Source organism: Ostrea edulis, chromosome 10, assembly GCF_947568905.1.
Source record: "Ostrea edulis chromosome 10, xbOstEdul1.1, whole genome shotgun sequence".
NCBI classification, from domain to species: Eukaryota; Metazoa; Mollusca; class Bivalvia; order Ostreida; family Ostreidae; genus Ostrea; species Ostrea edulis.
In genome coordinates, this window is record NC_079173.1 from 40,699,359 (window position 1) to 40,771,447 (window position 72,089).

The 72,089-nt window shown below is 35.7% G+C and overlaps 3 protein-coding genes across 5 annotated transcripts; 2 read left to right on the plus strand and 1 right to left on the minus strand.

Annotated features, from left to right (window-relative positions):
* Positions 1–5,877: 5,877 nt before the first annotated feature.
* On the plus strand, positions 5,878–25,150 carry LOC125666100 (A disintegrin and metalloproteinase with thrombospondin motifs 9-like). Of its 2 annotated transcripts, XM_056151366.1 has the most exons (6): positions 5,878–6,284; positions 7,352–7,597; positions 10,500–10,771; positions 17,128–17,298; positions 21,346–21,499; positions 24,148–25,149. In XM_056151366.1, exons 1-6 carry the CDS (start codon positions 6,224–6,226, stop codon positions 24,186–24,188), a joined length of 945 nt encoding a protein of 314 aa, XP_056007341.1. In that variant the 5' UTR covers positions 5,878–6,223; the 3' UTR covers positions 24,189–25,149. The 2 variants fall into 2 exon arrangements, with proteins under 2 accessions (XP_056007341.1, XP_056007342.1); XM_056151367.1 differs by lacking the exon at positions 17,128–17,298 and having other exon boundaries at positions 5,890–6,284; positions 24,148–25,150.
* Positions 25,151–32,237: 7,087 nt separating this feature from the next.
* LOC130050714 (uncharacterized) lies at positions 32,238–33,926 on the minus strand. Its single transcript, XM_056150955.1, has one exon. The coding sequence runs from the start codon at positions 33,924–33,926 to the stop codon at positions 32,238–32,240; it is 1,689 nt and encodes a 562-aa protein (XP_056006930.1).
* An 8,067-nt stretch (positions 33,927–41,993) lies between these two features.
* LOC125665426 (A disintegrin and metalloproteinase with thrombospondin motifs 9-like) lies at positions 41,994–54,344 on the plus strand. Of its 2 annotated transcripts, none has more exons than XM_056151369.1 (6): positions 41,994–42,214; positions 42,996–43,241; positions 49,913–50,184; positions 50,913–51,083; positions 51,564–51,714; positions 53,095–54,344. In XM_056151369.1, exons 1-6 carry the CDS (start codon positions 42,154–42,156, stop codon positions 53,133–53,135), a joined length of 942 nt encoding a protein of 313 aa, XP_056007344.1. In that variant the 5' UTR covers positions 41,994–42,153; the 3' UTR covers positions 53,136–54,344. The 2 variants fall into 2 exon arrangements, with proteins under 2 accessions (XP_056007344.1, XP_056007343.1); XM_056151368.1 differs by lacking the exon at positions 41,994–42,214 and adding an exon at positions 42,317–42,470.
* Positions 54,345–72,089: the final 17,745 nt, after the last annotated feature.

Consider the following 72,089-nt stretch of genomic DNA (forward strand, 5'->3'; position numbering starts at 1 on the left):
CTGTGTGCATGACTAAGCCCTTATGGGGCATAGGATGACGCCTCTGATGTTATAGAGTAGACTCCTCTCTGGAAAATCTATTTTATGCCTGACGTGGAGGTTATAAAACTTTTTTGAGCACATTTTCATACTCAAACTCGAACTCTAAATCGTATTCATACTCAAAAGTGAAGGCTATACACATTTTATAAAATCATTCGCACACTCAAATGGAGTACATGCTCATAATTTTTCGATTATGTTTCGAAGCTTGCTCAGTTGTACTCAAAACAAAAATGACTGAGTTTGAGTTTGAGTACGGTAAAAGTTTTTTACCCTCTAGACCGGGTGAATTAGTGTTCCTTTAGGAAAATTTATGATAAAGATAAGACCCAAAGGGGTATTTACGACCAATAATAATTTTCAAAATTTGAAAGTTATTCTCTATTCACTATTTGATTAATCATCTTTTATTCAAGCAATGGTTTTCTTTGCACTAGTAGGGTATCCAGGATTTCAAGGGGAGGGGAACAGTAGGTCGTTGGGCGAAAATAGTCCTAGTGGGGGTCAGGGGTGAAGTCCCCGGAAGTCATTGGATGGTAGTGATTTTGTAAGGCAAGAATTAAGTCTTTTAAATAGACGATTTGACCATTTCCTTTATAGCCTTGCTTGGTTGATGATGACCATGATATAATTTATGTTAGAGGATCACACGCTGGGTGCGTTCCAACCATATTTCTGAAACAAGTCACCTCTCCCTTTCTGATTTTCTCTAGATCCTCGGCGCCGCACAAACAATGAAGTAAAATATGGATTTCCAAAAGTAGAATTTATTCTGTTTCCAATTCCGTTTTTTTTCCTGGGTAATTTTCAGAACTATTGATTAAGTTGATTATCGTTAATAAACTATAAGCTCCTCTTTGAAAGCTTCATTTAAATACAATGTGTGTGATATTTAAGCAAAGATACAATTGTCACTCGACCCGTGTCATTCATTTACCAGTATTAACGCATACTTATATTATTATATAGAAACATAGATTCTGAAACAAATGTATTACCGGTGTTATATAGTGAGATTTCCCAATACTCCACCCCCAGGAAGACTGGCTATATAGTGAGACATCCCCCCAAATCAATAGTGAGACTCCCCCCACGTGTTTGGTCTGGATTTTATTTTTAAGAATTCCACCGGAAGACTGACTATGGCATTTAGTGAGTCATCTGGGAAAGGAGTACCTATTCATTTCCCATATACCTCAATACTAACCATTGGCCCTCTCACCAATAAACTATATTAATTCAAAACAAATCAACGCAAACATTTCAAAGTTCATTCCAAGTGTTGATATAACGACAAAAATTATATAGGTGCCTTTTATAGGCCATATTTGTCTTTTTTAAAACACATAACAATCTGCAGTAAATTACACCTTTCATTTTACGCACCTCCACCATGGTAATTTCCTCAGTCATTTCTCGATTTTGTGCGATAATTTTTCATCCTGACCATTAATTTGAACCTCTATAATATTTCTTTCAATTCCAAATAATTTCACTCTTGATATTAGCCAATTACGCAACACCTAGACCTTTATACCTCCGCTCAATCTTGGGTAAACTGCGTCCAGGTTACGTATGCGGGGTTTAGTATTCTCTTTCCATCTGTGGAGCGCCAAATTGATATAAACTCAAATAATTGAAGATGTGTTTGATTATTTGAAGTCATCATCAATTGATAACAGCAATAATTGATTCGATGCGCAAATCAATTCAACCAATAATTATTACGCGTATCATTGAATTTATACGAGTATTAATTGATTTTTTGCTGTCTTCATTTGAGTTGTAGCACGCATCAAATGAATTGATGATATCTGCAAATAAAGATATGTTTAATCATCTTAACTTATGTCAATTTGGCCCTGCATAGTCACCCCCTCAGAGGGGTTGCTATATCCCTTAATCACTTGTAATGAACATTCCTCTACGATATACATGCATGGTTGGTTGCAATTTCATTAATGTTCTTTTATACAAGTGTGAATTGAACGGGTAACTTCTTTTCTGTCGTTCAACTACTAAATTCAAGGATTTTATCAGTGATCATTTTTAAATAGGATGTATTTTCAAAGGAATTTAACCGAAGTGTACTGAATATATCACCAATTGTTCATTTTTTCCATATTTACGTGGGGTAGTGCTGCTAGTCAGCCAGGTTAACGGGGTGGATGGGACTGCTTTATAGCCAGATTCCCAGAGGACAAAAGGCTAGGGGAAAGGCTACTCTTGCACAAGGAAACAGTGTGTGGGCAGACGAATACTTATATTATATCATATATTTTTAATAATTAATAGTCTTAGCGGCGAGTAATTTAGAATTAATGATATGTTAATATTGATTTAATCGTTAAGCCAGGGTATTAGTTGTTAAAGACCGTCATTTACGATATCAGTAAATAATACTTTATGCATGAAAGCAACAATGTGGTTAGGGTTGCCTTTCCCTTTAACCACACTTTGATTTACTATCAGTTTTCTTTCTATCCCAATTTCATATCATCCGATTCTTCAAAAGCAGTGTTGTGTAGAAGTATTGTATTGTATATTGTATTGTAGTCATATCTAGTGATTAGTCAACCAAAATTTATTTTGATGAACACTACTCTGATTCCATACACAAATACTCCGAAGCTGAAATAAAAAAAAATGTTGGAGTTTCTCATAGATAATATCTTTGTAGTCTTTGGTGATCAGGTCTACGAATCGTGAGTGTTGAAATTCTCATGAGGAAGAATTGTGCTCCTTTGCTAGCTGACTTGCTTTTATATTCTTCTGAAGCAGGATTTATTCAAAAACGTCTATCTGAGAAGATAAAAATCGTGCTGTGGCCTTCAGTGCAAAATTTAGAAATATCTATTAAGAACAATCATTTTCATCATTACATCAATTTGATATATTTCTGTGAACTCAAAATAAAAGATAAGACATAATCAATCATCTTTGCTTCATGCTTAGCTATTTTGCAAAGAATAGATACTAAGGGCAAACTAACAACTCAACTTTATGATTATAGTGTTTTCATCGTCAGCTTCCCATATATACCTAGTGATGCTTCATTACGATCTACATACTGTGTTTATATATCTGAACTAATTTGATGCGCAAGAGCTTGTTATGTGTATGCTCCCTTTTCAAATCGAATCAGGCTACTGAGAAAAAAGTTTATAGTACAGGGGTTTCAACAGTCTCATTTAAAGTCAGCAGTTTGCAAATGTTATGGTAGTAATATGAATCTAGTCTGCCAATACAACCTATCATTGGGTCAAATGCTGTTTGACGTGTTGCATACAGCTTGTTAGGCTGTTCTTGGCACACTGGTTTTGACTACCGACAACTCCGTTTATCTGATCAAGAGATAGAGATCAAGGCGTGTGTGTTCGTTCACTTATCCTAGGCATTTCACCCCATCTCTTTTATAAACAGATCTCTGTGTTTGCCTAACTCTCTATTTTGTATTTGGTTATAAGAGTTATGGGATTGATAACTGTTTGTTATCTTCATCTTTCATAGATATAGAACGTCTCCATATGAGTGAAATATTTTCGAGAGGGACGATAAAGAATATTCAATCAATCAATCAATCATACACATTGACATTTTTGAAAGAAAGTTATCATATCCAGACTAAATGCACGTATATTTTTGATAACTCCCGCTTATATAAGGACGGAACTTGATAATCATTATAGATGATTTCCCTGTGTTATACATATATATCCAGTAAGATGGTCAATGATAATAAGATTTACGATATTCCTCCACACTATACAGGTAGCAACACATTTTCCTTTTAGTTCATTTCAACGTGAAATGTGTTGATTCAATAAGCTAGCGAAAGATAAAAAAATATTTGCTTGATTTTTTACAGTGACAGATTAGTAAATATGAACTGAACATGTGGACAACGAGACAAAAAATCAACAGATAGAAATAGATGAAATACTTCTCTCTAATTTCCGAATTCCACTAAACTTTTCAAGTAGCACATATAATAATTCGGGATTATTTGAAAATATGATGTTTTATACGGTCATATAATATGGTATTAACATCAAAAGGACATTTCATATTTTAATTAATACTGCTCGGAAATTGAAATCCGTGTATGTATATATTGATTTCTTAAAAGCTAATTAAGGTATATAGTCATTGTTTTTAGAACTTTTTTGATGAACGGCAGCCTTACAACGATATTTTATTCACAGGACGTTATTGAATTCGCGCTTTTTAAATGATCTGAAAAAGTCAATGAGACTTATAGGAGTTATGAGATTGATCACTGTTCGTTATCTTCACCTTTCAATAGCGAACACCAATTATCAAGTGCAGCTTTGAGATTGATTACTAAAGAATTCTAATATACAGACAGCGAGTCATGTTAAAAGAATATGCTGTATTTATATATAAATAGGATCGATACTAATGTTGGGTGTAATATTTAATGGCAAGGAAGAGAGAAAATGAAAGAAATGAAAATACGATTTGGTAAAAATGTCTGGATTATCGAGAATCAAGGGTAAATAATTCTGCAATTACCTTTATAATGAATGCTCATTTAAACTTTTAACATATCCAATATTCTCGAGGGTGTTGCTAAAAAATATTCAATAACAACATTTAAAACTTAAATTTTAGTACTTGAAGCTTGTTTCTCGATAACTTCACACGTCAACAAATTTGTTTGAAGTCATACAAATCACACTCAGAGATCCATTTAGGACCAGATGTACTGATATATTCCCTCAAGATCGTCGTACATTATCGTCACATTTTGTTTGTGAAAGAGTTCCTCAATGACAATATTTTCTTAGTCTTTAGTGATCAGGTCTTCCAGCAGTTTGTTCCAATTCTCATGGGCACCAAGTGTGCTCCTTTGTTAGCTGACCTGTTTTGATGTTCCTTTGAAGCAGACAAATGAATGTTTAATCCGCTGTTTTTTTTCTTTATGTGGTACTCATCCCATGGCCTCGGGGCTACCACGACAGGGTTCACTTTTATGTGCGAAGTAAAATTGCAGATATACTGTTCTATGTATTATATGAAAATACTGTAAATTAACGTGTTGAATATTGTAGGATTTTTATATAAACGAATTACAAAATGGGAAACCTCTGTGAGTTGTAAACCGGCCTTCCCTTGTTTATTTGATAGTGAGATATAATTAGCTATAAGTGAAGAAACACCATTTAGACCTTTAAATCACTATTCTTTATTTTCACATTTTACCTATGCATAACGTTCAGAGTCGTAGCAGAGAAAATTTCTTCTCAAACCAACGCTTGTTGATACATTAAATCTTTTTTTCAAGGTCTCTCATGAAGGACACGTTGTTCTCATTTCTAAAACGTTTGCGGGTTACACGGAGCAGCTACTATCAACTCACATCAAAGATTTAGCGTCGTCACGTGAGTGACTCAAACCCACAACCTTCTGGTGACAAATGAAAAGCTCTGACCACTAAACCACTGGAACTGGTATTGCAAATCGCATGATGAATGTAATTTATCTATAGGGTCAGTCCTACAAACTGTAACAATTGGATGACATGGAGTCCCCGATAACAACGTATTCTCAGTGTGTGCAGATTTAAAGCACGAAGAGATCTGAAATACATATGCTACTTCTGTGAGGAATGTTAATGCTAATTGTATATCACATGAAGTGTTATGAACTCCACCTGTTATTATTTTAAACCTTGGCTACGTTAAAGGTGTTCCGTCATACACATTATTCTTAAAATGTACTTTCGCGCCATTGGCTGATCAGAAAACACGTAAACAAAATATACGGACCTGTGATTCTTTTTCAGGATTAACTTAGCAGCAAATACATTTATAGACAGGGAAAAGCTGTGCTGTGTCACATCGGTTGATATAATTCAGCTCACAATTACTCGATTCAATTCAGTGATTGGTGAATTTCGTTTCGCAGTGATACGAAAAATTGACACAGAAGGAGCAAAGCAACTATAGTTCGATATTTATAAGCTATATATTACATTAATGAAACTTGAAGCATTAGTAAAGTTTGATATCCTTTGCTGTGTTTTACAAGTATGATGTATGCCTAAGATAAAGAAATGGGATCACATTCTAAACGCCTGCTTCACCATTGATTGGAATACATTAGAATCTAAAGTGAATGAGTTTAAGGAGTTATCATTAAATTCGAAATTCTGCTGATGGAAAGAAGACTCCGTATTTGTTTCTATTTGGGATTGTTATTGATGTTAGGATGTGCAGGTGAGTGAATATTATATGAATGTTATATTTTCATTAGCATAGATAATGACATTCAATATTCGATTAAAAATTAATATATATCTATTATTATTATTATTATTATTATAGGCGTTTAAATGTGTTCCCATTTCTGTATTAGCTTATTGTATGAGCTGAATTCTATCAACCGATGTGACACAGCACAGCTGTTCCCTGCCTATAAATGTAGTTGCTACTAAGCTAATCCCGAAATCGTCGCAATTTATTAATTATTATATTATATATAAAGCACAGAAAATTTCACGTCATTAGGATACCCAATTCCGCCCTACCCGGGGTTGAACTCACACTTCGGAACCAAATTTCCTAGCAGCATGTAACCAGCGCGCTATACCGCTCGACCATCTAGACAAGTCTAAAAACTTGCTTTCGATGACGATGGAATTCTCGCCACGCTGTCACACGCTACACGGTCATTGAGAATGGAAATGGGATACAGTTATTTAACATACATTTAAGAGGATCATACATGATACACATTACATTCGAAATATTTCATATAAAGCACAGAAATAGCTATGAACTTTTAAATAAAAAGAACTGCCCTAAGTGAAGAAATATTTAATATGAAGCATAGAATATTTCACTTCATTTGAATACCCACTTCCGCTCCTACCCGGGGTTGAACTCACGCCCAGCGGAACCAAATCTCCTAGCAGCATGTAACCAGCGCGCTAGGTCGCTCGACCATCTAGGCAAGTCAAAAACCTTGCTTTCGATGACGACGGAATTCTCACCACGCTGTCACACGCTACATGGTCATTGGGAATGGGGACGGGATACAGTTATTTAACGTACATTTACAAGGATCATACACGATACACATTGCATTCGAAATATTTTATTGCCCTGCATAAAGCTTTCATGCTTTGAAATAACAAATCCTTTTAATTTTACAATTAATGAGTTTGAAGAAAGAATTATGACAGAGAGAAGATTTATTAAAATGCTATCCTTAATTTAACACAAAAGCGGGTAATTTTGACACATTAGATTCACGGATTTCCATTTTTATTTTACATTTACAGATGAAATTCTACTTCGTGCAGCAAAGACAAGCCTAGACTTATTAAATCTTTCGCAGCCTCTCTGGTCAGGATTGGCAAAGAGCTTAGCATGGTGTGGTTCCCTTTGTGCAGGAGAGCCACATTGTGTATCTCTGCTCTTTAATAACACAGAGAAATCTTGTAAGATTTTCAACATGTTACACCCGCTGGACGATTCGACAGAGGAAGTAGAATACTATATGATAGAGAGAGCAAGTAATCGAAAGTGTGAGTATGTGTTATTGAGTGTTTGTTATCACGTTGACACGAACTTTGATTGTCATAAAAAATAATGAGACCATAAAAATCTCGCTTTAATTTCATTCCTTTGGGGAGCCTGGTTAGGATAGGTCCTCAGTGCCCCTTCCTTATCGTCAAAGGAAACTAAATAGGGAGGTACTTCGTATGAAACCACAAAAAGAGGTCCCGTGTCACAGCAGGTGTGTCACGTTAAGAACTCACGTCTGCTCAAAGGCCGTACGCACCGAGCATAGGCATAAAATATGTAGCCCTTCACCCGTAATGTTGACGTCTCCATATGAGTGAAACATTCACGAGAGGAATGATAAACAATATGTAATCAATCAATCGTCCTTTTAATGTCAATTTAACTATTGTATGCTTTTTGGTGACAACGATGGTTCCTGCTATACCACGAGCTGAAAAGACAAGTTATTTGCCACCTCTGATAATAATGCGATGATCCTATGATGTTTTACAAGAGCATACATTAATTTATCGACTTAAGTATTGAGGTCTAATGGAAACTGTGAAAGACAGGAACCCATTAGCTAAAAGTATAATATATATAGACTATCCGGTACATGCAGCTTGCTTGAATGTTTCTAATTTAATTCTTAAAAATCGAATTTGATTAATTTCGTACTATAAATATTGATTACGTATAGCACATTCGGAGTCACAATGTCACTCAGAACGTTAAAAACCCTTTCAAATAAAGAAAATAAGTAGTTTCATTAAAACTAAATTTCGCCCAGAGTTCTCAAAAAATGTTTCTATGTTCTACACAAGATTGCAAGGTGGGGGTAAAACGTGTACACTTCTAACAAAGCAAGGGGTGGACATTAATGTAAACTATTTTAAACTATTTTTTCTATGTTTCAAATGTTTATATTTGTGACATAATTTCACAAGTCTAAATGTGATAAATACAGAATATATGTACATGCAAACGTGTCTGATAATTAACATCACAAATGAATTTCCTGATGCGAATTTCTTCTTGATGTATTTTTTTTATATCTAATTTGCATGGATGTCGGAAAGTTGGACTACGTTGTGTAAATTCATAACAAGTCAGTCATCATCTTTTCTTTTCACTCCTTTACCATATTTCTCTACAAGTTATAGTTTACAAAAGGAAAGTCCTTAAATTAATGATTTATCATATGCATCACGTGTACCGATTTCCAATTAAAAGTTTGTAAAGAATCATTTGCACGGTATATGCTTCAGATAATTAAATATTTTCTAAAACATTGACTTAAACAAAAGTTTCGATGAGTGTTTATCTGATTTTTTGTTGGCCGTGATGTTTCGGTTAATATTTGATAGCTGTCTGTTTTCAGTGTACGCTTGAATTGATATATAAAATGCCATTGTATATTAATGCATCTCATTGACCAAGATGTGGATAGAAGCAATGTTACAACCTGTTGTTAGGTTGTATGCCGTCTGATGCGAATCATCACAATTGTTAGGCAGTTCTTTACATACTAATTCTGACTACGAATTATTTTTGTTTATTTCCTCAAGTCATAGGGTGTACAGCCTTTCAGTTCGATCAACTCCTCCGCAATTGAAAGAAACTTCAAGGTGCCCTAACCAGGGATGATTGCATGTTGATATGACGAATCATGGCCCCGCTACGTTTGAGAATAATTGTCTTTTAAAAATGAAACTTATCCAAACTTTGATGCTGCATTAATACGACATCATGCCCCTATCAAACCCCGCTCCATCACCTACGGCCAATATTTCACTAAACTTAAATCTAAACTAATGCTAAAGAATAATAAATGATTTGCATAAATTTTAACCTAATTGGTTTGCTAAATTTATATAAAATGGTTGACAAATTCTTGCTTGTATTGATGGCAGGATATAAACAGTTCATTTCCAGAATTTTACAATGAAGTTTCAATATCTAAAAAAAAAAATGATAAAAAGTTAATAAATTAATACATGAAGAAAACGTTCAACCATTCAGTGCGATCCTGTTTTGAAAATGTAGAGTCGTGGAGCTCAAACAATCAAACTAAAGACGCACCCATACATGAATATTAAATTTACTGCGATATCGATCAAAATAATGAGCATGTACATCGCAAAAACCCTTACAAAGATACATTGGTGGATTCAATGCATCTTCTACCAAGCCCTTACCTTGGCTCCTCACGAAAATATTAATAGCTGTGAAGGAGAAACTTCAAACATCCCGTGCCTTAACATTTGTCAGAAATGGAGTAAATCCGATGTGTATTTTGAAATATTCTAACCATTTTTAAGTAAGGTTGAATACCAATACCAAGGGCTTAGCGAAGAAGCAATCATTACCCATGTTAATGGTATATGTTTGACGTGACGATGGCACAAGTAGGACTCGAACTCACGACATCCCGGCTACGAAACAAATAACCTACAATTGAGTCACTGCGGTGTTCATGTGAAATATGTGTTAATGTGAAATGGGACTGCTCAAATATCTAAATACAAATTGCCAACAAACATTACACTTCTACCATTAAACTTACGTGACCTGTGAAAGGGGGATGTTTACTCCTCATAGGCACCTGATCCCATCTCAGGTGTGTCCAAGGGTTCTTGTTTGTCCTACATTTAATGTTGTATTCACTACAGGTTCAGTGATTTTGATCACCATTCGTTATTTTTACTTTCTCATTTAAACAAGTTCCACTGTTATTATTTTAAGAATACATTTGCTTTATATTCTTCACATTTCTGCAATATTAAATCAACAAATGATATCAAAATTATAACAGAAAATTGATAAATTCTTTGAACTTAGATAGTATTACATGTTTTGTTGTGAACTTTGAATTGTCACTTAATTGCAGCTGTATATATTTTGATTTATTCATTCATTAAGTACCAGAGTCCTGTGTGGATCTTGCCAACTGTTCTGGGACAAGCACTGATGGAGAATATTGGATATATCCGAAAGCGACAAGTGGGCAGAGACTGAAAGTCTATTGTCACAACATGGGAACGAACCCGACAGAGTACCTCACCTTGAAGTATACCAACACTTTTGTTCAACATGACGGATCAAACTGGATAATACAATGGAAGCAATGTCAAAGTAACTACAAGACTCCACTGAAACAGGCCACATTTAGTAAAATTGCAATAAATATCCAGGTATGATTACTTTCGTATTGAAGTTGATAGCAAACACATCGCCAGCATTCACGCATTGATTTTCCATGCTATAAAATATTCATGTTTACTTTGATTTCAATACCAGTATTCTAATGAAATATTTTAAAAACATTTCAAATTCGATAAACCCTTCATATCTAGAAGTTATATTTCTTTGATATTTGTTTGATATTCATTGATGTGGAGTTAAGCATTCATTGTGAAAAATGAATTTCTCTGCGTCCTGTTTTAAACTGATGTACTAACAGAAGCGTTTATATAATGCATTTAAAGCAGGCGATAGAAATATAAAGCAAATTATAATTTTACCAATGATTCACGAATTTACCGTCCTTACAAACACGCGCATTTACATCACGTTTCGCAAAGCTGGCTGAATATCACTAGGGTCAATATGAATGACATACATTTCGAGAAGGAGAACGCTGACACGGCTGAAAAGTATTACCGTTGACTTTGTAATAACAAAAGATTATTATTGGCCGGCAAAGGGCAACTCATTTACTAAATAATATTGGAGATTTCGCATATGTTTCTGCAAGACAATTTGTCTGTTACCACGAATGTGTTGTAATAAAGAATGACGTTTTTTATTTTTATTTTTTTGATTATGTTTCACATATCATATTTATGAGGAAATAAAACATACAATAGACAAATCATTTTAGTTTAAGGATAAAGGCTATTGTATAAAGTTGTAATTCCAATGTTATTTATTAAAATTGTTTTGATTGGACAAAGATAAATCTAAACAAGAATTTTTGCATCAATAAATCCAAAAACGCTATGTATACATACGCGCTTGGAAACAAACAACAGAATGCGGGGAAAGTATTCAAATTATTGAAGCTGATAATACAGGGAACGGATTGGAAACATATAATCAAACATTCTTTTTGAAGAATTTACCGATGCGTAAACTCTGGACATTTTACTCACAAACTTATCATAAAAGTGCGGAGCACTTTTTGTTCAGTTTGTGAGTTAAATGTCCGGAGTCTACACATCGATAAATTCTTCAAAAAGAATGTTTAATCCTATATTAAATTATCCAAGATATTCAAGTTTCAACTAAAGTCACTCTTTCGCCGCATGTATACTTTGATAGTTCGGTTATTTGTTTACCTGAAGAAAATATAAATAAATATAACGCACATTCTAGTTTACATTATATTATCTAGTCTACAAGTGTAAATGTAGAAGCATTATTCATTGCGAAGTAAGAATGTACGTATTAAGTATGATATATGGGAGCGGGGTGTAAGCCCCCTTTTCTGGCAAAGACTATTTGGTATTAAGAAATAAATGCAAAGTAGTGAACATACGTTAAAGGTCTTAACTTTTAAAAGAAATATACAAGGGTTTTTAACACGTGACTGTGTGCAATTGCGCATAGCATGCCGTTTATTAAGAAGTTGTTGATAGTCGAGTTTGAACATTGATCAACTGGACAAGCGTGAACAGTCTATAGTCTTTTGCTGACTATTTTATCGTGAATTAAGACCTTAAAACCAGTTATAACTTTATATCATTCCCTTACGTCGTTCATCTCCAAATGTAACCAAAACGTCTATAAATTTCACAAGTCTTTGGATCCACCCAAGTTTTGATCAATGAAATGCGTTAAAACGTATTTAGAAGCTCCGCCCACCACTACGAGCCTCGGGCGTACTTTGGACATACGTCATTGTGTTGTAACCTAAACATAGACAAGTATCGACCGAACATGCGTTAATGATACTGTATGTATATATCATTTTGTACTAAGAACGATTAATCAGTTTTGTACGTAGTATGAAAAGCAAACAGTAGGTGCCCAGACAAACTCATTGGAGTGAAGTAATACGATTTCCCTCAACCAAACGCCAAATCTGCAAATGTGCATGTCGCGGATTACTTTACGTCACAGGCCTTATAATCAACTAAATGTCCACAAAATAACGAATGTACGTATATATATATATATGAACTAAGGTGAGGTGTCCTGCTGTTTATTGTAGTACACAGACATTTACAGCCGAGTCACATGGCATCGTTTTTATAAAAAGAAAATTTTGGTGGCAGTGCCATTTGCTGAAACAAAAGCTTATATTTCTATATACTCTGTGTTACAACTGTCAGAACAGTAAAAGGTCAGAGAAAGTGTTTATTAGTAAATCAAATCTTAAAACAGGGAAAACACTCATTGTAAGGGGAAAGAAAACAAGGGAGTCGATATATTGTCACACTATATGCCTGAAATGTTTTAAAGTACATCCAACAACAAAGTCAGCGTTTGCATATCGTGCTATGCTTGATTATGTTTAAATGTTACCCATGGATAAAATGTTATAGATATTGAAAATCAATGCCTAAATATTTAATAGATGTGCCAGTTAAACTTTAGTAGCAAATGTTTCAACAAAATATACTCGATGACTCTTCAGGGATATATTGAAAGCAATTTTTTTGAGCCAATAAGGGATACTCAGTCCCGTGTGACGTTAAAAAGGAGGACACGTACCTGTCAGGATACATATTAAGATTGAATAGACGAATAAACCATCTATCTAAAATATCTAATGTTACACAGTATCAACTAATATTAAGCGTGTGTAGCTACTTTGAATTCTGTTTTCACAAATTTTCAAAAATGTTATTCATTGATTGATTGATTGTATCGTGCTTAACGTCTCGCTCGAGAATTTTTCACTCAGATGGAGACGTCACCAAGACCGGTGAAGGGCTTCAAATTTAGGCCTATGCTCGACGCTTACAGCTATTAAGCAGTGAGGGTTCTTTAGCGTGCCACACCTACTGTGACACGGGACATCCGTCTTTAAGGTCATTTCCGAGGATCCGTGACATTCACAGCTGATGCCAAGCGTTTGGCGATGGAACTGTCACTACCTGTTTTAACGACTTGGGTCTGTCGCGACCGGGATTCGAACTCCGGCCTACCGCATGCGGGGCGAACGCTCTAACCTCTCGGCCACCGCGGCGGTTAAAAATGTTATTCAATAGTGAAATAATCATGGTATTCACCCATGCTTATTGTTATAGTATATTTTGTGTTGAATGTTCAGTTCATCGTTTTTGTGAACAACAGTACTAGTATACCGTGGAATCACCAATGTTCGTGTGGGGGGGGGGGGGGGGGGGTCAATGTTCGTGGGGGATTAATGTTCGTGGGGGGGGGGGGGGGTCAATGTTCGTGAAGGATTAATGTTTGTGGGGTATTAATGTTCGTGGGGGATTAATGTTCGTGACATTTTATTAAATATTTGTTTTCTGTTATTAAGAGTGCGATGGCAATGTATGTCATTGTAAAATAAATATTTACAAGAATATTTACAAGAAGTAATGGAAACTTTTGTTTAAATTCCATCATAAAAAACCCAACAATAACAAAACAATCAGTAGATGAATAAACAGCGAGTTATGGACTAATGATACATTTAATATGTTGAATGTCAATTTTGGTAATGTACATTTTATAAAAAAAAATAGAGAGAGAGAAAAGTAGGTAAATTCACACCATAAGAAGTAATGAAATTGTTCAGTGTCTTATGCATTTGTAAATTACTGGATTTGTGGTTGTGGTAGCTCAGTGGTTGAGCGTTCGCTTCGTAATCGGGAGGACGTGCGTTCTAACCCCGCTCGTACCGTGACTGGACAAACCTAAGACGTTAACATAGGTCTAGTTCGACCATCAACTATAGTATCTAGAGAGTTGAACCATAACTTACAATCGAACTGCCTTTGCTCAAAACCGGAAGGGCTGTCACTGCGCATGTCTGGTCTACCACATAGCAAGCTATGCGTACGGAATGGGTACACTTTAGTAACCGGATATGTGCACTGAAGGCCCAGAAGCAAGCTAGGCATGTGTAATTAAGTTTCGGAAGTCAAGCAGACAACTCATATGGTTGATAATTGAATTAGACCAATGGTAGTGATTGCTACTTCACCAAACGCTCGGCATTTAGAAGTGAAAATCACGGGTCTTTCGGATATGGCCTTAAACAGAAGTCCCATGTCGTGGCAGGTATTGCCACGCTAAAGAACCCTCATTGCTACAGCTATGAGCGCTAAGCATACGTCGAAATGCGTGGTACTTCACCTACATGATATCTCATTATGAGTTAAAGATTCTCTACGGGACGTCAAAACAAATTATCATTCAATCAATTACTAATTTCAAATATCGTAATTGTTAACGTCGCTTGAATAAGCATGCCAATTCTATTTAGACAACGTATATTGTCATGGTATTTTAAGCATACATTCATTTAATGGATTGTTGTAAACTAATGTGCTATTACAGCATTTATGATAATGGCAGTTGTGGATCAAGTTTAAGCATTTTACGATCCTGAAAACGTACACCAGGAATTCTACGGGAATTAATGGGCAATGTATCATCTTTCATTTCGAAGGTTTAAAACATTTTCATAATTGTTATCATTGCCCTTTATATATTGCTATTGAAAGATAAATGGAATTGCTAATGAGTGATATCGGTGTTTATGCTTCATTTTAGTTGTTTGTGGAAATGAATTCTTCTTCGTTGGAGCTGAGTTAGACTTCGAAAATACCATGGATGAAATAGACGCGAGTGAAAATGAAAACACCTTAGGTGGTACCAATGATGCGAAAAACAAATAAGCATCATTTAGTTTAAAATGTTTACTATGGGCGGATCTAAGATTTGTCATTAGGGAGCCCACTAAGCTGAGAAAGACATTTATGGTTTTAGGGGTTTCTAAGTTACTTTCATGGGTTATTCCAGTTATTCTTTATGCATAATAGCAGATAGTTACAAATGCGTCTATGCACTTGTTTGTATTTCATACTTTTGCTATACGATTTTCTTTCCAAATTTTGGTCGAAAAAATGCGAAGTTTCCCTCTCAATATAGCACTGCTTACATTGATGTAAAGTTTATACAAATACTGATACATGCATGAAGACATGTTCCAATACATATAACTGTTGCTGTTCGAATTTTACAGAATAGTTTAGTACAGACACGTACTATAATCTATTATAGAGCCTAGATTACTATAAATGTGCATATATCTAATTATTCTATAAGTGGTTGATAATTATTGAATTTACCGAGACACTGATCATTACTATGTAAAACTTATACGGTACCAATTTTGATGCACCAGATGCGCATTTCGACAAATTATGTTTCTTTAGTGATGCTCAACCGAAATGTTTGAAATCCGAAATAACAATGAAGTTTTAGAGCTATTATAGGCAAAAACAGTGTGGCAAAAAAGTGGAGTCAAAATCGTTTAAGGATAAGAGCTATGCGTGAGGGAGATAATCCTTAATTTTGAAATGAATTTCTAAATTTTATAACAGCAATTAAATATATATTCATATTTTCATGCTAGTAACGAAGTACTTAGCTACTGGGCTGTAGATATCCTCGGGGACTAACAGTCCACCAGCAGAGGCCTCGACCCTGGGGTCATAATGTACAACTTATGCGGTACCAATTTTGATGCACCGGATGTGCATTTCGACAAATTATGTCTCTCCAGTGATGCTCAACCGAAATTTTTGAAATCCCAAATAACAATGAAGGTTTAGAGCTATTATAGGCAAAAACAGTGTGCCAAAAAGTGTATTTCACAGAGTATTGACACGGTGTGATCACAGTTTGCATACACATGTATTGTGTCAAAACTCTTGTAGAGGAATGAAATCGTTTGAAAGCAAATGAATAACCATGAAATATAAAAATCCACATCTCTCCTCCGAATGAAATACACTGGTGATACTTTTAAATCAATTTAATAAAATTTGGACCGGGATTATCCTGTAAGCGTTTGTTGTCGCCGCCATTGTTTACGTTGTTTGCCCGAGTCTCTGTTGTTTCTATGACATAAACACGGTGGGCGGAGTGCATACTGCGACTGTAGATCGGTGTATTTCCGAGCGCTATTAACCAAAGAAGTTCTGCGGAACACCTTTCTATTTCCCAGGAAAAAGTAACTTTAGTTAACACCTGCAAGTATATCTTTAGTTCTCATTTTTTGCAAAACCTTGCCGGCCGATGAATTAGGTGCTTTTACCAGTGTTGTATTTTTCTTTCGTGTTTTGTTTTAATGGACGTTTTACTAGATGTAGAAATAAAATATTTGCACATCATGATGCATACTTTTATTGCCAAGAACAAGGTAGGATATTAATGGAAATATGCCTCGTTCCTAAGATTTATAAAGCTTAGCTGGGTTAAAAGCCTAGGATCTTCATAATCCTTACTTCAGTGTAAAGTATTGAGCATATCTTTTCTCCTCTACTGTTTTTTCATGTTTCTTGATATCTGTAATATACAGGATATGACTGTGATTGGAACAGATTACACTTTTGCTTCGCTTACGGGGGACTTCAATCTTCCTTTTGGGACAACGGCGGATTGTGCTGGAGAAAGCTTTCGTTCGAATTGCCCTTATTTCGGGAATGCTGTCATTAACTCTAGGGGGACAGGAATGATTCTTGATCAAAATGTAAGACTGCACATCCGGAATTTTGATATTGTTATGAGGTACAAACCCTGAAGCGTATTATTACACTACTTGCACGGAAGGAAACGAAACAATTCTTGCACGGAACGCTGAACGCTTTGCACGAAACGCTGAACGGTTTGCACGAAACGATTTGCACGAAACACTTCCCATTTCCGGAAGAGTCTCCACGATTTGCACGAAACGGAAGGCGTGGCTTGCACACTTTGTAAATGATTGTGAATGGTTTAAATGAAACGCTTTAATTATCTCAACCTGACTCGGGTCTTTACGGAGTGATTAAACCATGATATATATGTATAACACATGTACATGTAATGATAAACTTAGAAAAATTATTAAGAAAGACATGGTAATGAATATTATACCTACCCGACATGGTGCTACTTTTGTTTTGACAACAATAATTGTGTAAGATGTATAAAAATTAATCAAAGACTGTCGGACAAGAGGTAACGAAATATACACACATCGAGAAAAAGAGAAAGACATGGAAAAACATTTTCGTTGAAGAATGAGAATTAATCAACTTGCATATTTATGCTATGCTCTTAAACAATATCTTATTTAATTCAAATTGAAAGAACAAAGTTCGCTTCTGTTTCATTATATACATGCATATCAGTCGGAGTGATCATAGTGTTAAAAAGCACGTGTAATTTGTATAATTCAAGATATTTTTAAAAAAAGGAAAACCTATTACACATTTCTGAGAGAAAGAAAATGAATAAAGACGCATTTTTATAAATGTACAGTAATGCAACTGATAAAGTAGAGGTTCTCGTCAGTCATGCCATCTCTGGGAGTCCGTATACCCAATTGTCCCATGCGCATGGGTTTCGTGCTAAGCTGGCAACGAGAATTGTCACTACTTGGAACAAAGGGATCAATCAAAACAATTGGGATCTCCAAGCCCATTCACTTGTAACGGGGTTCACCGTTGCTGTAGCAACAAATCCCTCTTCCGTCTTCTAACAACCCCTTATTCACTCTTCTCATCACACCTATCTTTTAAGGCGACTTGAAAGTACATGTATCTGTTTTTCTCATGTAAATATTATTTCAATTCTTTATGTGTAATATATGTTCTCATTATCGCATTTTACAAGTACATGAATACAGCAATGGTAAAAATAATTCTGTACGTAGGAAAGTGGGATAATATGTTGTACAAGTTTAAAATACAAGATATGTATACCTCTTTGTGGAAATAACATTTGAAGGAACAGTGAAACGTTATTTAAGAATTCAAATGTACATATAGCTTAACATTTATCTAGAATTATAAAATCATGCTACTATAGAAAGTTTTTTATTATCGTAAAATGGTTTCTCATTCTTTCAAAAACCAACGAGTGATGTAAAATATGATGTAATACTATATATATATATATATATATATATATATATATATATATATATATTAAAAGAAATAGAATAAACAGTACACAAATATATATTTTATACCGGACACTGTGATTTTTTTTAAAAACACAATTTGGATATATATATATATATATATATATATATATATATATATATATAATCCAAATAGAAAGAGTTGATATCACACAGTCAAAATAATTCAATAAAAAAAGCAGGAAAATATACAGTTCCAAAATATATTTAAATCACTAGCGCATTCTGGATTTTAACATCCATCCCCAGGTGAATACAAATTTTAAATAATTTTAATAATTATTTAAAATTTGTATTCACCTGAGGATGGATGTTAAAATACAGAAAGCGCTAGTGATTTAAACATATTTTGGAACTGTATATTTTCCTGCTTTTTTATTGAAATATATATATATATATATATATATATATATATATATATATATATATATATATAAAGGTATGTGACTGGTTGTGTATATATTAGTTGATCAATAACGTAAAATAAATATAAATTTGATCAACAAAATTAAATAAAATTCAAATTGTATATGTTACTTTAAAGTTCCCTGTAAAAGTACTAAGTATGCAGTGATTAAATCGTTAATACAATAAAATGTATCTCCAGTACCCAAGATAGATGAGGTGATAAATTTACAGGATGAGGCCTTTTAACGCATGGGTTCAATATCCCGGCATCAGAAAGACAATGCCAGCCATGATAGGTGTATGTGAAAACAATATAAATCTGGACTAATATTTACTTTAAATTTCGCAAAGATAAGGACTATCTACGTCCACCTTTCTTGGATGCCATATCGGAATGACTTGCACGATTCTCGGGACGTGGCCTGAACGTGGTGTGGTTACTGCACGAAACGTTTCTTGCACGGAACGATTCTTGCAGGAAACGGTTTGCACGCACTTTGCACGGAACGGTGAACGGTCTGCACGGAACGGTGAACGGTTTGCCCGAAACGAAGCGATTCTTGCACGGAACAGTGAACGGTTTGCACGAAACGCTGAACGGTCTGCAAGGAACAGCGAGCGGTTTGCACGGAACGAAACGAAACGCTTTTGAGGTACGCTTCAGGGTCTGTAGTGTCAATCCAAACAATGCATTTGTCAAAGATTTACCCAGGAAAAACATGACTGTCAGTTATGGAGTAAAAAAAAAATGATCGTACATATATGATTATGTAAATAACTAAAGTGCAATGGTCTTCGCCAAAGTGGTTTTTTGATGGTATGGACGCCAAATTGCGATGATCACACCAAATTGCGATTGTACCTCTCATAAAGATGCGCTAAGTCAAAATGCGATCGTCGGTACGCCAATGTGCGATGAACTGTCATTTGTAAGCACACCGCACGGAAGTGCGATGGTCTGATACGCCGAAGTCTGATGATGCGGGGTCAGTAGCGTACATAACGTCACGTCATTGTAATGTCATTTGTAACGAGTTTGCCCCAACAAAGGTTCCTTCTGCTGCACGAACGTCTTCTTGCTATTGGGAAGGTACGGGGTATTAAGCTTTACATGGACGACAGCTACGGAGTATTAAGCTTTACATAGATGACAGCAAGGTCAAGGCTTACCCTATTGAGAACTGTGAGAACGACAGAGCACATTTGTTGTTGAACTATTAATTTCACTAATCACTCATTACTTGTGACGCACATTACAGCAGGGGGGGGGGGAGTATAATGCCAAAAAATCTATACGATATCGCGTTTGAAAATTTTGATTTTAACACAACTAAATGGTAAAGAAATACTATTTTATTATGATGTTTGCATTGATGTTTTAGTGCAACAGGCACAGTTGGTACAGTCTGTACCAAAACACTCCATTCAGTTTTGAAAAGCAATGGACTTGGGCGTGTCACGCCATCACACTTCTGCACATTATGTGTACCATCGGGCATTGGTGTGTTATACCATTGCAATTGGTGCATTCGTCTCACAAAATAGCATTTTGGCATGACACACCATCACACTTTCGTGCATGACTGTGCACCATCCAAGTATAGCGTGTAACACCATCGGGGATTGGCACAGTCCATTGTACTTTGGCGCGGCCATCACAAGTTGGAGTGCTACGTATCTTCGGCAAAACAAATATATGGATATTGAAACATCCAAACATTTATGAATTATTTGACATTAATTTTAATAGGTACATTAATTGAAGGCATTGTAATTTCGGATTTTTTTCACTTCTCATGCATATCAGTGAACAAAATGAAATATATTTGAAATAGACATGATGGTTTTCTTGAACTTGAATACTTGAATGGCACGACTGACATCATGATGCATGTTTGAGTGTGATGTCAACATAATTTTTGTTTTGTGTGTTTTTCAAGTGAATGTAATAATCTCCAGGTAGAAATTTCAATCTAGAAATGGGAAACCTGCATCACATATGTATCAGTGTGATGATTGGTATTTTCGCGTATATGTAATATTCGCAATCACTTCTGGTGTATCCAGGGGTTCGTGTTTGCCCTTCTTATTAATTTGTATTCTTCATAGAAGTTATGAAATTGATAACTTTTATTTTCACCTCTCTACACAGTTTTTTATCGACGAAACCATCATTGATTGTCAACCATTAAAATATTGCAGATTACATGGAGTGTAGTAAAGGGATGGATGACTGCTATACGAAATTTACAACGTTCCGTGGATGGCGCTGAAATATCGTTCCAATGTGCAGGCTGGTGTGGAAAATGTGGACCTTCATCCGAGCCGATAAAACTTCTTTTATCATCTGAAATTGGTAATCCAGCATTGATCTAGAATATGGTTTTGCAAAGAATGTACTTGCTATGAAAAGTGTAGATAAGGAAAAGTGATAAATTTCAAGACTCCCATAAGAAATAAGAACATAGAGTTGGACAAACACGGACGCCTGGGGAGGAGCAAACATCCCCTTTCGAACGGTGACACCCGCCTTGAGCCTTATATCCTGATCAAGTAAATGGGGATAATTAATAGTCAAAATCAGTGTATAAAGAACAACCTAACAATAGGTATAGGACATATTATACAGTATTTAACCCAATGATAGCTTGTATTAGCGATCTAAATCGTTATAACGACCATAACATTTGCACAATGCTGATTTTAAACAAGACTGCTGAACCCTCTATAACATCAACTTGTTTCTCAGTAGACTGCCTTGATTTAAACCCCGGTCACACGCAGAATAAGCTCTTGTATATGCAATCAATTGAGTGAAAAATTGATATATACAGCACTTTAGAACAGTTCATGGTCAATATGAACGGATTTGGATTTGAGGCAAATTTTCTGTAAATCACTAACGCGATTCACAGAATTTGCCTCAAATCCAAATCCGTTCATACTGACCATGAACAGCTCAAAAGTGCTGTTCATTTCTTAAATGAATACCACATCAAACTTCACATGAAACAGAATTGATCATTAATACTCATAAGGTTAAAGATTCGGTCGGAATTTTTTTTCTGCAGTTCATGATCTATGCTATATTTCGTTCATATCAATTTCGCAAAACTAAATCATAATCGAAAAAATGATGAAGACCCTTATGTGTTAGGTTTTACATGTAATCAGAACTAATTACTTGAACGTTATTGCTGTATATATTAAGTACTCTCAAATGAAAAAGTGAAGGTAATGAACAATGATTAATCTCATAAGTCCAACAAGCAATACAAATTAGAGAGTCGGGCAAACACAGACCCTTGAATGTACCCGATGTGGGAGCAGGTGCTTAGAAGGAGTAAACATACTATATCGACCGGTCACACCGACTGTGAGCCCTATATCTTGATCAGGTAAGGGAAGTAATCTGTAATCTAAATCAGTGTACTAGGAATGGTCTAACAATCGGTATCAAACAAGTCTGACATAATTTGACCCGATTGTAGGTTATATTAGCAAATTAAATTGTTATAAGGACCATACGAATAGAAAATCGTCACTCGATTATCGTTCTTGATTCACCGAATTTGTGACGTCATAAGAGACCGCGATAAGATTTGCGAATCAAAACACAAACAAAGCCATAGACAATTTATTTGCAACTGGGGAAGCTTTTGAATGACGAATCATAGTTTAATATACAAGGATATCACTATGAACTCATAATGATTGCAAATGTCAGCCACATCGACGGGTTTTTTATGGGAGGACAAACAAAATAGAAGATCGATCAAGATCTTATTGATTCTTAATTGGTTGAAATTATACTGATTGGTAAATGATAAATGTATAATTTCTACAGTATATTATCTGATGATAATAAGATAATTATAGATAATTATTACCGGCAATATTTCAACCCGATACAGACACTCAGGATAGGTTTTTTTTTAAGAGAAGGGGGGTCAAATTGAACGTCGACTGAAAAAAAGGGGGCACCACCTTAATCCCCCTTTAGTTCTACGTGCCTAGATCACACACTGGTCCGATATATTTTGTAGCGAGTTTGCACACATCGTCAGCGCTGTATTTTGAATTTCTTTCCATTTCGATTTTTACATCTAATGCATGCGTCTATTTTAGTAAATATAATGACAAATATAAATGACTACTAAAACATTCTCTACAATAAAAGTTGCGACATAAGGGTCTATATGAATAATACTTAACTATCACTTTACTTAATGAAATCTTTTATTTTTATTTTTATGTACATGTATTTCTTATTCTGTCCCCAGTAAGGAAACAGATGGAAAATTTGTGCTTCATGGAAAAAAATCACCCCCAACACATAGTCGTAAAATTCGTATATTTCACTTGATATATAAACTTGTAAACTGGACTATTTTATAGTTAAATTTCATTTACAAACAAATTAGATCATTTAAATACTAAATTATGAAGATATGTACAACTGTCATTATACAGTCAACGTTTTGCAGGATTTTTTCGTTTTCGTCGTGCTTGCAGTTGGTCTGTAGTCGAAAAGATTTGAAACTGCATCAGGTCGAATATTTAATTTCCTATATATACCCATTATTCTTGCCAAAGTAGAGGGTATGCGATATAACCTAAACGAAACTAATCCTCATAAACCCTGTAATCGCGTATACATGATTGTCACACAACTTATGTTGACTGAGTTATGTGTTATCGAAATATATTTCACACCCAAATCTTTCTGAATGTTGGATCCTTTGGACAAAAGTACGTTGAAGTACCCGACTTGCTATTTTACAGCCCATTGATTTCCAGATGACTTATTTTCATATATTAAGCAATTAAAGAAAAATGCATTAAATGGGAGAGGTTTCTTAAGTTGATAAAACTTGTTACCAATCCCTTTGTATATTTATTCAATAAAATACGTTAAAATCAAATCAACACATTTTCATGAAAAACAATTATGGTTTTGAAAATCGTCTCCTTTGATCTTTAATTATCCATACTTCATTGTAGTGGCGGACGTAGAGGCAAACGCAGAGGTGTGCACCGTGTAGTGAGAGTTACCGTGTCTGATAAAGGCGGCCCAGAGGAACGAAATACACATGGTGGTTGATGAGTTGCTGGTGATGTACACGAGGAATCAATTTTGCAATTGGGCTCGAATTTTCTCTATTTCCATTAACCTTAGATAAGTTATTGAACTTTTTGACATGCCTTATTGTTATGGTATTTATTTGAATGTTTGCAATAATTGCTGTCGTTATTGACTACATTTGTTTTCTGACCGTGGGGTAAATCAATGATGTATGAAAAGAAATGCATAAAACCAACGCATATCGTAAGGATTAGCAGAATTCGACATCAATACTTGACAGTTTGTTTCACTGACATTAAATGAACATGAGTCTGAACATCATGCACATGCTTTTTTATTGCACATGTATGTATCATTACGGACGTCAGAATTACAGTTTTTTGTATTTTTGTGTTAAATGATTATTCATCACTTCAGTAAATATATATATATGTGTTATACAATTCTTTATGATAAAATATTCATTTATATTAATCATTGCGAGGATGTATACGAAGTGAAAGTCAATAATGTTGCATCACAAATGTTGCTTTTAACACCAATACAGATTCTGCCTACTATTAGTGTTCATAATAGGCCCACACGATGTATTATTGACTAACAGACAACCCGAATATTGTTGCAGAGGCAGTTGTCTCTGTCAGCCTTTTAACGATACCCTTCCAAGTTTTTGTGGATTATGCAGTTGAGGTTAGCGTCTGCTCAATGTCCACATGATCGTCCCACAAATGTCCAAACGGGTATAACTCATAGGACATAGCGGACCATAATAGGTTGATAATGTTTGTTTCAAAGGAATTTTGAGTAAATTGTGCCGTGTTTCTGAAAAAAAAAACATATTACGATTCGATATGTAAGAGCTTGTTCTACGTATAGTCAGTTTTTAAATCGAGGTAAGCTACTGACAAACAAGTTGATGGTGCAGGGGTTTCAATAGTCTCGATTGAAGTCAGGATTTCGCAAATTCTATGGTCGTTATAACGATCTAGTTCGTCAATACTACCTCACATTGGGTCAAATGCTGTATGACGTGTTTCATACCGATTATTAACCCGTTCTTGGCACACTGATTTTGACTGCGGATAACTCAGTTTACCTGATCAGGATATAGGGCTCACGGCGGGTGTGACCGGTCGATAGGGGATGCTTACTCCTCCTCGGTACTGATCCCACCTCTGGTGTGTCCAGGGGTCCGTGTTTGCCCACCTATCTATTTTTTATTGCCTGTAGGAGTTATGAGATTGATCACTGTTCGTTATCTTCACCTTTCATTAGCGTAAACCAAAAAAGGGCAACTGTTTCACTTATTTCATAAAAGGTGAATATAGCGAACAGTGATCAATCTCATAACTCCTGTAAGCAAAAACAAAAATGAAATAGAGTGTTGGGCAAACACGGAACTCAGGATATTCCAGAGTTGGAACCAGGTGTCTAGGAGAGGTAAGCATCCTTTGTCGTCCTAGCATAACAATTGAGCCCTATATCTTGACCAGGTAAACTGAGTTATCTATAGTCAAAACGAGTGTGCGAAGAACGACCTAACAATTGGTATGAAATACGTTAGACAGCATTTGACGCAATGATAGGTTCTATTGGCAAACTAGATCGTTATAACTACCATATAATTCGCAAAATGCTGACTTTCAACGAGACTGTTGAAAGCCCTGCACCATCAACGTGTTTCTCGGTGACCTGTCTCAATTTAAAAAGGGATCATACGCAGAACAAGCTATGGAATGTTGACGACAGCTAAGCTGAAATCATCTCGTTTGTGATAAAGCTGAATTTTTAATTTGCTGTTAACATCTACTTTCAATAAAATTTCTAAATATGAAAGAGTCGTGGATGACTCCGTAGTGTCTTTTATTTCGAATTCACAGTGATACATATGAAGAAAACTTATCATTGTTAATACATAAAACGTAGTCGATACATTTAAATTTCGAATTGAAGGCCACAGCTAAGGTAGCTTTTTCTTCTGATATATAAACATAGTAAGCGTATAATGCCCTTGCCTATATCATAGATTACCGACAAATGTCACTTGCCTTACTTCCAATTGGGTCGTAGTATTTTAAATCAGCCAAAATCAGTTGATTCAGTTCCCCTCTAGGGCGACTGAGGGACACATTTGGTCATTGGCGTTCGGTGTATAGGAGCAATATCTTTGTTGTTGAGTTTGGTTATTTTGGTGAAAAATGTCCTTGTTTACTACACCTGAACCCATTGAATTACAGAGCAAATCTGCAGTTACAAATGTAGAAATATGTCTAGGGAAATGAATGAGTTACTTGAGAAGGCTTGTATTCTGGAAGTAAGTAAAAACCCGGGGTAGCAATACTGGGGATACTGTCAAAGCTCTGAATGAAGAGAGTTGGGGACTGTTAAACTCGGTGAGCATTATCAGGTGGAACTCCATTGAGGTTTTTGATAATCAGAACAAATTTGCTATTTGAGAAAACGCCTTTATATGTTTACTATTATCTTTGGTGGGATATTTCTTTCATGAAAAAAAAAACCAAGTAAAATAAAAATAAAAATTTGAGGAGGTATATAAATTACTATATGATTTCTCTGAACATTGTTCCTATTCTTATTTCGGTTGCTATGGTTTAATAAAATTGAATAATTCTACAGCACCCAACACAAATTGGGTATCTTTAGTTGTCAGTTTGGATCAGGAATTCAATACTTGTGATATTTACTTGTAGTTTTAAAATAAGAAAAGCCAGTACCGTGGTATTGACCAGCTTTACTGAGGATGCAGTCCTAAAAATCTAAACAGCTATATGAACAGGAAAGGAAAGGTGAAAAATGAATGCTTCCCTTTTCTTGGCAAAGAAGTATTTTTATGCCAGCCTCTGTCAGTGAGACAAGAATAAGCCCGGAATCAATTTCGGAATGACAAACATGCATTCCCTTGATGAATATATACTATGTTTCATTCATTTACAGTGCAAATCTGAAGAGCTACCACTTTTTTCAAAAGAAGTATGTTTACAAACATTCAAGGTATGCTCATACTCGTATGAGGTATTGTGGGGAATTATATTTTGCCCCTACAAACGGGTCATAATTTCTTTGAGTGTTTTGAGCCAAAAATGAAGATAAGTCTTCCAAATAAATGTGAACTTTTGGACGCCAGCCTCTTGTGTGAGGCATATATATATAACAACCCTTATTTGGCCGTGCGTTGCCTCACATTTCTTCAAATGAGCAGGTGTATTAAGATATATGCCATAGTTCCCATAAACAATGCAACCTTAAGAGTAGGGCAAATAATGATTCCTGGATATACAAGAGGTAAGAACAGGTACATATGAAGAGTAACGGTCCCCTTTTGAATGATCACACCTGCCGTAAACCCTATAGTTTGAACAAATGAAATGTAGGGATATCATGAAAGCCTAAGATTACAAAAAATGATTAATCTCAGAGCTCCAACAGGGAATAAAAAATAATGAGTTAGACTAACACGGACCCTCTGGGCATACCACAGGTGGGGTCAGGCGCTTAGGAGGAGTAAGCATCCCCTGTCGACCAGCCACAGCGCCGTGAATCCTATGTTTTGATCAGGTAAACGCAATAATCCGTAGCCAATTTTGGTATCCAAAAAACGATCTTAGAATTGGTATGAAACACGTCAGACAGCATTAAACCTAAAGTCAGGTTATATTTGTAAACCAAATCGTGATAACGACCGTAGACTTTACGAAATACTGACTGATACGGTGTAAATACAATGTTCGACATTCCATATAACAAACCAAATGAACATAACGAAAGGTATAAAGGACTTGTTTACAGGCTTCAATGATGAATAAATATAATTCAAATATCAGCATCGTAGATTAACACCATGACACCCAAAATAAACCCGAGTATGGTCATTGTTTGGGAAATGTTGGCGCACATGCAAATATCATTTCTATGCAATTGAATTCTATGTAAGTAGCTTCATTTTTTGTATCTAAACTTTGTCACATATTTGCCTATGTTATTGGACAATTCTCTAATTCCTCTTCTGTTTTATTGTTACAGTTATTCACCACATACATGTGTACGCAACAACACTGCCAAAATTAACTGATCTACCTGATTCCAGGTGTTTTTTTTTTATAATTTGACTCCACAGTGTTAGGTGTATACAGTGGTTTAACGGGCTGCGATCGGGCAGTCACAGTTTAAGTCGGATAACAATAATCTTAAAGAAATATTATAGTTTTCATTGTAAGAAAGAAACTTCAGTCATCAACACGTTAGATGGATATTTTTTCAATTGTTCTTTGGACCTATTTTCCTTCTTTTAATGTTTGTTAGATAACCAGATGTGTAAATTGAGAAAGGTGTTACATGGAAGGAATACATTTCTAGGTTGCTTTTTATGGTGGTAACTGTAACAGAACAGAGAATCATACAGTATTCTGTAGAATTGACAAGTGATCAAGAATTTACCCCAAGCTTCATATTCAGTCTCTGTATATCCCAAAATATAAAAAAAACCTCGTAGTCATCATTTTCTATGTTCATAGTTTACGTTTCAAGCTCAAACTTGATTTCCCAAACACGGCACAGAGAAATTCTCACTGGAAAGAAAATAACGTAAATGCAATGAAAAAGTAGATATTATTGAGAATGCATTATCGCAGAGATCGTTTCACATTAAAATTTGGAGAAATCGATGTTATAAAACACCAATTTTAGAAGCTTTATGAATTCCCTTTTTAGAAGACTCAATCAATATTGTCTCATACACATCAAGACTACCAACCGTTAATCATTGCTTAAAATCGTAAAACAATGGCTCAGGAAGTGTACCAGAATTATTCCTTTTCAATATCAAATGAAATATCGGAAATGAATTCTTTAGAATGATCGATGTTGTATACCGAAAAAAAAATAAAATGTATCAATATCAATTTGAAAGAAATTCAGCTTGGTAGTGGTAGATCTAGCAAATAAATACTGCATAGTGTTGTCCCTAAAGAATAAAGATATTACCGCATATGAGATCATATCTGGGATAAAATAATTCATCTCTGCGGGTGTCATTCATTTGTATCGCATTTAATTCCGGGAAACAGGGTTTATTTACTTTAATTCCGAGAATAATCTGTTCAGAGTGGTTTTACTATTATGATATCATCCATCCGTCCTACTAGAATCTTTGTATGGTAAGGTAAAAAAAACTACCGTTCGACAAATTTTAAAAATTGTAAATTGAAAGCCTGCCCACCCACTTCCATGATTTTAAGCGTATAGTGCTGTTGGGTTTAATTTTATTTTACTTTTAAAGCAGGGGCAATTTACAGCACCAGATACCTGAACAAGTTAAAACAAAGTTTATCTACTATATAGTGGCTACCACTGGACAACGGATAGAGCCACATCCTGGGTCGAGGCCTCTGCTGGTGGACTGTTAGTCCCCGATGGTCTCTACAGCCCAGTAGCTAAGTACTTCGTTACTAGCTTGAATATACGGATGTATATTTAATTGCTGTTACAAAATTTAGAAATTCATTTCAAAATTAAGGATTATCTCCCGCATGCATAACTCTTATCCTTGGACGAAATTAGCTCCACTTTTTTGGCACGCTGTTTTTGGCTATATTTGGCTCTAAAACTTCATAGTTATTTCGGATTTCAAACATTCCAGTTGAGCATCACTGAAGGGACATTATTTGTCGAAATGCGCATCTGGTGCATCAAAATTGGTACCGAATAAGTTTTACATTATGACCCCTGGGTCGAGGCCTCTGCTGGTGGACTGTTAGTCCCCGAGGGTCTCTACAGCCCAGTAGCTAAGTACTTCGTTACTAGCTTGAAAATACGGATGTATATTTAATTGCTGTTATAAAATTTAGAAATTCATTTCAAAATAAAGGGTTATCTCCCTCACGCATAGCTCTTGTGCCGTTCTTAAAAGAATAAACTAGAACGAGTCGACTGGAACTCCATATATATTCTTTATTCGGGACTTTCCTCATAAGACGAGGGTAAAAAACTATAAAACAAATAAGAAACAATCATAAAACACTGATCAACTTCATTAAAATGTTGGCGAAAACGTGAACACAATAAAAAACTATTTAACCAGTCATGGCTCTATACTTATTACAAACGCATGGTAAACGTATGACAAACGTTTCGAGTGAAAATAGGTCACATTATTGAAAATAAACCACGAAGATTCAGAAAACGATTACACATAATCATACCTATAGAAAAACATCCATAACATTGCAAAGTTATTGTTTACAAAGATATTTAAGCAAACTTACTCCTTAGGGAGGCCCAAATACCCAAAATTCACAGAGACATAAAGCATGCTACGGCGTCACGGAAGTATACACTAAAACACTAGTACACAAACCGGAGCGGTAAAATTCCGGACCGCGACATCACACTCCCCCTCTGATTTCTACCAGAAATCAATATTTTTTAAGTACAAATAATATTTGTATAATAAGAATGAAAACCTTTTCAAAATACCAAAAACTTCAAATCTTCAACATGTTTCATATAAAATGAAATAAAAAAATTACACAAGAGTTCAAGTTCTGACTAAGTACCCTAATACTCAAATGTTCGAATATGTTCATTCAACCTCTAGAAGTGTTACAAGATCTGTGATAGGTCTAACATACAAAGCACGTCTACCATCCCTAACCACAGCAACTTCAACTTTTCTAACAAGACCATCTTTACTTTCAAAGGTTTTCTGAACAAGTCCGGTTGGCCAGTTATTGCGTGAAGAGTCAATGTCTTTGACTAAAACAAGATCTCCGACTTTGAGATTTCTAGACTGTTCCTGCCACTTAACACGTCCTTGCAGCCGGTGCAAGTATTCCAATTTTCATCTACGCCAAAACGCATTTGTCATCACTTGCACATTTTTCCATGCATACTTTAGTGCATCCTTGGTGCCAAATGAAGGAAATGGATTGACATCAGATTTGGTTTTCGTTGTAAGTAGCATTGACGGAGTAAGTATGTTGGGCGACTCTGGGTCAGAAGACACATCCACTAAGGGTCGGTTGTTGACAATCGCGCATATCTCTGACATAAGTGTGGTGAGTTCTTCGTGAGTCAAGGTTTTCCCTTTATGTTGCAACAGCATAGAATCGAGAATGCGTTTCACTGTTCCAATTAGTCTCTCCCATGACCCTCCCATATGTGGATCATATGGCGGGTTAAACTTCCACACAGTGCGTGAGCTTGACAGAAAGTCTGATACAGATCCTCTCTCAATAAATTGAGCGTCAATGGCAAGATCCTCGGATGCTCCAATAAAATTCGTTCCCCTGTCGGATCGAAATTGCGTAACTGGTCCGCGTATGGAGACAAATCGTCTTAGCGCATTTATGAAGGAGGAACTTGAGAGCTGTTCTATAACCTCAATGTGAATTGCCCTGGTTACTAGACATGTAAATAACAATGCCCACCGTTTCTGATTTGCACTTCCACCCCTTGTCCGTCGAAACGCAATTGCCCAAGGGCCAAAGGTGTCCACTCCCACGTAAGAGAAGGGCGGACTGGCTCTGCAACGGTCTTCAGGAAGATCCGACATTTTTTGATGGCCAAGATTACCACGTAATTTGCGACACACTACACATCGGCTGATCGCTGCGGAAATCATTCTCTTCATTCCTATTACCCAATATCCAGCAGAGCGGACGGCACCCTCCGTAAAATGTCGACCTTGGTGGTACGTCTCATGATGGTAATGCCTTATAACCAAGCGAGTAATGTGGTGGTTCTTTGGAAGTATGATAGGATTACACAAATGCTCTGTGATATCAGTGTTAAGTGCATTGTTCAATCTTCCACCAATTCGAAGAACACAATTTGTAATGACGGGTGAGAGGGATTTAAGTGGACTGTTGCGTGGAATTCTGTTTCTGTCTTTGATACAACTTATCTCCTCTGCGAATATGTCTCTTTGCACACATGCAATGATCGCAAGTTCACTATTTCTCAATAGCTCAGGGTCATCAAAGCGAGTAGGTCAATGCCCATCCTTGCGATGTCGACAAGCCCAAAACTTGATACGAGCAATAACACGGAGTAGCTTGTTCCATGATGAAAATCTAGAGAAGAAGTCTGAAAATGGAACCCCAGGTTTCGCAATATCCTTGATTTCCACAGATTGCAACGCGCAAGTTACTTCTGGACGAATTTCTACATCCTGTTCTGGATTAACAAGACCGTAACCTATATCTGATACAACGTCCACGGTATCCTCTGGGCAGTTGAGCCATAACGAGCCAGACAGGTTTGATGCATGTAGACCGCGGGTCGCTACATCAGCAGGATTACGCTCTGATGCAATATAATGCCACTGGGATGGTTGGCTAAAGAGTCGGATTCTGCTCACTCTGTTCCCTACGTAGATATAGAATCTCCTACACTCATTGGAGATATATCCAAGTACCACTTGGCTGTCCGTGAAGAAACTAAAGTTGTCCTTGTGAATGCTCAACTGTTCTGCTATGCTTTCTGCAATTTCTGTAGCGAGGACCGCTGCACATAATTCCAATCGAGGGATTGAATGGCCATGATTGGGTGCCACCTTAGCCTTGCCCATTAGGAAGCTGATAGTTGATCTATTGACATCATAAAGTTTGAGGTATGCTGAGGCAGCTATTGCGTTCTTTGAAGCATCTGCAAAGACCAAGACTTCTCTGCGGATGGCGTCTTCAAACGAAATGTCACTGTACATTCTAGGGATATGAAGCTCCTCGAGACAGGCTAATGAATGTATCCACGAGACCCATTTGTCGTGTAAGGCCTCTGGTAATGGGTCATCCCAGTCAGTTTTCTTGGTGACGGACATCATCTCGCGAAGAAGAATTTTCCCCTCGATAACGACAGGTTGTACAAATCCAATAGGATCAAAGACACTGTTGATGGTTGACAACAGGCCACGTCTGGTGTATGGTTTTTCCACCTGATTCACGCTAAATATGAAAGAGTCACTTTCAATATTCCATAAAAGTCCTAGACTTCTCTGAGTAGGAAGTGCAGCAGTTCCTAAGTCTAAGTCCTTCAGATTCTTGGCTAAATCAGCTTGATCCAAAGCGTTGAGTACATGCCTACTGTTCGAGGCAAACTTGTGGAGTCTTACTCTCCCTCTATCCTGCAGCGTTTGCTGAGCTCGAAGCACGAGGTCAACTGTTTGGTCCACGGTTTTACACGACACTAATCCATCGTCTACATAGAAATTTTCATTGATAAGGTCTTGTACATCCTTATCCGCACCCTCGACAATTTTTCGGAATCCATAATTAGCGATGGAAGGTGAGGTAGAATTACCAAACACATGTCTAGTCATTTGATATTCAATAAGCGGCTGGTCAATGTCGTTATTCTGGTGCCACAAAAATCGCAAGTAGCAACGTTGCTTTTCGGGCACCTTGAAGTTATAAAACATGTGCTCCACGTCCATGGTTGCGGTAACTTTCTCTTTCCGGAAGCGAAGTAATATACCAAGCAAGTTGTTCAGTATGTCTGGGCCTTGTAATAGCGCAGAGTTTAACGACGAATCCTTATACTTAGCCGAAGAGTCGAACACCACGCGTACACTTTCTGGTTTCTTAGGGTGATGTACGGCGAACATAGGTAAGTACCATCGTTCAGACACAGCAGGTAGTTCCGGGGCTAACTCTGCATGGTGATTCACTAGAAGTTTGTCCATGAAATCAACAACCTGTTTACACTTGATCGGATTAGATCATAAGTTTCTATCAAACGACATGGCCCTACGTAAAGCCATCGAGTGGTTATTCGGTAGAGTTTGTCTGCATACCTGAAATGGTAACGGTGCTTCCCAGAACCCATCAGTAGATCTCTTGTAGCCTGATTCCATGATATCCATGAACTTCTTATCCTGAATAGAGAGACCTAGTTTTTCATCTCCTGGCGAGCGTTGAAAGATATCCGGATATCCTTCCTTCACAGAAAACTCACTGTCACAGGGTATTAAATGTGAGGCGCGTCCATTGGTAAGTACGGAAGTTTTCATCACACTGACAATTTCTGGTTGATGGACTTTCCCAAGGCAGACGTTTCCTACCACAACCCAGCCGAGAGGTAATTTCTGTCCAAAAGGTAAGCCATCCTGACCAACTCTCTGATCTAACACATGATGCGCTGTTGTAAGATCCCGACCAATCAATATCTCGATGTTGGCTCCAGTGTCAATCTCCGGAATATAGTCCTGTATATCCGCCAAATGAGAATAATGACGAGCAACAGATTTTGAGGGGATTTCATCACGGTTATTTGGTATTTCATTACACTCAATCAAACAAGGTAATTTGTGAGTGTAAGATCCATCAAGTGATTGTGCGATGTATCCAGATGCCTTTCTTCCTGATGTAACTGATCTCCCTGCACATGTCGAAAGTACATATTCAGTTTCTGGACCAGACTCTCCAAATGCGTCAAAAAAGGATGATGACGCCAAAGACTGGTTGCTTTGGTCATCGAGTACGCAATACACATGGCGTGCACGGTACGGTTGTCCTTCCGGATATACTTTGATCAGTGAGATTTTTGCGCAGGATTTACTAGTGTTCTGTTGCACATTACACACTTCGGTGCACGATGTTGAAACTGTCAACTGCTCCCCCTCATGAAATTTCCCAGGAGCAACATCGGAATGCAGAATTGTCACATGATTGAGAGAACCGCACACATCACACTTCACGTTTTCACGACAGTTCTTTTTGGTGTGCCGTTTTTGCCCGCAACATCTTAGGCAATATCCATGTTTAAACAGATAGTCTACCTTCTCCTTGTACGGCCTTTTACGAAACTTATGACATTCCCTCAGTGAATGAGCAGCATTACCACCATGAATAGGACACCGCATTGAGCTGTCAGTTTTCTCAGAGTTCAGTTCATTTCTGCCTGATGTAAGTGGCGTATTTCTATCCAACGTAACTGGCTCATCTTTGTCCGACATAACATCCACTTTCTTTACAGTAAGAACTTGATCTTTCTTGCGTGTTGGTAACCACTCGGTCCGAGTCTGAGGTGAGTTTTCAATCACGAGGCTTGGGTCATTTTTTTACACGCGCAATGTCTCTCAAAAATCTGGTAAAAAATGAAAACGGAGCTTGTGATACACTGTTCTTCACCTTGTAACGATCACACTCAGATGCCCACTTCTCTCGCAGTCGTTTTGGTAGTTTTCGAACGAATTCGTTAATGCCTCCAGAAGTATCAAAATACGTAAATGTTAACTGGAAGTCTTCATCACATTTGATAGATTCAACCTCTGCAGCTAGATCGGATAAGTCATAGTAGCGCTTTCTGTCACTCTCGTTTAGCACAGGAAAGTTGGTAATCCGATTCTTGAGAGAACTTTCTATAGTCTCTGCACTACCGTACTCACGGTCTAAACGGTTCCATATGTCTTTAACTGCCTTTCCCGGATCTCGCGGGTTTGATGCCCGTATATTTTCTGCTTGGGTCTTTGAATCCGGACCCAAATGGTTGAGTAACAAGTCCAAACATTCCAAATCAGATGCCTTAATTTCATCCATGACACTGAGGAAACTGCATTTCCAAGTCAAATACCTCTCAGGTTGGTCACTGAAATGTGAAAGTCGTTTAGGTAACAGTTGATTTTTCGTGACCAGTAAGGCTAGATGAGAGGCATCATATTCACTGTTCTGCTTGTGCGCGTATTGGGCTGGATTGAATGGTGCTGCTTGTGGACGCAAGATATGGACTGGGTTTGGAGATACAGGTGGTATATTAGGCTCAACAGTTTGTTGTTCAACTTCAAGCGGGGACGTCATGTCATTTCTGTTTTCTTGCACATAACGCGTAGTCAGAAAATGTTCATCGTCTGCACCATGTTTACTTTCAATTTCAATTTTGCTCGTTCTGTCACTATCATCAAAATCGAGTACCATTTTCACAGCATCTAACCCATGTTCAGCTGCCTCTAATTCCTTTTTAACAGTCAATAAGGTGCGACTCGCCTTGAGTGCAGCCTCCTGTTTTATCAACTCCGCCTCTTCTTCTGCGTATTTCATTCGAGTACGAGCTGCTTCCACTTTCACAGTATGTTCAATTAAAGCTGCGGTTAACTTAGAACTGCCTCTTGACGTACAAGAACGAAATGTCTTCTGTGATACTGATTTACTTCTATGAGGCGTATGTTTCAGTGAAGATCCTGTATTGACATCCGGGCACAAAGATTTCACATGATCCAAGAACAAAGTTACAGATTTCCGGACTGAATCCCATACACTATGAAATGATTCCAATTCAGCAGCACTCTCCTGTGTTCTGTGTCCTTTAAGAAATTGCTCATAAGTTTCAGCGACAGCAGCGTACCTTTGAAACAGTTTTTTAACATCGTCACTGATGTTCCCTATGTCAGATAATCTAATGCTTGACTCACTGTATTGAGACACAAAGCAGTCTATCTCGCGTTGTATAGATGCTAAGTGTGCTTTCTGATGAGACACTGTTTTCTGGAACTGTTCGCCTCCAGGTGAAGTCATAGTTCTATTCGCACGTAGCTTCATATGGGTGTAGATCAGCCTGGTGGTAAAGGATTTTTTACTGTGCCGTTCTTAAAAGAATAAACTAGAACGAGTCGACTGGAACTCCATATATATTCTTTATTCGGGACTTTCCTCATAAGACGAGGGTAAAAAACTATAAAACAAATAAGAAACAATCATAAAACACTGATCAACTTCATCAAAATGTTGGCGAAAACGTGAACACAATAAAAAACTATTTAACCAGTCATGGCTCTATACTTATTACAAACGCATGGTAAACGTATGACAAACGTTTCGAGTGAAAATAGGTCACATTATTGAAAATAAACCACGAAGATTCAGAAAACGATTACACATAATCATACCTATAGAAAAACATCCATAACATTGCAAAGTTATTGTTTACAAAGATATTTAAGCAAACTTACTCCTTAGGGAGGCCCAAATACCCAAAATTCACAGAGACATAAAGCATGCTACGGCGTCACGGAAGTATACACTAAAACACTAGTACACAAACCGGAGCGGTAAAATTCCGGACCGCGACATCAGAGCTCTTATCCTTAGACAAATTTGACTCCACTTTTTTGGCACGATGTTTTTGACTATAATAGCTTCATTGTTATTTTGGATTTCAAACATTTCGGTTGAACATAAGTGAAGATACATTATTTGTCGAAATGTGCATCTGGTGCATCAAAATTGGTACCGTATAAGTTTTACATAATGAATATTTAATAGAGTATATATGTGTACCTATAGATGTGTTTAGAAAAAATAAGAACGTTCAAGTATTAACTGTACAGAACACCACGGAGGAATTCTAACTACTGGAATTTATTGAGGGAATCCAAAATTCCGGATTATCCAGTCATCATTTGTGAGTTAAAGTTCTCTGGTTTTTTTCCAATGCACAAAGTGCACTTCAAAATGTATGTGCTCCTGCGCATGCCCCCCATACCATGCAGTACATTAAGCAGGGTGTGATTTGGGGCACATTCAATTTGTGGAGCTGGAGAGACACTTGCTTTTAACAAAAACAAATTATGATATAATTTTGTTTATATCTTTGTCTGGTCAACCAATAATACGGTACAGCTTGAATTACTTGGATGAAGGAGCGCACTTAAAGTCAGAATCTCAGAAATATTTCATCAATTTCGTCTTTGGGCGTCTGTGAGTACTAAATCAGAAGGTTGTAAATAGAATTATGCGAGGAAAACTTGCATTGTTGACGAACTTAAATATAAGGACATCGTCAACTGAATCGGTGAAAACATTACTATTAGATATTTCTGCCAGCTACAGATATAGAAAAATGAAAGCCAAATCACTGTTATTAGATATCAGTAAATGCAGTAAGTATGTTAATTGTGAAATGTATGTTTTATAATGAATACGTCTGATATATATTAAGAATTTTCAGCATGTTGTGATCTTGTGGCAGTAACTTTCAAGTCAGTTGAAATAGAAATGACACGAAATTTAACCAATGTGCCTATGCATTTCTGTTTCCATTTATATTGCTTGATTGCATCTTGTCTAACGTCCCTCTCGAAAAGTGTTTTTTCATATGGAGACGTCACCAATACCAGTGAAGGGCTTTACATTTAGGCATTTGCTCGTTGCTTACGGATATTGAGCAGTGAGGGTTCTCTAGCGTTTCATACCGACTGTGACACAACATATCCGTTTTAAGGTCATATCCGAGATATTGTGACATTCACACCTAATGCCGAGTATTTGGCGATGGAATTGTCATTTGCCGGTTTTAACGACTTAGATCTGTCGCGGTCGGGATTCGAATCACAACCTTCCGTATGTGGGGTGAACGCTCTCCCTCTAGACCAACTCGGTGATTTGCTTCCAAATACTGGTTAACCATAAGAGTTGAAGTGTTAAAACTTCAGGTTATATATTTAGCATTGCTCACACACAAACATATATGTACGTACTATTTACCTTTCCGTGGTTTGAATATGTACACACTGAGAAGACGTTGTTTTAGTGGACTTTATGTCATTCACAAATGTTACAGTCTGTAGGGCTGAACTTGTAGATAAGTTACAATCATCATAAGAATTACAATACCTTTTCCGGCTACTTAAAGGTTAGAGCTTTCGAGTTGTCATCAGAAGGTCGTGTATTCGAGTTATTCACATGGTTTGCTGACGTCAAATCTTGGACGTAAAAATTGGTAGTAACTGTTCGATGTACCTAATTCCACATTTATAAATGAAAGTAACAAGTCCTTCATGTGAGGCCTTTAAAGCAAAGGTTGAATGTAACAGCACGAGTTGGCAGGATAAATAACTCGCAATGTGCACTGTTACAGCCCTGGACTTCATAGACAGTCGCTTCTTCAACAAAAATGGTAAAGGAAACATTCGTATCTAGTGATCAGTCATATAAATATTACTTTGTTGAACATACCCCGGTGAACTGGAAATAAAACACACCACGGAGTCCCCCGTACCTGCTTCGAACTTAGATATTTTATTGAATGTAGATATTAACGGCAAACCAAGCAACTCGACTTTATGACACACGGGATGATTTCGGCTTCTCCGTCGTTAACGTTCCATGTGTACATTTCTGTAACAATATTCCATCAGCAATGCCATGGGAGGTGAATATAACGAACGATGATCAGTTTCATAACTCGTATAAACAATGTAACATGGCGTCTATATATCCCAACTAGTTCGATACAATTGTCATATCTACGAGTGTGAGATACATATATCCTATGGAAGAAAGGTATGAGCGATATTTCTATCTTTCATATCAAGTGATCTAGTCACGCAGATAAATATTTAATTCGTCTGCTTGTTATAAAAACTACTAACATGACAGCATGATGTCTAACATGCTTGATAATTTGACCTTTAAACACTTATGACTTCATAGAGGCTAATGAAATTAAAAACAGAATGATGACAAAATTCAGTCACCTTAAGTTACTATCGGGATTTCTTCTAGGCCAGAAAATTGAATTCTCCCTCCCTGCAATGAATTGAACTTAATACTTATTTGTCTAATTCCATGGCATCTCGAAAACTTTATTACTATCTTCCAACGGCATACTGTATCTCGGATGTAACAGATGTCTTTAAAGTAGGCCTTTATGACACTTGGGCCTATGTAAGTTGGGAAGCAAAAGTAAAATCAGTTTATACGTGCACTAAGAAAACACTTGGAGTATTTTCACACAATTGTCGTTAAATACAAGTAAATGCACATTTAATAACAGTATCAATGCGCTTTTGAATTTGACCAGAACTACAAGGCTGATAATTCATTTCAAAATTAAGAATTATCTCCCTCACGCACAGCTCTTATCCTAAGACGAATTTGACTCCACTTTTTTGACACGCTGTTTTTGGCTATAATAGCTCTAAAACTTCATTGTTATTTCGGATTTCAAACATTTCGGTTGAGCATCACTGAAGAGACATTATTTGTCGAAATGCCCATCCGGTGCATCAAAATTGGTAGCGTATAAGTTTTACATTATGAATACAAAGCACAAAGTAACATTTTGATCAAGTAAACGGGGTTATCCGCAGTCAAAATCAATGTGCCTAGAAGCTATGCATCAGGGAGATATAACCTTAATTTTGAAACGAATTTCTAAATTTTATCCCAGCAATTAAATATACAACTGTAAATCTTTATTTTCAAGCGAGTGACAAAGTATTTAAATACTGGGCTGTAGAGACTCTCGGGGACTACTAGTCCACCAGCAGAGGCCTCGACCCAGGGGTCGTAATGTAAAACTTAAACGGTACCAATATGTAAACTTCCATTTAGGAGTTTGGTCAATTTCAGTTAGTTTGCCTATTCTAGAGTTTAGGTCGCCCATCACGACAATAAAAACACTTTCACAATTCAGATAAATATGGGATAAAATATCCGTAAAGAAACCTTAAACATATCTTCCTCTGCTAAAATATTCGGGGAGTAAATAGCATACACACACAGTGAATTGAAAATGAGAACTACAGTATTTTTCAATTTTATTCCAAGGATACCGTCAAATACTTTATCAATTACTGTGATTTCAAAATATTTGATAAACCATCCTCTTATTACATGTAACACTACAACATCATCTGAACCTGAATGTTTCAGTCCGTTGACCTAGATATCGCTTCTGTTAATACCAAACCATTTGTAAGCTGGACTATCAATTACATTCCCTATTTGTAAATGTGTTTCACTGATTGGTATCATATCACAACTGAGTACATTAATAACTTGATTTCTGAGTTCCCGATTTTCGTTGGTTCAACTACAGATGTTTAAATGACCTAATTTTATAGTGTCAATAGGCCGGGAAAGTGGCGTGAAGTGAATCGTCTTATTGTAGATGATGCGTTTTTCTTTGCACAATACCTCATTTGGAGGTAAAACAAGATATGTTGCGATTTGGGATCTGGTTTAAAATGGTTTTCGTACTAAGCTCTATCAATCTTTATGCATATGATTTTGAAGATCTCAGGAAAAGGGATTTGCACGCTGGGATATCAAGTAAATCGAGTTTCTTTCCTAGTACATCATTTTTTCCCCCTCAACTAATGAACGACTAGCTTAAAGCAGACCTAGTTTCCCTGAATTCCCGTAACTACATAGGTTTCTTAAAATATCCTTACTGTAGCTATATCAAGAGTACCATAGTCCTGGATTTGTATAATGATATCGGCCATAATCGTGTGTTCTGCATCGCTAAGTGTGTTGGAATGGCTTTCCTTGTTCGTGCTATCAGCTGATTCTGACTCCCTGTCAGGGCGTTCTAGATCCTCAATTTTTTGTATTCTTTCTATAAGCGTGTAAATATACCGTGACAACGAGTTAATTTGTCACTGGTGCCTTCCAAATTCAAGGCCAAATTCTGATTCCATTGCATTAAAATTTTCGTGAATACTGCCATAAAATCGTTACGGAATTCATCCAATTTGCTACAATTTATCAAAGGGCGAACACATTATATTCTGACCATTTTGAAGGCTGCTCATCGCGTTTGCTATTAAAATCAGTTTGATATATTGCGTTCGTCTCAAAATATCTATCACTCACACCCGCCATTTTCAACATGACGACGGCCTACGTCTATCTCCCTCCGATATTCATACATGCACCTCCAAACACACTTGCAAATATCATGTTTTGTCAAATAACACCGATTATACTCACTTTAGAATGTTTTCCCTGGCAGACACTCAAGGGTTAAAAGCCCTGTGTGTCCATCTTTACGCATGCGCAAATACATGTATATGAATATATATAAGAAATTAATGAAAATCTGAACGTCCGTATCAACATTGATTGCGATACATTAAACTTTAAAGTGAGCGAGTTATAATAGTTATCATTCAATAAGAAATTCTGCTGATGGAAAGAAGAATCCATATTTGTCTATGTTTTGGATTGTTATTAAAGTTTGGAGGCGCAGGTGAGTGAATTTCACTTTATTTTACCATAGAATATATCTAGAATTAGATTTAAAATGAATACAATAAGTATGATGTATTCCTAAGATACAGAAATGGGAACACATTCTAAACGCCTGCTTCACCATTGATTGGAATACATTAGAATTTAAAGTGAATGAGTTTAAGGAGTTATCATTGAATTAGAAATTCTGCTGATGGAAAGAAGAATCCATATTTGTCTATATTTTGGATTATTATTAACGTTTGGAGATGCAGGTGAGTGAATTTCTTTGAAAAAAATAAATCAAAAATGAATACATTGCGAAACAATTCTTGACAAAAAATACTCACTGCATGGATGCTTCTAGCTGGCATTTTGGGTTCGTAACAGCGTATATATTTTTCTTAACAATGTTGATTATTTTTGTCTAGGTGTTTGATATGTATATATGTAATATACAGTATGTATATTGATGAAGACGCAGGTTGCGTCCAAATTTGAGGTTTGTAAAATCAACAGTGTCGTGATCTTTTTAGTGCTTTTATAAATTTCATTTCTGGTCATGTATCTTTTTAAACTCGACACTTCAAGAAAGTAGAATGTTGTTGGGTTTTCATTCTTTTATATATAGAGAGCTTTTCTGTTATCAAATGCATTAATCTTACAATTAATGGATTTTAGGGAAAAAGTTCTGTACTATTAAGAAAGTATTCTGAATCCTACACGAAAACGTGCATGACTTATAGTGCAGGAAGCTGTGACACGTTGGGTTCACTTTTAATTTTTTTGTACAATTTCAGATGACATTTTTCTTCGTAACGCAAAGACAAGACTGGACTTCGTGGAACTTTCCCAGCCTCTCTGGTCAGGATTGGGAAAGAACTTAGCATGGTGTAGTTCCCTTTGTGCAGGAGAGCCAAATTGCGTGTCCTTGCTTTATGATAAGACAAAGAAGTATTGTAAGATTTTCAATGTGTTGCACCGATTGGACGATTCTACAGACAACTTAGGATATTACATGATAGAGAGAGCAAGAAATCGAAGACGTGAGTATGTGTTATTATATGAACATGTGTTATTGTGTGCGTGTATGATATCGCGTCAATCTGAACTCTGATTATCATAACAAACAATCATACAATGGAAATCTTTGTTTAATTTCAATCCATAACTATCTGGGTTAGAATTGGTACCAGGTATCCCTTGCTTGTAAAAGGTTGCTAAATGGGGGGGGGGGGGTCATTCAGATGAGATTGTAAAACCCAGACCCATTGTCACAGCGGATTTGACACGTTAAAGACCCCTCCCATTCAAAGGCCGGAAGCGCCGAATAGAATACAGTCCTGAATTCCACAGCCCTTCACCGATAATGATGACGTCTTCATCTGAATGAAAAGTTTCAAAAAATGACGTTAAACAATAAAAAGACAACTATTCATCGTTTTAATTTCAAATTAATCATAATATGCACATTTAAAAAAAAATTCAAACAAAAGATGATAACTGAAAACTAACTTTATTTGCCACTGGTTCTAATCAAATAATCCTCTGATATATTACAATGCTATACATTCACTGGTCAACTAAAGTTCTTGCGTCTAATTTATTCCATGAATGACATGAACCCATAAGCTATATAGGTATAAAAACCAGATTATCAGCTTGCTTGAATGTTTCAAATTTAAGCGAATTTGATCAATTTCTTATCACATCTCTATCAAATACAGGCACACCTCGTTATCTTTAACTTGATGAGAGGGAGAAAACTTTGAAATATCCGAACATTCCATATACTTAAAGAATAAGCTGTAGGGACATTCTTATAGTTTCGCAATCTTCATGGTATTCGAGATATCGAGATTCCAGAGCTCAGCTGTTGTATATAACGCATACAGGCGTACTGTTACTCAGAACGTTCAGAACTCTATCAAATAAACATATTGATGTTTCTGTCCCGCCATGATTATGACCGAGCTAAATAGTGATTGTCATGTCCGTCTTTCACCCATCTGTCCTCCCGTCACCCTTTGCGTTTAACTCAGTGTCAGGGAAACTATTCAATATATTGTTTACAAAGCTTGACAGCGTCAGAATTAGCAATACAATATCATAACGTTATTTTCTCAAACTCAACAGCACGTAAATGGTGTAAGTTATGAAACGAGAAAATTGTCACCTTTCTACCTGCAAAATATGGTCTTTTTTGAAGCGCAAAATTCACAAAACGAGGGGATGGGCATTGATCTGCACATTTTTTCTATTTTCAAAATAGTTGTGTTTGTGACACCATTTCAGAAATTCAAATGCCATATATATAGAATATATGTACATGTAAACATGCTATCTGTAAATAATAGTATGTATGTAGCTTTTTACCAAAACAAAATAATTTCTTTACGCGATTTTTTTATTTTCCCACTTCTTGATGTGCATATAATATCTAAAGTAGTATCATACTCGCTTAATTTCTGTTTTGAATTTAAATTTCAGAATGAAAATATGCTTATTTTATGGGTTTAAATCAGTCTACAACTTTGGAAAATTTCATAGAAAGACAACAAATTTGAATCATGAAAATCAAAGTTCAAACACAAGAGGATGACAAGTGACATTAATATAAACGATAAATCATCAACATGTTTGTCATTATATTCGTGAAGTTCAACTATTTATTAGTCATGTCGATGATAACAAAGCATTTAAGCTGAATTTTAAATTTTAGTGCATAGATATGAAATCCAATATCATCAGGCTTATTGCTGAGTATGCACATACCACTGGCTTGTCCATTTTTGTAATTAGTCGTATGTACAGATAATAAAAATGAGCAAATATTGAATAAGTATTAACTGGATCCTTTTTTGATCGGTTGTCTTTATACGAGTTCACATTGACCCTGTTTCACATTCAACAATTTGTTCCAAAATATTGCATGGACAGTATAGATTTTTTAAGCAAAGCATCCAAACGTTGATGGCAACGCATCTATTTATATAGGATTAGATACATACAGCAACAATTGCCATTGCTTAAATCTTAAATCTAACACTCCAGACAATAGATAACAAATTGACAATGCAGTTCGATTTTGAGGTTGATAAAATACCAATACAAACTGTTATTGACATCAAAGAAAACACGTGTTTGATATTTCCTTCGAAATTCACAAGGACACTTCCCCTAAATTCACAAAGACACTTAAACTAAACCACAATGCCAATGTCAAGTATGGAAAGTTCATGCTAGATACCACAGAACAAAATGCGGTCAGGGATATTGAACTGACAGTAAAATAAATTGTAGGACGGGAAGAACAATGTCGCTACTGTATAGGTACACAATACATGTCAACAGAAAGTTGTTGCTTCAAACTAAACTCAGTATGTAGTATAGAGGGATTGTAAAGTGCATGGGGCCCAAATAGGTAGATAAAATTAATGGGATACAATTAATTAATATATTTAGTACAATTATGCATGAATGCATTGATACAATTAATGCGGAGTCTTGTCTTTTTATCTAGAAACATTTTGTGGTGGAGGAATTTATCAATGACAACAAAGAGACCCAAAACAAAATGAAATTCAACCCCACAAGACAATGACAAAAGAAATAAATAAGTAAAATAAAATGAAAACCAAAATATAAAAAAAATATCAATTATTTTTGGAGTACACAATTTATACGTTACATCGTTGATAACTAGACCTACTGTCATGGGTGTATTTCGAAAATAGATAAAACTAATTAAATCTATAATGGATAACGCTATAATTTATTTTAATATGTTAATCTTCTTCTGTTTATTATTATTTTTATCATTATTATTATTATCATTATTATTATTATCATTATTATTATCATCATTATTATTATCATCATTATTATTATCATCATTATTATTATCATTATTATTATTATCATTATTATTATTATTATTATTGCGTTGTGATCTACATGTCGCTAGGAAGTGGGATCACGGTGTTATGTACTACACTTCATGTTGTGAGTTCATTGAAAAAGGTAAAACATTATAATTCAATCCATAGTTAGGACATACAATATCTTATCATTTACAATTGAAAGTTCAGATTTTTGTTTGTTTGTGTTTTGTAAAACTACCAGTTGGTAAAGACTGGAAGCACAGGTTATGTATTGCTACAAGGTGACGTTCAGTTGGTGCGAGTATGTATTGAAGACCAGAACAGACTGCAAGCCTAGTAGTGTTTAGCTTCTAAATGGCTGTTTCCTTGCAGTTTATATGGGTGTTTTTTGAAAAAGTAAAAGGACCGGTTTTTTTTATGGCAAAGTCTTTGCGCCGACCAACAATGTTCACTTTTTATCCCTCACACCTTCCTTCGAAAAATCAAACAAATGCAAGGTGAAGATAACGAACAGTGACCAATCGCACAACTCCTATAAGCAATAGAAAATATATAGTTGGGCAAACACGGAACCCTGGACACACCAGAGGTGGGATCAGGTGCCTAGGAGGAGTAAGCAACCCCTGTTGACCGGTCACACCCGCCCTGAGCCCTATATCCTGATCAGGTAAACGGAGTTATCAATTGAATTCCTTTCTGCTGACATCTAGAACACTATTTAACAGTTGGCAACACCATAACACAATGTTACTCAATAAATGACTTTTTTGTCTATGAATCTAACCTGAAGATGAAATCGCTATTTTTTTTTCGAACCCTGCTCGAGGTCGCCTATGATGTCACACATAATGTCGCGTAAAATATCGAAGTAAATCTGCCTATCGCAATATTTGAATTTCATTGCTTTATCGAGTTTGAGCTGGAAAACTAAGCAAAACGTGTTAATTGATATTCTTATCGAAAACTTTCCATTAGAATTAGACATGAGAGATAACAAACTATAAGAATGTTATTTTGTGTAGAGGAAGATAATTCTCTTTTTTTTTCTTGCGACATTTCATCAGCGTTGATAATAATTGTAGATCAGACCATCCTTTTATATATACAAATTATGTAAAATTTGAGATGCAACTCATAAACAGCAAGTCTTATTTCTAATTTTTGTAGTTTTCCTGACCTGATGTACAAGGAATAAACTATTCACGACTCCGTTCATTCAGTTTATTGTTAATGAATTAGATCAATTATGTAACCTATTAACTTAGATAGTTTTTTTCTTTATCATTTTAAAATCATTTGATAACATTTACTTTTAAAGTGAAGACTTAACAACGATGCTGATTGGATGCAAATTTCGTTTGATTTCTTAGTAAAACAAATTTCGTTCGGAGTTCATTTGCACTAATCACGCGAGACTACTTTTCTCCGGAATGCGTCTTTCCCGTTCTAATTTTAGCGCTTTTTTATAGAACGGGAATTTCCACACAAGTATCTAAAACGAAATAAATTCATTTGATTTTTGTTTTTCAATACAATCAGAAATGAAAACAACCAAAGATATGAATAAAATACAAATGAATTTAGGGAAACAACATACATAGGCTTAGTGATGACGTAACAGAATAGTAAACTTGATGACGTAGACCACTGACTAGTAGAAATAGACATCTTACAAAAATTTCCGGTACGTATCGTCTGGTTAACGAGTTCGCTAACATGACGAAGGAAACAGCGACTTTTGATCTGGGGTATATTAATGAAATTGAACTGCGTTTTAAAGGGCTCAGACAACGAGTGTGTTTTAGATAAAAAAGGTATTGAACTGTTTTAATTATTGAAACGGATCCGAGCTGCATTTTACCGTTCCTACAACATAACCGGTGTTTAATGTTTCCTCCAACACAATGCAGTATACATCCAGTCACTGCTTGTTTTCTTCCTTTATATATAATTCAGTTTTTAACCATTGTATCTTTAATTTGGCGTACAATCCATTTAATTCTGCACAATAACTGTACCTGAACGCAAAATCATGCCGTTCTGTTGTTGTTTTCATGGTTACATGTATGTATATTCCTACGCACCCTGTCAAAAACGTTAATTCAAGCTTTTTGATGAGAGAAAGTATTTCTTTTTCTTTTTCAAAAAACATAATTAAATGATAAAAAGTAAAACTTATAATTCTTTGCTTTATGCATGTATCAAATTATACGTTTCATTTCTTAAATCAAATACAAATGCATTGCAAGTATGGATAATAAATATACTTTTAAATAATGATTAAAGTATTGTTTTTATCAAATATGCGCACAATGAATATTATATATCATTGATAAAAGTATAATTAACCCTTCCGAATACTGCTTAGTAGAACGTCAGTCGACCTTCTCCCATCCATTTTTCTTCATTCATAACACTTATATCGTCGGCCGCTTAATACCCTAGGAATATGCGGACAAATTAAAAAATAATCCAAACAGCCAGGAAGTCAGTTTTTATATTCATATTTTGTGATATATGGTTTAAATGTGGATTTTAAAGATCAATCTCGAGGAATGAAATATATTAAAACAATATACATTAACTTTATTACATATAAGAACATTGGTGAGTAGGAACTAACTGGTATTTACTTATAAGTTGCCACTATAACTGCATAATTATATGTAATCATACGTGTAAACTGTATTGATGTGAAATATGTGTTCATGTGAAATGTGTGTTAACGCAAAATATGTGTTCCTGTGGAATTTGTTTTTATCCGAAATATGTATTCATGCGATATTTGTGTTCATGCGATATTTGTGTTCATGCGGTATTTGTGTTCATGCGATATTTGTGTTCATGCGATATTTGTGTTCATGCGGTATTTGTGTTCATGTAGAATGTGATCTTCGTGTTAATGTGATGGGTTGTTTGTTTAACATCACGTCGATAATGTTTCACTCATATTGATACGTCACCAGCTGTAGGTAAGGTATCACAATCCAGACCTATACTTAGCGCTCAGAGCTGTGACAGTGAAGGCTTTTGTAAACGCCTGCTGCAACACAGGACCCCCGAAAGACCCGTGATTCTCACTCCTAGATGCCGAGCATTTAGCGAAGGAGCGACCACAACCTATGTGATAGTCTTTGATTTGACGCGGCAATGTCACGAGCGGCGCTCGAACTCACAACATCTGGGTTACGAAGCAAAGGCTCTGCCACTGACCTACCACGGTGTTTATGTGAAAAATGCCTGAATGTGAAAAGGAAATGTTAAAATCTCTAAATACAAGTTGAACAATCTATATTGACAATATAGCCTATCATTGGGTTAAATGCCCTCTGGTTTTTGTTTCATACCGATTGTTGGGCCATTCTTGAGACACTAATTTTGACTACGGATAACTCTGTTTATTTGATAAAGATATAGGGCTCACATCAGATGTGGCCGGTCAAAGGGGGATGATTGCTCCTCCTGGACACCTGATTCCGTCTCTGGTATATCCGGGTCCGTGTTTGTCCCGCTCTGTATGTTATATTTCTTGTAGAAGTTGTGAGATTGGTCACTCTTCGTTATCTTCACTTTTCATATAGTTAGTTTTTTAAAATGTTTTTGCTTTCTATTCCTCAGATTTCTGCAATCATTGATCAATAACTGATTTAAAATCATAACATAAATCTAAATTGCTGATCTTAATGACAAAAACGTTCACCAAAATTGATGTAGTAACGTCATAACGTCTTGGGAAAAAATAGTTTAATACAAATTATTCTGCATTTTTCCTAGGAACTTTGGACTACCAATTAATTACAGTTGTATTTATTTTGATTTATTCATTTATTAAGTACCGGAGTCATGCGCGGATCTTGCCAACTGTTCTGGAACAAGTATTGATGGAGAATATTGGTTATATCCGAAAGCGACGAATGGACAAAGAGTCAAAGTCTATTGCCATAACATGGGAACAAAACCAAAAGAGTACATCACCTTGATGTATATCAACACTTTTGTTCAACATGACAGTTCAAACTGGATAATACAATGGGAGCAATGTCAAAGTAACTACAGGACCCCACTGAAACAGGCCACATTTAGTAAAATTGCAATAAATATCCAGGTATGATTACTTTCGTGTTGAAGTTACCAGCACATCGCTAGCATTCACGCATGGATTTTCACCACCCTAAAATCATATTTACTTTGATTTTAATATCAGTAGTTTAAATAGTTTTAAAACGTTTAGAAATCGATGAATCCTTATTACTTTACATTGATCTTTCTTTTATGTTTGTTTGGCATTCATTGATATAGATTTAAGTATTCATTGGATGGCTAGTAGTTGTATTCGGCGCGTCCGTGCGTCAATCGGTAAACACCTGTATGAACTTGATTTCTGTAACTTTTTAGTCCCCCCCCCCTTTTTTAAAACTGAAATAGCTTTCGCAAATAACGAACCCAATCAACCACCACCTAGGAGACGACTTTTGAAATGATTACTATCTTTCCGCTATCACCCGATGAAATATTACAAAAGGGAACCAGTTTAGCCTGTTGTTTTACGAGGGTAAAAGTGAATTAAGTCTTATATCTATTGCCGTTAACCATTTAGCTGGTCGATATACAACTGTAGATCCGAGCAGTTTCAATGATTTAAAGAAATTTCTATATCCACATAAACGTACATAACACAAGTATCCATTTATCTTTTTATTAAGATTGCAATTAATAGCATGTTCAGAATCACACCTTGTTGCATGTTGAAGCCATATTTGATGCAAATCCAGAAGTTTTACTTCAGTCTGAAGTACTAAGTAATTTTAGCACTTTTGATTATGTGATATACAGGAAATGACTGTGATTGGAACAGATTACACCTTTGCTGTACTTACGGGAGATTTCGATCTTCCTTTTGGGACAACGGCGGATTGCGGTGGAGAAAGCTTTCGTTCAAATTGTCCGTTCTTTGGCAATGCCGTCATCGATACTCGAGGGACAGGGATGGTTTTAGATAAACATGTAAGATCAAATATGCTTGATGTTGATATAGTGATGAGTTTATATCAATGTATACAGTACACGTGTCAACGATTGTTGAGGAAAAGTAAATACCACTCACTTAACAATCCAGATATAGAGTAAAATAGATTGATCGCAAATAAATTTATCATTGGCAAAGCATTTATTTTGAAACACCGTAACATTATTGAAGTATTTCTTGACATCTATAAGGTACATCAATTGAAAGTATTGTAATTTGAGTTTTATTTTCATTTTCTGTGGATATCAGTGAACAAAATGAAAAAGATTTGAAATAGCCACGATTGTATTTTTTCTAATAAAAGTGGCTCGATTTACATCATACTATTGTAATGCCAGCATGATTTTTGCGTCGGTATTGTTCACATTAATGTTATATCCTCCCCCGCGAAAGATCAATCTAAAGAAAATTGTTACTCGAGGAACCATTACTGAATGTAAGATAACAAAACATTGCAGATTGGATGGATTGGTGATGGATGGTATACTGCTGTACGGAATTTTCAACAATCTGTGGATGGAACTGAAATATCATTCCAGTGTGCAGGCTGGTGTGGAACATGTAAACCTTCATCTCAAACGATAAAACTTCTCTTGTCATCTGAAATTGGTAATGCAGTTTTGATCAAGAAATTAGTTTTGTACAGGCTATACTTACTATGAAAAGGTTATGAAAACGAGAAGTGATCAATCTCAAAACTCCTATAAGGAATATAAAATAAATTAGAGTTTGGCAAATACGGAACGCTGGATATACCAGAGGTTGGACAATGTGTCTAGGAAGAGGAAGCATCTCCTGTCGACCGGTCGCATCCCCCGTGAACCTGTATATTGATCAAAGTAAAGGAGTAATCCGTAGTCAACATTAGTGTACCAAGAATTGTACAACAATGTATATGAAACGCATCAGACACCATTTGACGTAATGGCATATTGTGTTGGCAAACTATATAGTTATAACGACCATGAAATTTGCGAGAAACTGACTTCAAACAAAACTCATGAAACTCTTACGTGTCGAATGAGATGACAGACATAAAAAAATTATATGCAGGTGATAATGAAACATTGCTACATGAATATGGGGAGTTGACGATTGAGAAGCTCAAATCACACGTGGCCCGTATGTCTTTAACTTGAGTTGTCATCGTGATGCAATAAAAATGCAGGTGTTTACATAGGAGATCTCGTGTCTGGTGGATTCTACACTTTGGTGTGTGTTGTATTGCCAAATTCTGCTTCCAACCATGTTTAATATACTTTATATGCATACATCAAAACAAAGCAATAGAATAAGAAAATAGTTAGAACTTAATTTAAAAAATTGAAATTAAAATCAAGGAGGGGGATAGTTGGCGATGAAATACTTTGTACGTATATATCAATCGATATATCAAGCTATCATCAATCAATCAATCAATCAATTAAATCAATGAACAATTAATATATCTATCATATAATCAATCAGCAATCCATCAATGTGAGATGTTTACAGTATATGCTTACTCTGAAATAACTTTCACTTAGTATTTCTCTTCCCGTTCCTCTGGTTTTGAATAGTGTTGAAGAATATTCTAAAACTTGAAAAAGAGGAATTGAAAGAAGGATTAGTAATGAAATTGAGTGAAAGAGCATTAAAAAGTTTGAACACTCGTGTGAATTCCATGTCCTTTCCCTCTTTTTCATATTTTGCAAAATTACTGAGACGGTATATTTGTCATGAACACGTCAAAGTTCACAAGATGACAACATTGATCACATTGCTCATAAGATTAAATATTCGGATATGATCCTTTCTGCAATTCATTGCCTGTATTACATATATACCCATCGATATCCTTTTTGTGAATCCAATCCCTACTCGAAAAGCCGTATACAGTTCTACATGTATTCAGAACTAAGTTATTTCTAAACAATATTAAGTACTCTCATATCTATGAATAAGAATATTGCTAATCCAGACTAGTCAATCCTTCATATTTCGTTGTAGTGGCAGATGTGGAAGCGAAACCAGAAGTCTGCATCATATAATTAGAATCATTGAGGCTGGTAAAGGCGGTCCAGAGGAAAAAAAACCCACAAGTGTAGTAGAGGGATGTTATGAGATGCCAGCGTTGCAGATGATAAATCAATTTTGCAATTGGACTTTATTTTTTTTTTTAAATCTTGATGAGGTTTAAATTAGTGATTGATCTCTGTGACATTTCTGACCAATATGAAGTTGATTTCACCTTACATTAATTACTGCTGTTAACGAAATCATTTTTCTAGACTGCGAAGTAATGGAGTAAAACAATATGTGAAACGGCATGCTTTAAACCAACGCTTATTGTAATAATTAGCCGAGTTTGACATTGTTCGTAATCAAATATACCAATACTTGATAGTTTGTTTCACGAATATTGTGCATGCACATGAGACTCTACATCATGCACATGCATTTTTAGCTCACCTGAACCGAAGGTTCTCAAGAACCACTAAGCCAGAAAAGCTGTGATTTACATGAAAGCTTCCTGACATAATGCAGATTCAAGTTTGCTCAAATCATGGGCTCCGGGGGTTGGATGCCCGGGGCCACAATAGGGGATCAAAGTTTTACATAAAAATATATAGTTAAAATCTTTTTCTCAAGAACCACTGAGCCAGAAAAGCTGATTTTTACATGAAAACTTTCTGAAATAGTGCAGATTCAAGTTTGTTCAAATCATGGCCCCCCGGGGGTAGGATGGGGCCACAAGGGGGCATCAAAGGTTTACATACAAATATATAGTTAAAATCTTTTTCTCAATAACCACTGAGTCAGAAAAGCTGATATTTACAAGAAAACTTTCTGACATAGTGCAGATTCAAGTTTGTTCAAATCATGGCCCCCGGGAGGTAGGATGGGGCCACAAGTGGGGGGGGGGGGGCAAAGTTTTACATACAAATATAGGAAAAAGCTTTAAAAATCTTCTTCTCAAGAACCATTGGGCCAAAGAAGTTGACATTTACATGAAAGCTTTCTGACATAGCGTAGATTCAAGTTTGCAAAGGGTAGTTTGGGCCATAATAGGGACTAAGGTTTTACATGCAAATATATATGGAAAATCTTCAGATATGGGCCAAGGTGACTCAGGTGAGCGATGTGGCCCATGGGCCTCTTGTTTTGTTGCTGTATGCATCGTGAAGGACTTAAAAACGAAGTAATGATCTTTTTTCTGTTTAAATGATTATTCATCATTTCAATAAAGAAATATGCATTATATAATATTTTATGATACATTGATATCAAACCTACAGGGAATGCATGTGAAATGGAAGTTTATAATATTGCGTTGCGAAATGCTGTTTTGGACTTTACTACCAGTTAAGCCTACTATATAGCGTTCATAACAGCGCGTTGGGGACACGTCTTTGAGTCATAGAAAGTAAATATTGTTCCAAAGAGAATGTTGTCTGTGTCATTCTTTTAACAAGGCCCTTTCAAGTTCTTGTGGAATTTGCGGCTGAGGCTAGCGGTTGCGCAACGTAAAGTCTACCTAGATAGGCCCACATATCTTCAATCGAGTATAAATCCTGGGACATAACCGACCGAAGGACGTTGATGCCTGTCGTTGAAGAATACTTTACGTAAATTTTGCCGTGCATTTGCCGACTTCTGAAAAAAATATTGCCATGTCTATACTACTGCAGTAATGTTATTACATTGTTTATGCTACTGTATTACTGGTTCACAGTTGTACACATAGACACGGTGCTATTCAAAATGACAAACTTTGAGCACCATTTTATGGTTTTCGCAGTTTTAACCATGACTCTACTTTTGCCAATACTGCCACGTTCAAATACGCGATTGTCTATATAACGTTTATGTACACTACAATAAACTCGACCTCGGCCGTCAATATTACTGAAATTAAATTTGGACTGCTCGAACAAGACCGATATCCAGCTGATACTGTTAATATTCACTCTCTGGATCACTGCACTCTGAAACGTCAGTGCTGCTGTTTAAGTTGTAAAAACGTCTTCTGTGGCGGATCTCATGTCTTTTTAATGTTCCAGATACTGTTAAGATAAATGAACCGACGAGGACGTCAATTATCTGCTTGGTGGTATTCTTAGCAGTTGGAAAGTCATTTTGCAAGTGACGTTGCGGTACAAACAGTTGACCACTTCTTTGACAATCCTTTATTAATGTTGTCTGAGGAAACTGTTGCAACGAATGGACTGTTGTGCAAAGCTGGACATTAAAACGTCTTGTTATATCCCGCTGTTTGCAATTTGTTTTCGGATTTCATTATTGAAATGCGGCATAATCCTTTTCCCCATGTTTGGATAGAATATCGGGAAAATGTTATATTTACTGTGTGTATTCAAAATGGTATAGCCCATTTAGTGGGATGATGTATTCATGAAATTCGGGTATTGACCTATAGAATGGTTTAGTATAGGACTTTGAAGATTTGGTTTTGTTAAATTATTCACTTCTAGCCGCCGTACCATATTGGTTAAACAAAACACGACGCCAAAACTGTTTAAAGACAAATCAACGGAATCTTAAGGCATTTAGATAATGAAATTCTGGGCAGTTTTACAGGAATTCATCATTAGTATAGCTAATGCTTGTTATTTTTGTCCGTCCAACTTAAAAATGAAAAATCATTATCATTTTTATGAAGATTTTTCCTCTACCTATATGTAGATTTTAGTCAATCTACTTCTTAAAAATGCTGGTATATAAAAAGATTGATTGATGTTTTTCACAACACTCAACAATTTTTCAGTTATCTGGTGGCGCCCAGTTTTTTATTGGTGGAAGAGAGAACCCAGATACAATATACCTGCGAAGAAACCACCAATCTTACGAACGTAAACTGGGAAACTTTCTCACTTGCCGGCTCGTGTGGGATTCGAACCCGCGCCGGCAGAGGTGAGAGGCCGTCTGATTTTGAGAGCGATGCTTTAACCACTCCGCCACAGAGGCCCCTTGTATGTGAGAAGAGAGTGAGTACTTTCAAACACAGTGGTGGCAATGTCAAATGAAAGGAAGCGTACGTGTAATATATATATATATATATATATATATATATATATATATATATATATATATATAACTTTAATGAAATTAGATGTCCAATGAGTTGTTTACGAGTCCATAATAAATTGCGACATGACTTTTTCTCCTTATGTGGTATATCAGTTATTAGTCAGAATTGTTTTCATACTATTTTATGTACAGTATGTAGCGCTCCCCTTTCCTGGACAAAGGTACATGTTTTATCTAAGTCTCATCACTCCTCTCTCAAATCCACTAAATTGAAATGGATATGTACCATCCATATTTACATCATTTGATGTACTGCAGATATACCCATATATTTCTATTTCTTAGATTAGGCCTGCTGCATAAAACCATATATGTCTTGTGTACCAATGTTGACAATGTAGATATTTTATTGAAATTAGACATTAACGGCAAACTACCAACTCAACGGGATGATTTCAGCTTCTCCATCGTCAACTTCCCACATTTATGTAGCAATATTCCATTATCACCTGCATATGGTGTTTATATAGCTCAACTGATTCGATATGCAAGAGCTTGTTCTGGGTATAGTCAGTTTTTAAATCGAGGTAAGCTACTGACAAACAAGTTGATGGTACAGGGATTTCAACAGTCTCGATTGAAGTCAGCATTTCGCAAATTCTATGGTCGTTATAACGATCTAGTTCGTCAATACAACCTCGCATTGGGTCAAATGCTGTCTGACGTGTTTCATACCGATTGTTAAGCCGTTCTTGGCACACTGATTTTGACTGAGGATAACTCCGTTTACCTGATCAGGATATGGGGCTCACGGCGGGTGTGACCGGTCAACAGGGGATGCTTACTCCTCCTAGGCACCTGATCCCATCTCTGGTGTGTCCAGGGGTCCGTGTTTGCCCAACTATCTATTTTGTATTGCTTGTAGGAGTTATGAGATTGATCACTGTTCGTTATCTTCACCCTGCATATGAGGACTACGTTTTAAATTTTTATCTTTCACTAAAAAGCAATGAATTGATTTTCATTTTAATGTAATTTTGTGATAAATTTACAGAAATCGCCCATGTCCATTTCATATTGCCGACAATTTGTATAATTAGTACACAGTAAAAACTTTTTGTGTTTTCTGTCCTGTAAATTATACCGAGTGATGCAAGATGAAAATAAACAAATGTTCATAGAATATACACCCAATTGATTTTTCCCCAAAGGTATGGCCCATTTTCGCAACATTAGTTGTGCCGTTTAAATTCAATATTGCATGATTCTTAGAATTAAGCATTCTAAACTTTGAAAATGAAAAAAATAAAATGTTCAGCTAAAATTTTGCTCGTTCTTTTCAAAGGACAATCCATGCAGCATTTTGTTTATTTATTCGTGAATATGCAAATATACAAAATATCACAGAGAAACATAAATTCAAAACAGTTCCTGCAAAATAAGCGCGCGATAAATTTTGTGCTATGCATAATTAAAAGGGAAACTGTTTCAGTTAATTGATATTAGAAGTACAGTAGATGTATAATGTATATGCCTATAAAAATAATTACCCATGAAAGCCAACTGCTGTATTTCCACTTGCGTCGTAATTTTGTAAATCAATCATGTGATTATTTTAGTTTCCCTGTAGGGCGATTGAGAGAAAATATCAGTCAATGGCGTTGAATAGCAGCAAATGTGTTATTGATGTTTTGAAATTTTGATATAAAATACTTTTAATTGAAGATTGCAGCCAATGCTTTGTCTGCATTTTCACACTGTTAGTGAATTATCTTTCAGCCACTTGTGATAATTTAAAACACCAATCTGTACTTTACATCAATTCATTAAGCAATGACATGGTAAAACACAACACACACAGTGTTAGATGATAATGGTCGCAAAATTTAGTAGGAGTCAAGGGAGACAACTAGGATATCATAAACCAACGGGCAAACTAGTGGCCTCGCTTAGATACGAGTGCCATGAAACCCCATGCCTGACGAGCATCGTGGCTAGGCCCGCAAGCTGCGCAGCTTTTACACACCGTCTCTAGCTTTCTACCTGGTTTAGAACCTTAACACCAACCAGCCTCTCCTCCTTTTATAGAGGTAGAAGGAGTCTGAGCACTGAAATGCTGCAGATCCCAAGCAGTTTCCAGTTTTTCCAAACATTTGCTCAATGGCATTTAACGTCCATGTTAATATACAGTTATGAGACATCCCTCATGCTTTGATGCAGATGGGCAGAGACAACATGTTAAGCTTGTACACTTATTGACCTTAATGCCCCCCCCCCTTAAAATTGCGGCAAATTTAATAAAAGAAAAATGATCAAGATATTTATTCAATACTCCTCTTTCCTTGACTAATTTGATATCTAGCAAAGGTGCAACTATCGTCACATGAGCAGTCCTATGAAAGTACGAAAACCACGTTATGCGATTTACCTGAAAATATAACATGCTTAGCACAGATTACGTGACCAAAGTAAAACAAACTGATGATTTTTAGATTTTTCAAAATATGGGAAGGGTGGGCGGGTAACGTGCCTTGATTGTTAACGTGTTGTTATTGCTTCCACTTGAGTGGGATGTAGAGAGGAAGAGGAAGTTGCGATATAGTTAACTCCTCCTGATGTTGCCTTTCTTAAAATAAGTTAGTCTGTACCAGGTTGAGTCCTATTGTATAATGCTATTTACTCAATTATATGAGATTACCTCATATTCATATCAATAATCTACATTATTGCTACACCTAAACCTATAAATTACTGAAAAACAAATTTGCAGGTCGAAGGAAATTGACAGGTTAGTTGAGAAAAGTTGTATTATGAAAATATGTAAAACAAATCTCATACATTGTTAACTCTTCTAAGCATTAGAATATTAAGAGCTCCGCAAAGACGGACCCCTTGGTATACAATGCCCCAAAGGTGGAATTAGGTGTCTAGAAGGAGTATGCATCCCCTGTTGACATGTCACATCCGTGAGCCTCCATGTCTTGCTCAGGTAAACGGAGTGATCCGTAGTCAAAATCACTATGCCAAGAATGGCCTAACACTCGGTATAAAACACGTTAGATATCATTTGACCCAAATATATTTGATATTGGCAAACTAGATCATCATAACGACCACATTATTTATGAAACGCTTACTTTAAACGAGAAGGTTGAAACCCCTGTAGCTTCGACTTGTTTGTCACTAGCCTGTATCAATTTAAAATCTTATCATACGCAGAACAAGCGCATACTTATCGAATCAGTTGAGATTCAAATACCATATGTAAGTGATAATGTAAAATTGTTACATAAATAAAGGAAGATCGCGACAGACATGCTGAAATCATTCCGTTTGTCATAAAATTGATTTGTTAGTTTGACGTTAATATCTATTTTCAACTACTAGTACAAATTAGACGTAGGGTAGTCTCTGATGACTTTGGTTTCGAGTTCACAGGAATATGTAGAATCGATATATGCATGCTAATGGTTATTGTTAATAGATAAAGCGCCTTCGATATAGTATCCGATTGTCGAGTTGAATGTCATAGAAACAGAACATATTTTTAACTCTCATGTATAAACTATTGAATATTAATACTACTCATTCATCCATAAAAGACACCACGCAGTCTCTAACATGTCCTTCGTACCTTAATTGTGTTAACGGAAATAGATGGTAAAAGGCAAATTAGAAGCTCGACCTAATGACAAGCATGGTGATAATGATAATATAAGATTTATATAGCTCCACAAATGATGAAATACACTCTAGCTGCTTTACAAACATGGATATATGCATTACATGCATTCAAGGCATTCAATGTTCAACAAAATGGCAATGAAGAACGTTGAGGGATTGAAATCAACAAAAATGCTCACTGTTAAATAATGATGAAAGTGAAGTACATGCAATTCACTTGCCTTGTAAATGATTAGAAGCTTTTTGCACTTGAAATTTCTTTTGAAGAGTTAGAGGTAGACAAATCTAATTTCCTAAGCATGCGTGATGTAAATGATGAATTTTATTTCATATTTTCATACAGAAGCGTATGAAAATATCCTTTCTTTTGAAAATAGTTTGATAAAATATGATATTATCATAGACGTTATTGTTAAATTATAGGTGGAATGAATCGTGAAAGCAGGAGACAAAATCCCTGTTGGTGAAGTATTCTTATTTAGAGAATCATTCAAAATGAAATCATAATTACAAACATTATACCATTCATTAACTAAATATGAAAGATTGTCGTTATGCATCGAATACCTTAAAACAACCTTAGTAAATATTATTTTTTAAAATACTAATAAAGCTGACCTTTAAATGTGAGTGTGTTAGAATTATGAATTTAGTTATGATAATATCTATATATTCTACGCCAGAATTTCTTAGCAAGTCCATCAAAATGAAAGTTCGAAAAATGATATTAAAGGTATAGATACATGTAAGCTAGTCCGTAGAACAGTGTTTGCATGATTTTTAAAACAGGAGGATTAATTCGAAGTGTTGGATTCCTCAAGAAGAGGAAAATTGTTCCATCAACTTAATAGTAAGTATTTTCATAGATTGTTTTGCCTCACTCTTACCAAAACCAAATGATTCCTGGAACTTTGCCGCAAGCTCGTGGTAGGTTTGCGGTAAATGTTTGTCATAAGCATTCATCAAACATAGTTGAAGTTTGCCAGTAATGACAGACAGTGATAGGAAACTTCTGGCAAACATCTGGTGATTAAACAAATGTTTGCCGTTAGTGGCAAACAGCTGCGGAACTTTTCTTGTTCCATCTGAAAGTTTCTATGGTCGTGAGTACCCAGGCGAAAGAGTACAGTAGTCGAATCATACCTCACAATAAACGTTATAAATACAACAGTACATACTGAGCAGTACTCAGAAACAGCACATAATGAATGAATAATACCTCACAATAAACGTTATAAATACAACAGTACATACTTAGCAGTACTCAGAAACAGCACACGATGAATGAATAATACCTCACAATAAACGTTATAAATACAACAGTACATACTTAGCAGTACTCAGAAACAGCACACGATGAATATGAGTAAGACAAAAATACGAAACAGTTCTGAAACAACAGCGCACAATAAATCGTACTAAGTTAACACAATACACCATACTCATACATCATAGATTGCTGCTTCACTACATTGGTTGGGTGTCACTTTGAGTTCTAGATAACGCACATTCACGTAATGGCAGACATTTATACACAGCATTGCAAAGACATGTCCAAACGTTTTGATAAGAGGTTTAAATATAGCATTAAAAACTCTCAGATAGGTACAAATTTAAAGTCCAGTTAAAAAAATCCTGTTTTGCATCGTCGGCATATCATCAACCTGAACTGGATATTTTTGATTTGTTAGAACGACTCCATCACCATCATAATTCGTTACATGATGCACACCTCTGATTGCGCTTCTATATCTGACACTGGAATGAAATATTAAGAATTACCTGGATTAAGCCGATAAGATGGTTAATCAGAAATATACGATTGTGTCATTTAAATAACAATTTATTTATAACAAATTATGTATTCATTATCTTCACCTTTCATTTAACTATCGAGCTTGTATTTCTGCTGGTGGACAGTCTGTCCCAGAGGATACTTGTCGCTCAATATATGTTCTTTCATGAATATACACAATAACAAAACAATACTGGGTGATACGGCAGTCAGTATAAAATGGTGTCAATCTGTGGAGTCTATAAAGGGCACAGATTCTTGCAGATCGGTTGGTGTTCCTCGGATTATCCTTTGAGATATCAAAGATATGTGTTAGTGCAATCGTCAAATTGTCAGCTTTGGTAAAAAACCAAAATTCTTATACCCAAGCAAAAGACTGTTATGTTCCTTTAAGATATATCTTTGATGATTCCTTTTCAGATCCTATGTGCTCGATCTCAAAATACTTTGTAAGAATGGTAAAACTTGTGATATACTGATCAATGGAAATGCATTTAGTAGCAATTTTACTGAAGCAAAGTTTTCTGTACCTAGAACTTTTGAAGATTTGACTCGTAAATCTTCTAACATTGTCTAAGCTATTGAGTGTAACCTATGTGGCTTAATGTATGTGGGAGAAACTAAGGATTCACTTAATACAAGATTATCGGGACACATATTTAAAATAAATAATGGTTGTAACCAACTTCTTTACAAACATTTCGATTCACCGGACCACTCCATATTGTCCATGGCGGTAATGATTTTGGGGGAAAATACCATCACACAAACGATCCAACATTACGCACCCCTTTCCGTACACAACGGGATGACTAGATCAGAATCCTAGGCACTGCATTTCCACATGGATGCAATTATAATGTATATGATGTCGGAAATGTGACAAGTCCACAAGGAAATAACGTGAATGTGAAAATACCTTTTCCTGATACTCAAAGATGGAAACGCATTCATGGACATCGTTTATATAAAATACCAAATATAAATTATGTCACATAAGGTTCATTAATGTAACTGTATTTTCAACAAAACTGGCATGTATTCCACTTCTGTTAATCCAACTGCTCTTTCAAAAGATAAAAATCTTCAAAACAATGTTTCAGTTTTGACACATTTAATATTCCAGTCAATAGGTTGAATGAATAGGAGTTACCGTTCCTATACTGGATTCCTAAAAGTACATATTAACCCTTACAAACAGAGGCATATTGCTGGATTCAGTAAGTGCTCTACCAATCCTCTATCTTTTATCCTCTCCAAAATGTTTACAGCTGTGGTGGAAAACTTCAAACACAGAGACAATGTTGTTACAAGCTTTGTCAGCTGGAACCAAAACATATTCCTCATGTAACTATCAAATTCTTTAATTACGTCTGATTTACTAAACACAGAAGGATATATGGTACCTACTTTTGTTTTAATCTGTCTAATGTGGGATTGTAATATTCCTCTTATGCTTTTAACCCATTTTGACAATGTATCAAGTTCTTATTTTTCATATTTAGCACATCGGCTGGTATAATCTTCGACAGAATTCAAAATAAAAATGAGGTTCTGTCGCCAATTAAAAGACCAAGGTTCTCTGTATTTAGGACCTTTTAGAATAAGTGATTATATGTCCTCATTTTCAACTATATCAACATTACCAGTAATGACATGTCCAGCTGGACTATAGTTGAAAGAAGATAAAGAACAGGAACACCTTCGTGGATTACATAGAAGATGGTCTATATCTAGGTACTGTAACATTTGCTTATAATTAAAACGTTTGGATGCAATAGTAGACGTATAGTTGTAGGTAATACATGGTGTAGAGTTGAACTTGAAATAAATTGGAATACACGACTAAACCATATATACATATATATATATATATATATATATATATATAGATAGATAGATAGATAGATAGATAAATAGATAGATAGATAGATAGATAGATAGACCCTGAAGCGTGTTACTACACCTCCAAAACGTTTCGTTTCGTTCCGTGCAAAAAGTTGATCGTTTCGTGCAGACCGTTCAGAATTTCGTGCAAACCATTCACCATTCCGTGCAGACCGTTCAGCGTTTCGTGCAGACGGTTCAGCGTTCCTTGCAAATCGTTTCGTACAAGAATCATTTCGTGCATGATCAAGCCACGCCCATAGAAACGTGCAGATCGTGCAAGTCATTTTGGTGTGGGATGTAGGACAAGTAAACATTGTTGGAAATTTGACCAGTTATTTCAAAATGTCGATAATAAAATCCGATACCACTTCCTCACCATTGGTAGTTTCTAGCAAGGGTAGAGACATGTAATATATCTGCCCTCGTTATATTTTGTATATAGGAATACTGTATTTGTCTTGTTACATTTGTATGATCAAGTTTCTTTTTTTTTAAATAAAAAATATTTTCATCAAAATCTTTTATCTGAACTGTCTGCATAATGCATAGACCTATCTATGTATAACCTGTATATTCTACGCAAATTCAAAAGTCCATCTCCATTTTGTTTTATCACAATAGAGGTTAAATAATCCGGGTAATTGAAATTAACATTCGTGAAGAAGGTGTGAAAATCGGCGGGGGCAATTGAAATATGACAAAAGAGGTGTTTATATCTTTTGTCTCTCAAAACTGAATGCAGTTTTCTATAGGTTTAAAATTGAGAGAAATGCAACAATCAGATCAAAATTTGATGTTAGATCCGCTGGCATATCACATTATTTACTATATCTTCATTGATATGATTTATTTCTCAATTTATTTCAATCATATAGTTTCTTTTGGTTTTGGTACCTTCCTTTCTTATCCAAGATGATGGACTATTATCGACTGGCTAATTCTATGTCTAAATTCACCCCCCTCCCGCCCGAGAATATGTTCCGGTCTTAAGAGAATTTTTGAAATCATTTTATCTGTTGTCATACACGTATGTAAAAATGTATGGGTTTATTTAAGATCTGTTTTTGAGAAGAGGCCTTGCATATACATATTGCACATGTGTTTAACGGCACTAATATTGAAAGTACAAAAATAGGGATATAGACGCGACTTTTTCAATAGATTTAATAGAGCTATGAATAAATAAATTTAAATAATAAACATTCCATGACGATACAATTTATGCATGCTTTTCCTTTATTTCCGAGTCCAATGTGTTCGTAAGTCATTACACTAGTCCTTGTTTAAACTAATCCCATGATAAAACAAATAATGCCGGGAAAAATCAAAGCGTGCAGACCATGTCTAGCATTTCGTGCAGACCTTTCACAGCTCTCTCTCCGCCCCAAAATATTTCAATCTTTCCCGACAAGAAGTTTCTTAAAATCATTTCATCTGTTTTCATACACGTATACATGTATATAAAATTTATAAATTTATTCAATATTTGTCTTTGGGGAGAGGCCTGGAATACACAACTTGCAAATGTATTTTAACGACACTCAGAATGAATGTACCAAAATAGCGAAACAGACGCGACCATCTCACATTCAGTTTGAATTATTTTAATAAAGTAATGAATCAATAAAATTTGATTAATCAATATTCCATGACGATATGATTTTTGCATATTTTTCTTTCGTTACGAAAATAAAAAAAAAAATCATTTGTTTTCATTCCAACGTGTTCATATGTCATTAATCTAATAAGCAAATATAAAATTTACCGCGTCGTACATGATCGATCATTTTAAAATTAATCATTATCATTTCTTTCTCAACTTGATTTTTTATATTTAGAATACTACACTCATATTGAAACTATTTGAAACAAATATTATCGAAAGAATCCCAACATGCAAGCCACGCCTATCGTTTCGTGCAGACCGTTCACAAAGCGTGCAAGCCACGCATACTAAGTGGTCAGCGTTTCGTGCAAACCGTTCACCGTTCCGTGCAAGAATCGTTTCATACCATGCCATGCAAGTGGTGTAGTAGTAGGCTTCAGGGTTTCTCACTCTCTCCCTCTTTATATATATATATATATATATATATATATATATATATATATAAAGCACTAAAATGACCAATGTCACGAACAACGAGATTGTCAAATTTTCGGGACGACCCGTCCCTTCTTCAGGACAAACGAACAATTACATAATGTGGTCAATATCAACAGAGCATAATAACAAAAACTACATATAAATACATCTAGCACTACAACTACACTAATCTATATATATATATATATATATATATATATATATATATATATATATATATACATACATACATACATACATGCAGTACACGACACGAGTTTTATACACCCCCACCGTGGAAAGACCACGGTGGAAAATCCACGGAGATACATCGTGTCCTCCGTGTTCCACGGTGTGTGTTATTTGCGAATACACACAGCTGCTAAGAGCTTTGTTCTGCCCACGGGCGCCTTGCGGGAGATGTGAAAATGTGCCGCAGCCAAATAATCAAGATAAGGGTGGAATTTTAAGAAAAGAAAAAAATGTCAATATTTTCCCCCCTGATACTTGTATTGTTTTTCAGCATTTTGAGCCAATTCCAACGATACCAAACACTATATATTATGTTTTTAAGAAAACCTGGTTTTGAAATTTTTTCTTTTAGTCTTCTTTCTTCATTGAAATATTCTTAAATTTTATGTTTAAATAATGCGTACTTGCAGGCAAATCCTGTTTTGAATGCGAATTAGTATATTCAGTAAATGAAAAACATACATGAAAAACATGTGATAGGAATATTTAATAATTACCGATGTGCTCTCTCTCTCTCTCTCTCTCTCTCTCTCTCTCTCTCTCTCTCTCTCTGACAAATTAAACATAATTACTTCCATCATATTGTGTTAATATGCATCTTGACAAATATAACTTGATCCAATATAGAAATTAGAGCATTGTTGATGATTAACAAATTGGAATTAATTTATTACATAATTAATAGAAGCATAAATACAAACCATCGAATTATTCATTTTTAAAATCCCGGGTTAATTACTTTTGACCGAGACTTATGTTCAATGTACTTTGAAAGAGGTTTTCATAAAAAAAAAATGTTCATCGGGAGTGTCTGGATAATGCAATGATTTTTGTATAATAAGTATATACCATGCAAATTCCTAGGGTCTTTGTCACAGTATAACTAAATTACGGCTAACTAGTTTGGGTTTTGACTTCTTATGAAAAGTGTGAAATATATTGGGTCGGCGCGATATCAGATCTAGTCTAAGATCCCGGGTATCTTGCGCCGACCCAATATATTTCACACTTTCCGCAAGAAGCTAAGTACTTCTGTTGATTTCAAATACACGGATTAGCTGACCCCCATTGTTCTACTGAGGCGAAAACCCCTTCGAATTTGCATGGAATGTACAAGTTATACACAGGTCATTGTTATAGTCATACATCATAGTACCGCTAACCCGACAAACATTTTTTTTTTATTTTGAGAAGTTATTGAATGACGAAGTATGACCAAACTGCAGATTGAACTTTATAGAGCCCCGTGCTAACATTACTTATATTTTTCAATGTATCAGAAGGGGTATGTTGCCGGTTAGGTTGTGTAAAATTCTTGACAAGCAATAAAATAACAATAAAAATGGTGCTTAAATTGTCCGATTATGAAAACCTTAAATTGTGTACATGCATGGGGGGAGGGGGAGTAGTCTGAAACTGTCTCAATCCCCCCTCTTAAATCGTGCAGTGGGTAGGTTGCTACAAGCTACAAGGCTAAATCCTTAACTTTCAAGCTTTCAAATTACACCCTCTCCGATTCTACGTGCTTTTAATCGATATTTAAGGATGTAAATCCTCGGTGTCAAATGCAACTAGTTCATGAAAAAAAAAAAGACTAATATTAATATAAACAGAAATGACTTAACGATTATTTTCTTTTATTGATATACGCTATCGATTATTAAAATCTTTAATTCAATCTTTAGATACATTAGATAATGAAAGCAAGAGAGAGAGAGAGAGAGAGAGAGAGAGAGAGAGAGAGAGAGAGAGAAAGAGAGAGAGAAAGAGAGAGAGAGAGAGCATTGGTAATCATTGATTACAATATTCATGAATGTACCGGTATGCAGATACGGGAAGTTTAATACGTTCAGTATAAATCTTGAAAATACAATTTTTTTTCTGATTAATTACCCATCCCTTTTCATTCTGATATTTCTTTTTATTTCCCATATTGTTTTCTTAACATGTTTTAATTTTTCGGCTGGTCCGGGTTAGGACTAATGAATGAGTCCCCCCCCCCCTTTCTAAAACGATGTTACGTGCTTAGCTGTTTATCTCCCTCTCAATCAAAAATAAAATAAATACATGCTATATATACTGCAACATCATTGGATTTACTGGATAATTCTTCGATTTCACTTTCATAATGCATGTTAATGCAAGTGGACTATCTAGGCATTCCCCCCCATCTTCGCTAGCCAAGATTATTCGTCCACGAAAGCACAGTTGACCCAAAACCCATTGCTAGCGAAGATGAATTTTACCCCGTATTATGTTATAACTGACCAAAACCTAGTACTTTTGTTTTACAACTTTCATTCAGAAGACGCGCAAGTTTGTGAGTCACTGAATAAACGAGAAAACGTCTGCATTTTTATTTCAATCGTTGTCAACTCTATACTTCGTGATATTTCAAGACTACATGTTCTCAATTCAATTTATTGGATCGCATAACCATTATGCAATGGTATACAAAAATATAAAGACAAAAAGCTGTTATATATACATTTAGTAAATAATACATGCGTATAATAAAGTATTTATCAAGTTGGAAAAAAAAAACCGTGTTATTATTAATGTGAAGTATGGGCATTCTAGATAGGGTAGCACATTTTATTTTATTATTTTCTTATATGAAAGTACGGAGTTTTCTAAAGGTTTGTTTAAAAGTAAAGATATTTTTTATATTCATTTGTTTAGGTGATAAAAATTTGATTCTTTGCTCACATTGCTTCACAGTTGAGTACATAATGGAATTCATTTCCAATGTAAACATGTATATGTATATAGCTGACCTTAATCACCTATTCCTAATTACAATAAAAACCTTACGTTAAAAATAAACCATTGCTTATGGTACACATTTCTTTTAACTGCTATTTATCAAATTGAAATTACTGGCATGTGATTGTCGTTGTTCATGACCCTTCTTTTATTTGGTGAAATTGTGCTGCACGTGCCGTGAAACAATGTACCGACGAGTGGTAGGAATAACACAGGCGTTTATATACAGGATTATATACAGGATGTCGAGAATTTGGGCGTTTCATAAAAAGGTGTGAACGTCTGCAGGAAAATCCACATACGGATATGTACCGAAAACACCAACGTATCATTAAACAACAATTACAAGAATTGAATGATTGATAGCTAATTTTTAAATAATTAATGGGGTGGGGGTATGCATGCTGGCCAAGCGAAAAGGTTTTTTGGGTGAATCATTTCGGAAATTATTTCTTTGTTTTATCACACGGATGTACACGGTGGCATCGATGGAGGTACAGGTGACATTCACGGAGATTCGCGGTGGCATCCACGGAGATCCTCTGTGGACTTCAATGTCTAGCTCGCGCGGAAAATTAGGACTTTAAAGGTGCCGACAATTTTAAAGGTCCACCGTGTTCGGGGCAAATTTGTTCCACCGCGTTGCGTGGAACACGCATAAAACTCGTGTCGTGTACTGTGTATATATATATATATATATATATATATATATATATATATATATATAGTATTATATATATATATATATATATATATATATATATATATAGTATTCTAATATATATATATATATATATATATATATATATATATATATATATATATATATATATCTCGATAGTTTGAGAGATGGGTAGATAGATAGATAGATAAATAGATATATACAAATACTAGTTGTGAAATGGAAACATATACTACGTACCGAATTCAGATGTCAAAGCAACTTTTATCTGCATGGCTAAGGGCCCACATTTTCCCCACCAGTCCCCACATTTGAATGATATTTCAGAGTCGTCTTCGGAAAGTGTGACATTTTGTATGGCAGTGTAGTAATGTTTTAGTACACCCCATTGGATCTGTGAACATTGATATTCATAGGTAGTTTTCCAATGGATAACTAAATACATTTACGTTAATAAAAGGTAAAAATAACGAACAGAGATTAATCTCAAAACTCCTATAGGCAATACAAAATAGAAAGTTGGGCAAAGACGAACAGAGATGACATCATTTGCCTAGGAGGAGTAAACATCCTCTGTCGACCGGTTACATCCGCCATGAGCGCCATATTTAATACAAGCAAATGGAGTAATCCGTACTAAGAATCAATGTGCCAAGAACGACCTTACAATCGATATGAAACACATGAGACATCATTTGACCTAATGAGAGACAGTATTGGTAAACTCGAGCATTATCACTACCATAAAATGTACTAAATGCTGACTATTTCAACCCCTGCAAAACCAACTTCCTTGTCAAGACCCTGCCTCGATTTCAACACTGATCATACACAGAACATGATCTTGCGTATCGAATCAATTGAAATATATAAACACTATATTCAGGTGATGATGGAATATTATTGCATAAATTTGGGAAGTTGACGATAAATATGTTTGACATGAACACGAAAATCACGCTTCATAATACCAATGCAATAACCAACGTTCGAGAAACCAACGATAGGTAGCATATGACTGATAAATCTTGTTCAACGTTGAAAATTTACGAATGCTTCTAAAGATAAGCAGTGCCTTTATACACAATAAAGGTCTGGAGAGATACAATTGATTTACATATAAACTGCATTTTAGTAAAGTTGTAAGTAAGACGTTTTATCATTTTATTCAGTGCAATTGTGTAAATGTTACTCATATCCATGCAGCTATGTAATGCTGTATTGTACAGTGGTACACAACAATCTTCGGCAACTTTATATCAAAGAATTTGTTCTTACGTTTTGATCTATAATCATCCCTGTTCCTCGAGTATTAATGACGGCCTTGCCGAAGAAATGGCAATTCAGACGATCGCCATGCCCTTTGCAATATGTCGTGTCTCCAAAACGAAGATTGAAGTTTCCCGTAAGGACGGCAAATGTGTAGTCAGTCCGATTTACAGACAATTCCTGTATAATATAGATGTTTAGAAACTCTGACGCACAAGACGAAACAATCATAAAAAGTTTAGAAAATAATACTAGCAAGTTTGGAAACTGGATTGTCAATTGATTCGATATTCCATACATTTCATTCAGGCCTGGCTCAGTTTTGAGGTAGATACACTTGAATATATACTATTTCTGCACAGCATATACCATGTGCGATGCGAAGTTGACTATATGGTTCTTGAAGGTAATACTGATAATTAAGCTAATACCGCTGTACAAGTAATGTTTTGTTTTTTTTGACTATGGATTCTAATAGAAGATTAAAGTACTTTTAGTGAACTTGAAATTGCAAAACTGTTCCACAATGTCCAGCATCAAAACGTACGACTTGTCGTTACTTTACGCCACCACTCCTCACGATGAATTAAAGAGTAGGTTTCTAATACCATAGAAGACGACTGATTCTTCTAAGAAACATTCACATAGAAAATTCAATAGCCATGCAATACAACGATTCTACTGTAAACAGAATTATTAGTAGTCAAAACCAGATGCCAAAAACGGCATAACAATTGGTTTGAAAATGCCCAGTATTGATTGCGGTGGAGGTACTTTTATGTGGAAAAAATCATGTATGTGTATTAATTACTAACTTCACCATACGTTATTTAAATTATTATTTTGCTTTATACCATAAACAATCTGTCGACTATTGAATAAATATTGTATATGTGAGGGGGGGGGGGGGGGTGGAAATATGTAAAAGTATTATGCATTAAAATGTACACCATTTTAGAAACACTTCTTCTTCCCCTCTACCAAACAATGGTTGAAAGTAGTTTTTTCTTCCATAGGAAAAAATCAGAACAAACAACAAGCTAAAATAAAACTAATGAATCATTTCTCTTTTTTCATGTTATCTCAAGGAATGATTACTCCCCTACCCAGTAGCTAAGTACTTCATTACTAGCTTGAAAATACGGATGTATATTTAATTGCTGTTATAAAATTTAAAAATTCATTTCAAAATTAAGGACTATCTCCCTCATGCACAGCTCTCATCTTCAGGCGAATTTGACTCCACCGTTTTTGGCACGCTGATTTTGGTTATAATAGCTCTAAAATGTCATTATTAATTCGGATTTTAAACATTTCGGTTGAGCATCACTGAAGAGACATTATTTGTCGAAATGCACATCTGGTGCATCAAAATTGGTACCGTATAAGTTTTACATTATGACCCCTTGGTCGAGGCCTCTGCTGGTGGACTGCTAGTCCTCGAGGGTCTCTACAGCCCAGTAGCTAAGTACTTCGTTACTAGCTTGAAAATACGGATGTATATTTAATTGCTGTTATAAAATTTCGAAATTCAT

Bases quoted from the DNA above. Each gene is read 5' to 3' on its own strand.
- LOC125666100 (XM_056151366.1), top strand. From the start codon at position 6,224: ATGGAAAGAAGACTCCGTATTTGTTTCTATTTGGGATTGTTATTGATG. The intron at 10,772-17,127 runs GTATGATTACTT...TGTAATATACAG, and splicing joins AAATTGCAATAAATATCCAG to GATATGACTGTGATTGGAAC. The intron at 17,299-21,345 runs GTAAGACTGCAC...AAAATATTGCAG, and splicing joins GAATGATTCTTGATCAAAAT to ATTACATGGAGTGTAGTAAA.
- LOC130050714 (XM_056150955.1), bottom strand. From the start codon at position 33,926: ATGGACAAACTTCTAGTGAATCACCATGCAGAGTTAGCCCCGGAACTA.
- LOC125665426 (XM_056151369.1), top strand. From the start codon at position 42,154: ATGGAAAGAAGAATCCATATTTGTCTATGTTTTGGATTGTTATTAAAG. The intron at 43,242-49,912 runs GTGAGTATGTGT...TCATTTATTAAG, and splicing joins GAGAGCAAGAAATCGAAGAC to TACCGGAGTCATGCGCGGAT. The intron at 51,084-51,563 runs GTAAGATCAAAT...AAAACATTGCAG, and splicing joins GGATGGTTTTAGATAAACAT to ATTGGATGGATTGGTGATGG.